Genomic DNA, 72,089 nt, shown 5'->3' with positions numbered 1-72,089 from the left:
GTCTTGGTAGGTAGACCCTTAAGTATTTTATATTGTCTACAGTTATTTTAAATTAAATTTCTCTTTCTATCTCTTGAAGCTGAATTTCATTTCTAATATAGAAAATGCTAATGAATTATGTGGGTTTATTTTATATTCTGCAACTTTACTAAAGTTATTCTTTATTTCAACTAGTTCTTTAATCCATTCTCTAGGATTCTCCAAGTGTACCATCATACCATTTGCAAAGAGTGATAGTTTTGTTTTGTCATTGCCTATTCTAATTACTTCAATTTCTTTTTCTTATGGCTATGACTAGCATTACTAGTAAAATATTGAATAATAATGGTGATAATGGGCATCCTTGCTTCATCCCTCATATTACTGAGATGACTTTTTGCTTGTCACTGTTACAGATAATGCTTCTGATGGTTTTAGATAAATACTACCTATCATTCTAAAACTCCATTTATTACTATGCTTTCTAGAGTTTTTAATAAGAAAGAGTGTTGTATTTTTGTAAAAAGCTTTTTCTGAATCTATTAAGATGATCATTTGATTTTTGTTATTTTGTTACTGATATAGGTCAATTATACTAATAGTTCTCTTAATATTATACTACCCTGTATTCATAGTATGAATCCCATCTGGTTGTAATGTATAATGGTTGTTATATATTGCTGTAATCTTGCTAGTAGATCTTTCAAAATTTTTGCTCCAATATTCTTTAGGGAAATTGATCTATAGTATTCTTTTTCTGTTTCTGTTCTTCCTTGTTTAGTAATTGATACCATCTTTCTGGTGTAAAAAGAATTTAGAAACATTCCTTTGCCTATTTTTTTCTAAATAGTTTGTATATTGTTGGAATTAATTGTTCTCTAAATGTTTGGTAAAATTTACTTGTGAATCCATGTGGTGCTGGGATTTTTTCCTTAGGGAACTGATTGATGGTTCATTTTTTTTTTTCCTAACAAAGGGCTGTTTGAGTGTTCTATTTCCTCTACTGTTAATTTGGGCAGTTTGTATTTTTGTAAATATTCATCCATCACATTTAGATTGCCAGATTTATTGACACATAATTGGTAAAAATAGCTCCTAATAATTGCTATAACTTCATTTTCAATGGTGGTAATTCACTCTTTTCATTTTTAATACTGGTAATTTGGTCTTCTTTTTAAATCAAATTAAACCATCATTTATCAATTTTATTTTTTTTTAACAAAACCATCTCCTTTTTTATCTATTAGTTCAATGGTTTTATTACTTCTAATTTTATTAACATCTCCTTTGATATACAGGATTTCCAATTTGGTGATTTGTTGAGGACTTTTCTTTTGTTCTTTTTATAGGTTTCTTTTTTTTTTTAAAGTTGCTTGCCCAATTCATTGATCTGCTCTTTCTCTACTTTGTGAATGTCAGCATTTAGAGATACACATTTTTACCTAAGTACTGCTTTGACTACATCCCTTAAATCTGAGTATGTTGTCTCATTGTTGCCATTCTCCCTAATGAAATTATTGATTGTTTCTGCAATTTATTCTTTCATCCACTCATTCTTTAGGATTAGGTCATTTCATTTCCAAGTAATTTTTAATATATGTTTCCATAACCCTTTATTGCGTGTAGTTTTTATTTCATTATAATCTGAAAATTTTGTCTTTGATATTTCTTCTTTTCTGCCTTTGGTTGTGATGTTTTTATGCCATATTACGTGGTCAATTTATGTCTAGGTGCCATATACCACTAGAAAAATATATTTCTTTCTCTTCCCATTCATTTCTTTTCCCCTAGAAGTCTATCATATCTAACTTTTTAAACATTCTATGCATCTCCTTAATTTTTTTCGTATTTATTTTTTGTTTGGATTTATCTAGTTCTGAGATGGGAAAGTTGTGATCCCCCCACTAGCACTTTTATTGTTTAGTTCCTTCCATAACCCATTTAACTTTTTCTTTAGGAAGTAGTTAGAAAACATGTCCCCTTACACTCCAAGCTAAAGACTCACACGGTCTTCTCGTATGCAGAAAGTCATTGGAGCCAATAAACTCAAATTACAAATGTATTGAAATACTCTTATAGGAATGTGTCTGGCAAAAAAGTGATTCACATCTCCTAGAACTGGGAGTCTCTTTCCTTTTCATAGAGACTTCATGGAGTCCTACAAAGGTATAAATCTCTGATGGTCTTCAAGATTTGATGCCTTTCTAGAGTCTATAGCCAGTATTCTCTCTATGAAAAGAGAACATGATTCCTGGAGTTTTTACCTATCTTTCATGGCTGTCCTCTTGTTTCCCTTTGTCTGTCTTTTTATGTGTGTCCTTGATACACTTCTCTAATTTTTGGTCCTTTATCTCTGATGACACCGTCAATATAAGAGAAGTGAAACAGAGTAAAGAAGGGAAGAAAGGAGAGAGAGAAACAGATAGACAATGAGGAACCTCTCTACAAAATACAAAGGGAGTCTTCTTTGGGGCATGTCTCAAGCTGGAATCTTCAGCTCTTGAAATGAAAACTTCTGCTGTTTGGCTGAAATCCTCTTAACTGTGGAACTGATGAAATTCTTCTGCTCTTTAACAGTTATAAAGATGTGAAACTCACAATTCAAGGTGAGAATATTCTGTTTGTACATTATGCCCATTAATTGATGGATTGATTTTGTAACTCAAAGAGGTGTTATCACCTGATGCACAGGTGAAATCAGGACATAAAGTATGTTGCTAATTGAAGAGGTAAAAGGAACTCCACAGGGAAGATAGAAGACGGAGTGTGATAAGTGACAAAGAGGAATCAAGAAAAAGAGAGCTGTGGGTATGGAGAAGATAGCAAGGCAATTATTATGGGGGTGATAAAAAAAATGTGGCATGAAGGGTGGAAACCTGTGTCCTCAAGGCCACGTGTGACCTTCTAGGTACTTGGATGTGGCCTTTTGACTGAGTCCAAGTTTTACAGAACAAATCCCTTTATTAAGGGGATTTGTTCTGTGAAGTTGGGATTCAGTCAAAGGGCCACTACTGAGGACCTAGAGGGCCACATGTGGCCTTGAGACCACAGGTTTCCTAGCCCTTATCTAGGGCATTCTGTCTGTGGGTCAGAGTCTATTCACATTCACTAAGTATGGAGAACATGAGACAAGGTCCTAAGCTAGCTGGCAAGACAGAGCAAATAGAACTAGAGTGTGCCAAGGAAAGCTGTGAGAAATGGTTTGGAGACAGGTTAGGATGGTTCCTGGACTCCAGGCCTCTCAAGAAGTTTGGACGTCTCTCTGCCAACTCAAGGACCACGATATAAACATGAAATCCTCACATCATCATGATTTTCCCTGTGCATAGTAGTGTAATTAATAGCATTTATGTAGATTGAACAAAACAGTAACCATAGACTACTGCTCTATTTAATCAATATTGTCAAACTGAGGTTGAAATGTTCAATTCTTTCAGAAATATGACAGTATCTCTTCACTAATATTACAAATGTGGGCATTTCCTTCAGGGATGTGGAGTCTTAGACCAACCTGGGCAGCTCTTCTTCTTCACGATCTCCCCTCATTTTCACTTCCATGCCAGTCCATTGTTTCTTTTTTTTTCCCATCTCACATATGACATAATTTATGTCACACCTACATTGCAGGACATGGCACTCTCTGTTACTTTTCATCTCTATTCTCGTTCATTTACTTTGGAAGTCATGTATGATTCTCAATTCCAATTCTTTTTTTTTAAATAACAATAGCTCATATTTATGTAGTGCTTTATTTATTTATTTACTCATTTACTTATTCATTCATTTATTTATGGTGAGGCAATTGGGGTTAAATGACTTGCCCAAAGTCACATAGCTAGCAAGTGTTATGTGTCTGAGGCCAGATTTGAACTCGAGTCCTCCTGACTCCAGGGCCAGTGCTCTATCCGTTGTACCACTTTGCTGCCCTCTCATTTCCAATTCTTCAAAGGCATTAGCCATCCATAACTAATAACCATACAACATTGCCAGAAAAGTATTGGTGTTAAAAGGATGAATTTTCCTTTGAGGGTAAAACTTGAGGTCACCAAAAGTTCTTTACCATGTCCCCCTTGATCTTGTCATTGTCTACAAGTGCTTGCTTCCATGCTCATGATTCCCTCAAATTCCTTCAACTGGTCATAGTTTTTATTGTTCTAGCTTTCCCTTTGCCTAAAACCACCTAATCTTGCTTTTCATCCTCACCATGACTTCTTGCCCTTCCAGCCTTAGTTCCCTCCTAGGCTATCACTCTTGTACTGAACAGACTTTCTTTCCTTCCCCATCTCACCTGCTGAGGAAGTAGTTCAATTCTGCACATAGTCTACGCTAGTTCTTTGCCCCTTTGTCCCATTGTTGATCATGGCTTGCCAAACCCATCATGGGTTACTCCTACTACTCATATCCCTTTGCTCCTGAAAGAGGCTGAGAGAATTAGGCAACCATGTTGACTGGTGCCCTTACAAAAATATTACTTAATACTAGCCAGGCCCTCAGTGCAGAAAACTATCCTCTTAGACAACTCTGATCAGTTCGTTACTCAACCCATCACAGTGGTGACTCCTTTCCTCTTCATGCCTTCCATGATACTCCTCTTCCCACCAAGGACTTTGGCTTATTATTCCAGGGAGATAAATGAGGCCACACCAGGAGAGCTCCCTCTTTTCCCCTTCTCCTCATCCTTAATCGCTCATATTCCTTTTCCCAATATCTTCTTCATCACTCTCCAGAATGAGAAGTGCCCCTTCTTCTTGCCAAGGTAAAATCCTCTACACGCACACTTGTTTTCATTCCTCTCATTTTCTTTAGCAAATTGCCCCTTCTATCATCTCCACTTTCACTGATTGTCATCCACTCCCTATTGCCGACTTCTCAGCTACCCCAAAACATGCCCAGACTTCTTCAATCTTAAAAAATAAACAAAATAAAACCAAAAGACCCCACATGATCCTACCATTCCCACTCATCATCCTCCTAGACTACTCCTCTTTTTCATGGCTAAACAGCTCAAGAAATCTGTCTGCAATCAATGCTGCCACTTTCTCTCTTCTCACTCTCCTCTATACCTCCTAAAGTCTAATCTCTGCACTCATCATTCAGGTGCCACTACTCCTTTCAAGTTACTAATACTTTTAATTGTCAAACATAATTGCCTTTTAAAAAGTTATTTTTAATTTGTGAAATAAAAGAACCATTTCCAAAACATAATACACAAAAAAAGATGATTGCACATGAAACCACAAATCACTATGCACAATTTGCTATTCCTTTCAAATATACAACAAAATTATTATCATGTAAATTTTTTTCTTCCCTTTCCTCCACCCTATAGATGGCTACCATTAGGTACAAATAGATGTATATTTATACATGCACATGCATACACATATGTACATATTTACACACATACACATAGATACAAACCTATATATGCATATACACCCATACACACACACATGTGTATGTATATACATATATACATATTTGTAAAATTATTCTATACATACTATAGATACAAATATTCTATATATACATACATTCATCAGTCTTCTGGATGTAGACAGCATCTTTCTCCATATGTCCTTTATAGCTAATTTGGATATTGACAATAGTCAAAATAACTTATTGACTCAAAGTCATTCTTAAAACAATATTGCTGATTCTGTACAAAATGTTTTCTTGGTTCTGCTCATTTTGCTCTTTGTTATGTTGTTCAAGTCTTTCCATGGTTTTCTAAAATCATTGAGCTCGTAATTTCTTGTAACACAGTACTATTTCATCACAATCATATACCACAACTTGTTCAGCCATCCTCCCAATTGATTGGCATCCCTGCAATTTCCAGTTCTTTGCCACCACAAAGAGAGCTCCTATAAACATTTTAGCACATAGAGTTTCTTTTCCTTTTCCTCTAATTATCTTCAGAAATAGAGCAAGTAATGGTGTTGCTGGGCCAAAGGGTATAAATAGTTTAATAACTGTTTCGGCATAATTTCTGACTACTCTCCAAAATGATGGGTCAGTTCACAATTCCACCAACAATGAATCAGTGTCATGATTTTTCCACATCCCCTCCAACATTTGCCATTTTTCTTTCTATGATTTTAGCTACTCTGGTTGGTATAAAATGACATCTCAAAGTTGTTTTAATTTGCATTTCTCTAATCAATAATGACTTAGAGCATTTTAATTGCCTTTTTGAGTCCTCATCCCTGATCTTGCCTCTGACTTTATCAATTAATTTCTTCTCTTGTGTCCTCTTTTTAGGTGCTTTGCTCTCTCCTGGATCTCTTACTTTCTGACTGCTCTTTCTAAGTATCCTTTGATTCATCTTCCTACAGGTCGTGGCCACTAACATAAGTGAGTGTCCTCCAAAGGTCTGTGTTTGGCACTCTTATCTCTCTATAGTATCTCACTTGATGAACTCATTAGCTCCCTTGGGTCTAATTATCATCTCTAGGGCAACGTTTCTCAGATTAATGTATCCAACCTTAACCCCTATGTTGATCTTTAGTGACATATCACCGCCTGCTTCAAAAACATCTTGAATTGGATGTCCTTTAGATATCTCAAACACAATATGTTCAAAACAGAGTTAAGTCTCTTTGTTGTTATAGCTGTCAAGGTCTCTTGCATCTTTTTGACACATTTGGGATAGAAATGAGCAAAATCACCTTTAAAGTAGCTTTTTTTTGCCATCAAAAACAACATGTGGGAAAAATTGGACACTAATGCATGATTGGTGGAGTTGTGAACAGGTCCAATCATTCTGGAGAGTGATTTGGAACTATGCCCAAAGGGCACTCAAACTTTGCATACTCTTTGCTCCAGCAATAGCACTACTAGGTCTGTATAGTAAAAAAATCATAAAAAAGGGGAAAGGACCTACATGTATGAAAATACCTACAGTAGCCCTTTTTGTGGGAGCAAAATATTGGAAATTGAGGGAATGCCCATCAGCTGGGGAATGGCTAAACAAGCTGTTATATATGGATGTAATGGAATGCTATTTTACTTAAGAAATGATGAATGGGGGCAGCTAGCTGGCACAGTGTATAGAACACTAGCCCTCGACTCAGGAGGACCTGATTTCAAATTCAGCCTCAGACACAAAACACTCACTATCTGTGTGACCCTGGGCAAGTCACTTAATCCCATTGCCTAGCCAAAAAAAAAAAAAAGATGAACAAGCAGATTTCAGAAAAAACCTGGAAAGACTTGTACAAACTGATGCAAAGTGAAGTGAGCAGAACCAAGAAAACACTGCACACAATATCAGCAAGAATGTATGATAATCAACTATGAATGACTTAGCTATTCTCAGCAACACAATGATGCAAGAAAAGTATGAAGGATTCATGAAAAAAAATGCTATCCATATCCAGATAAAGAACTGATGGGCTGAATGCAAATAGAATCATTTTATTTTCACTTTACTCTTTCTCACGCTTTTTTCCCTTTTAATCTGTTTCTTCTTGCACAACTGTGACTAATAACGGAAATACGCTTTACGTGATAGCTCATGTATAACTTATATCAAATTGCTACCATTTTAGGAAGAAGGGAAGAGAGTAAGGGAGAAAAATCTGGAACTCAAAATCTTGTAAAAATAAATGCTAAAAATTGTCTTGACGCGTAATTGGGAAAAAATAAAACACTCTTAAAATAAAATAAAATAAGAAATTCAGAAAACAATCCCACAGCAGAGCACACATGAGCATACCCCCATGAGCACACAGGGAACTAAAAGATATAGTTATTCCATGAGCTCACTGTTTTGTTTGTTAATTATCTCTAACACATACAAACACACATACATACATATGTTTTTCTCAAATGAATCTCAAATGTAGCATTATAAGGCCTTTCATAAGGCATTTTCCTGCCTCAAATTTCATTTTTTTTATTATAAAAATGAGAATTTTGGAGTAGATAATGTCTGAAGACCACGTTCTACGCTTGCCAATGAAATGTCCCTATTGTCTATAGAGACACCCACTTGGACAAAAAAAATTTGTTGTGATAAATGCCACAAATCAGAAAAAAGAGACAAGGTGTTCCTAAAGCATTCTGGTTGCTTAAGAATCAGGGAGAAGACTGGAGCACTGATGCATTTGTAGTTACAAACAAATGGCATAGCCTCCCTTCTTGGGACACGGACCCAGCTATTATATAATTGCAGCCTTGATTGCTTCCTGAGGAGCCTGTGTAAGGTTGGAGATTTATTTGAGGCTTACTCTGAAGGTGATGATGCTTTACACTTATCATTAAAGCCAACAATCCATACAAAGCATTTCCCAGCATGAATGCTCTCCCTTTTCCTCTGAGACCAATAGCCAGTACATCCCAGATCAATTTTAGCCAGCATATATTTGACAGAGAAGAAATTCTGTTGTACAAGCTTCTCCTGTGATAGGCAGAAGCAATATCTCTAGCCACAGGAGAGCTCAACCATTTAAGTCTTTATCAAGGCTACTGTTTGAAAGCATAAGGATTTAATGTATCAAAAGAAAAGGGGGGGGTATTTTCACAACACCTGTAGCTGACAGCCATTTTCATTAAAAGCTAGCTAGATTTTTAAACATAGTAGAGAGACAGATTTCTTTTTAATTTTGCTACTTCCTTTTTTCTATAATTATTTGCTCATATTTTCATGAGTTGATTTCCCGAGGGGAAAAATATGACAACATTTGCCATTGAGAATGGTATCTCCCCTGGAGTGGATGGAAGTCCGGTTATTAGATTGTTGAAATGATTATGACACTGAGTAGTTCTTGTTGGTGGCTTGTTTTCATCATAGAGGCTTAGGGGAAAAGCCATCCTGGATTCTCCTAGGAAAGGATTATAACCCCACTTTTCCCCTAGAGGGCTTTTTCTGTCAAAGCCCTGAAAACATTTTTATAGATGCCTGGTGGTTGCTATGACATCCTCTAGAGGTGATTTGGGTAGGAAACATCTGGTTTTGTAAAAGGGGATGGCAGGTTTAGAGCCTGGGTTAACACAAGGTGATAGAAAAATTCAAGAATTTGTCAGGAGGAACTTGTCTCCATGTCACCATTGGTTCATTCTGTCAAACATTAGCTCTTTTCCCCCTAAATCCACCACATTCCTGAAGGATATCATCAACTTATATAGCACAAGCACCATTTTGTGTATGAGTCCTGTAGGAAGCTAAAAATGTATGACTAGGGCTCCTAATATGTCCCTTTTGGTGGGCAATGGACCTCCTCCATTCTTGGCTCAAAATTGATGTTGAGTTGAACAAGATCAAAATACATGAATCTAAAATTGAAAAATTGAACAATGCATCAATATTGTATGTATGTATATATGTGTCAGGCATTTAGGAGAATGATCATTATTTGGGGAAAAATTATTACAATTCTTAAATATTGTTGATGGTGGTGGTGATGATGATGGTGATGACAATGGTGACTATGATGAATGTGACTATTTAAAGACCAATAAATGCACAGATATCTTCATAGCTCTGTAGTCAATTCAGTTCTTCCTGATTAGGTAATCTCACATTATAGTATGAAATACTTGGAAAGTCTCTGAGAAATAGTGGAGGATAGAATGGCCTGGTGTGCTTTGATCCATGGGGCCATGATGAGTTGGATACAACTAAACAACTGAACAATGACAAAAACAAAGAACATAGTACAAAGGAAAAGCAATAGTTTTGGACTAAGAGCCAGTAGGAACAAGTCCTAGCTGTGCACTTACTCACTCCATTACCTGGGATAAGTTCTTTCATTTCTTTGGGATTCAGTTACCCCCTCTAAAGCTAAAGCATTGGTTTAGATGACCCTTCATTTCTCTTTTAGATCTAAATCTGTGATGCTTTGATTTGACATTCTCTTGAAACCTCCTCAGAAATAAATGTTTTTATATCTAACAAAATGAAGGAATCTTTTAGTCTCCCCAAAATCTTAATCACAACTAGATACTGTGAGACTCCAAGGAAATATACAGCAAATTCTTTTCACAGAATTTGTCCTTAACCTTTCTTCTCTCCTCAGACAACAGTGGAATCCCCACAGTAAAACTTAACAAGAGATTGCCTTGTCTCCTACTGCACTGAGGTTCCTTTATATCCTCTCTTCTGTTCCTCAATGCTTTTCAACATAATCATCCATTTTTCCTCTTCATCTGTGTGTGGAAAGTGTTCCTTGCTCTTCTATATGACAGGTCATTCTACTTGTGCCCTTGAAACTATCTCCTTCCAATTCCTCCAGAAACTGGTGCTGGTGATAGTCCCCATTCTTTCATACGTTTCCAGTCTCTCCTTTCCCTGTCTGTTGAGAAATAAGGTCCTAAAATGGTCCTCCTATCATCTGTTATCCAAAAATCCTCTTATCTAACTTACTCGGTCTAAAGAGGCACTGCTGAATTTTTGACAACATAACCTATATCTTATGCTCCTACTTGTTCAATGCCCATTTCCCCCCTTAACTCCTTGTACTATCTATGGCTTCTGTCCCAACCAATCTATTGAAATTATTGCTATCTTGGGTTTTACAAGTAATTTCTGTTACTTTTGTTCTAAGCTCCCTCAAGCACACATAAACATGTTGGGGTGGTGACAATGCTTTGTTTAATTCTTTTGCCCATTTTTTCCATCCAGATGACTTGAAAACTTGAACATCTAATCCAAAGAAAAAGGTCATCACTAGATCTTCTCAAATGAGGGAAGAAAAGAGGCAAATTATGGTTTCCAAGAATTTTATAGACCTCCTGGACAGAAAGAAGAAATGGATGAGTTTTCAAGAAACAGTTCATAGAACTAGCATAGAAGCATGAACAACCAGTGATGAACAACTTTAATTGTCCAAATATGACTGTTAATCACCTATTAAAAGCAAAGAAGCTAATGATTTAAAAAAAATAAATTAATGATTAGTTCATTTTTCCAAACCTTAAGGAACCAAAAGGTATAAATTCTATTCTGAATGTGATACTTACTAACAGAGAGAAACTGTTTGCTGGGTGGACATTGTGACAATCTCAGGGGAAATGACCAGTCTCTATTAGAGTTTATCTTAGAGGAAGAGCATAATGTGAAGAATAGTCTGGTGGACATCTTTCATTTCAGAAGCAGTTTCCAAAGTATTCAGAGTACATATAGGCCTCTATTCTGAAGATATGCATGTATTTTTTCTTAGCCAGTGACGGATAAATTTGGAGGTAATCTTCAATTCGGGGCATCAAGAATTCTGACTTCTTTGTAAATGTCCAAGGCTCTTGGCCATGAATCACAAAGAAATCTGGAAAAGCTGCATTATTCTTGAAGCCACCACCATCCTCCTCTTCGAGCCCCTCTTTGAAGAATGCCTCTGAATCCACGTATAGTGGCAATGCCAGATTAGCTCTCACTACTTGATTACAATCAGCTCCTGCTGTGATGACTGCAAGTACAGTCACAGGAAGCTGGAGGCCATCGAAAGTCCTACTGACTACATCATCTGCTGTTTCTTCAGAAACATGGGGACACTTCCCACCTTCAAATATATTAGCACGAAGAGCAGGCACTGGAGACCAAAGTTCAAAAAGTCCTTTTCTTGGGGCAGCTAGGTGGCACAGTGGATAGAGCACCAGTCCTGAAGTCAGGAGGACCTGAGTTGAAATCTGGCCTCAGACCAAACACTTGGTGTTTACTAGCTGTGAGACCCTGGGCAAGTCACTTAACCCCAATTGTCCAACAAAAGTCCTTTTCTTCTTAATATAATGAATTTAGTACTGGTTAGATGAGTGGCAAAGCAGATGGGCTGAGTGGACCCATGTTTCTCCTTTCCCATAGCACGCCTTACCACAGAAGTCATAAGGGAAAGGGTGATAGGGCTCTATGGAATAGGCGAAAGTTTGGGGAATTCTCAGAATCTATTATGGGAATGCAGAAAATGTTTTTTTTTTTTACTCATTCTTTCAAGTTGGCATTCTTCCTCTCCATCTATAATGGAATGAACAAGAATAGGAGGAAAATAAAAAATAGCTAAGTTTTTGGAAGTTTCCCATAGATGAAATGAAAGAGCCACAATGTAGTTTGGAAGCAGTTATACAAGTTGCTCTGCAGAGTTATGCTATTTTTGAAAGGGAAGCCTAGAGCAAACATCCATCACATTTTCTAAAGAATCAGGGAAATCGCAGGAGGTGGGAGGCTGGGCCTCCACCACTTCCAAAAGACAGCTCCTGCACGCCTAAGCTCTTTGCTGCTCTCCTGCAAGCACATCCTATAGCTTAGGTTCATCCAGAGAACTCAAGCGTCACTTCACTATGTAAATAAAATGATGCTGATGAATTATTTATGTATGGGCTGATATTTTTGAATGTACTCCCAAGTGTCAGAATATGGAATACAATATGTCTTTCTCCAGACATTTTGGAATATTTATGAAAACCAATTCATAAAATTAAATCCCATTAGTTCTGGATTAGCCCTTGACATTTGTCAGACTAATAACATCTGCTTGCTAGAGGGGACACCCTCAGCCCCAATAAGACTTATTGGGTCCTTTTGTGCTAAACTGTCAGCAATGTTATTTTTCTTCCTCCTATAATAAATGAATTTATTTGAGGAGGTTACATTTCTATTCTGACACATAACCCACCTTGCACCCTTCTGTGGATAAACAGCTGTTCTGTCTCTTTAAACAACAACAGACATACTATAAAAGGCACGGGGAGAAAAAGACCCGGGTATTTACAATCAGAGCCATTTTTTAACTCTTGAAATGGCCAGCTTCCCCAACTCATAAGCATCAGATCCTGGTACATTAATATTGATGTGATTATATGGATGTTTAGAGGGCAAAACTATGACTTAATGAATCTATCAGTGGTACCTTAGCAAGAATACACTCGACCACAGAGATGCTGTTCATGGAACCCTGTGTGCCACACAACTCTGACTACCCATTTGCTGGATATTCATACATCACAAAGAGCCATCAATGAGATCTGCTTTGTTAGAAGATGCAGATCAGAATCTGATGATATCAGTGGCTACAGAGAGGAGGATGTGATTTGTGGGGGCATTCAAGATGATAAACACCATCATAAAGACAAGAACTGGATGGAAAAGATTTTACTTAGCTTTACAAATAGTTTGCCCGGCTTCATGACATTTTGAGCAGATGCTACAGGCAGGGCCATCTTAAATTATAAACAGAACCCCCTTCCTTAGGGTTGCCAGGAAGGTCCTCCTATCCCAAGTTCCATTGAATATTCTGAAGTGCATTGAAAATATAAGGGATTAGGGAGGAATCTCTTCATTAAGATGGATATATCCACACTCTCTTAATCAAATAATTGTTCCTACAATCATATTCCAGTATTGGGGCTATATCCTGATTAGTCATCATTCCAAAGTCAGAGATGGTTTGTACCCTGGAAACAGGTAGCCCATGACAGTGCTTCTGGCTGGATGTTACTCTAGAGGAAGGGTGCGGAAATAAAAGATGAACAAGGTGGGAGTGGGCTCCTTCATCTACGAACAGATTTTACTCTTATGTGGTGACAAGTAGAAGTGACAGAAAATGCTGAAGTCTTGGCTGGTATTTGTCTCATCAACCACATAATTGAAGTGCAGTCATCAAAATACGTATTTGCAGCATCACATTTGCCAATGTGCAATATGTTTGGAGTAGTCTTCATTTCTCTAAGTGAGCTATGTATTTGTTTTATACAAAAACAAGTTGTTTCCATCCACTGACTAAATTTTGTCCTGGGAAGTCCCGTGTTCCCTTTGGCAATTATGTATTTTGCCACTGTGAGGGAAAGTGCTAAGTTTGCTATGGTTTGCAGAGAATAAATATTTTCCTCATCTCTACCTCTTTTTTGCCATTTGTACTGTTTCTTTCATCTAAGGGGTATAGTGGCTATAGATTTGCACAATCAGAATAGCTCTGAGCCCACAACTACCAGGCTGTATTGCACTGAAACTAATTATGTAACTTCAGCATAATGGAGTTTTCTTCCCATGTGAACAGATAAGTGTGTTCAATATCATATAATTATTTATTTTGCATTGAGTTAATAAAGAGAATAAGAGGTACATCATACCCTTTGATCCAGCAACATCACTGCTAAGTCTTTATCCCAAAGAGATCATAAAAAGGGAAAAAAACCCACCTGTACAAAAATATTTACAGGAGCCCTTTTTGTGGTAGCAAAATATTGGAAATTGAGGGAAGCCCATCCATTTGGGAATGGCCGAACAAGTTGTGGTATATGAATATAATGGAATACTATTGTGCTATAAGAAATGATAAGCGGGCAGATTTTAGAAAAAAAAAACCTAGAAAAACTTACATGAACAGATGCTGAGTGAAACGAGCAGAACCAGAGAACATCGCACACAGCAAGAGCAACGTTATCCAATGATCAACTATAATTGACTTAGCTCTTCTCAGCAATGCAATGATCCAAAACAATTGCAAAAGACTTGTGATGGAAAACGGTTGCCACATCCAGACAAAGAACCGCGGAGTCTGAAGGCAGATTGAAGCATAGTATTTTCACCTTTTTTTTGTTCTTTTGTTTTTTTTTTCTTTCTCATAATTTTCCCCTTTGTTCTGCTTCTTCTTTCCTAATATGATTAATGACATAATAAATTAATATGTTTAATATGATTGTACATATCTAATGTGTATCAGAGGATTGCTTACTGTCTTGGGGAGGGAAGGGAGAGAAAGGAGGGAAGGGGAAAATCTTTGAGCTCAAAATTTTACAAAAATGAATGTTGAAAAATATATTTACTTGTAATTGGACAAATACTATTAAGAAAAAAAGAGAAATACATCATAGAAAAATATATGGTGAGCCCCTAGATTCTCCTACACCGAGGTAAAGAGGCTGCTGCAAATCCATGAATTTTACAGGGGAAAATAAAATCCTTTTATTTATATTTGCTTATTCAGTCCTTTTGGCACCAGATTTGACAGGTGTCCTGCCTGAAGTTTGGTCCTATAACATACAGTTGGGGGCATTCATTAGATGAAGGGTTTAGGAACTCTGGATCTAGGCCTCAGCTCTTTTTTGTTGGGTGTAGATATAGACTCAGGTATAAACAGAAGGTCAGCTGATCCCCAAAACTTTTGCATTCTTTGTGCTGTCATTAGCAGTGATTTCTAGGTGCTTTTTATCCTGATTAGTTGAACATCAGTATACTTATAGTGTAGTCAAGGTCCAGTCAGGCATGAGGAGAAACTGCCTTATTTACCAATGTCAAACTACTGTACTTCTAAGGCATCTAGGCAGTGCAATGGATAGAGCCCTGGGCCTGGGGTTAGGAAGACTGAAGTTCAAATTCATCCTCAGGAACAACAGCTGAGTTACTCTGGGCAAGTCATTTAACCTCTGTCTACTTCAGTTTCCTCCTCCATAAAATGGAGACAATTATGGCACTTACTCCACAGGGTTGTTGTGAAGATTGAATGATATCTTATTTGTAGAACACTTAGCATAGTGACTGCCACATCATAGTCACTTAGTAAAGGCTTGTCCCTCTCCTCAGTCCCTGCCCAATGGCCTTGACATTGTCTCTCACATCTGTCTAATTTCTACTCAGCAATGTTGTCTGGCTTGTTTTATTGTCACATGACTTTAAGGTCATGCCTGCCTTTAGAGGCTGCACCAGTGAGGTGGGGCAGGGAGTCTGCTTCCCTGTTCCCAATAGCAATGGGATTGTCATATGAAATGACTGAGGGATTCCACAAACAAGGTGCTTTATAAACCACCTTTCTGAATTCTCATGTTTTAATTGCAGTTACATTTTTAAAAACTTTGCCTAGCTGCCCTCTGCTTTACTGTCTAGAGATTATCCCATTTAACCCATTTCGGCTTACTTCATAGCTTACAAACGAATAGATGAAACCTGGTATTTATGGCTTTGTCCTCTATTTCACAGTACAATTTATCAATCATTTCTGCAATAGAATAAAGTCTCTTATTAAATATGTATTGAATTTTAAAATGTGCTACACAGAGCTATAAGTTAACAAGCTCAGGGATCTTATTTCCCCCGACTCCTCTTTGAATTTGCCAGAGTTCTCATCTTAAATATGGTGGCCTTGGCGCTCCAATTATTCTGTACTATTTAAAGGACTTCCTTACAAAGGGAAGGGAGCAGAAGAGAAGAAAAGAAGCTTCTCTTCCAGGCATTGTGTGAAGCACTTTTCTTTCTTTTTTATTAGAAAATTTATCTCATTTGATTCTCCCAAGAACCCTGTGAAGTCAGTGCTATTATTATCTCCATCTCACCCTTGAGCAAATTGAGGTAAACAGAAATGCACTTGCTTGCCCAGAGTTTCCCAGCTAGTAAGTGTCTGAAGTCATATTTGAACTCAGCACTTCCTGACTTTGGGCTCATCCACTATGCCTGGTGACAAGGAAAATGACTTCTAAGTCATAACGTAGGGAAACACCAGAGAAACTCAAGTGATGAAGCATATTTGTTAGAGTGGGATATGCTTCAAACATGAAGGTTAGATGGCCCATCAGAGTGAAGGACTTGCACCTAGGACACACGACTCTGAGTCTCAGCCCTGACACAATGTTTCCCCAACCACGGATTAGTCACTTCCCTAGCTTGTCTTGTTTCCCATATCTGTAAACTCAGGGAATTGCAATCAATTCTCTCTTAGGGCTCTTCTGGCTCCCTGAATTTTTCTACTGTGCAGTTATGTGTATCATATACATAATCCTTTACCTGCTTGTCCATGATGCAGGGAAAAGAATACTGGATTGTGGGTCAGAAGAGCAGGGGTCTAGTTGTGGTTCTGCTAATTATCTCCATGATTGGGGCTGACATTTCCACATTTCATGTGTCAGTTTCTTCATCTATGAAATTTGTACTGAGATTCGAGTCAATAAATACTTAGCAAGTGACTACTAGAACTGAGTCCTATACTCAGTGCTGGTTGGGGAAAAAGAAAAGGAAAAGGATATTACCCCTCCCCCCTGCACACACATATACACACCAGGGCTTGGCAATCTAGCTTCCTCTCTGGCTTATAAGTTAGCTTCTAGGCTTAATATCTTAACATTCACCAGCCAGCCATTTACAGCAATAGTTCAGGGTTATCCCCAAACAGTTGGCCGTATAAGCCACCACCCTCTTGACCCAGTGGATTCATCTGACCCTGTTATGATGCCAGTGGTTGTTGAACAGCTTGAGCCCCTGTGTACAGAAATTTTGAAAATCAGCTAAGCTGGCTCTCAGCAGAGATAGTATCAGGTTTGAAATGTGGATTTTTGTTGTTTCTTAAGCTTATCCTCCCTATGTGCCCCATAGCAGTTGCCTTTAAAAACAAACAAACAGAAAACAAACAACAAACAACAGCAACCTCTGATAAGTTCTCAGGCTTCCTAGGCATTTGGGGCTCACAGAGAGAATAGAGATGTTTTTTTTTTCTATAAGGAAAACTACTCATCCCTCATAGGGGATGATATGGGAGGCAATTGCAAGATGTTGTTCTTTCTTGGAGAAGGAATGGCCAGGCAGTGGTTACTGTGAACCCCCCAGGGAACAAACAGGATATCTGAACTGCATTGGAAGTACCAGAAGGTTGGTGTCCTGCCTCAGCCTTCTCTTTCTCATTACCCTCTGACACTCTGAATGGAGATGGCCTGGAGGCCTAGAGGTTTGTCCCAGACAAGTCCAAGTTGGGGCAGCAGTTTTCTGCAGAAAAAGGAGGTCCCAGAACAGAAGGTACATCAAGGGACTGAGCCAGAATGGGCATAAGCAAACCTTAAGGCTGCCTCCCTCATTACCATTATGGAGAATCTGAAGCTTTAGGGAGAAAGAGAATTTAATCTTTTTATTATAAATTGTAATTTTTTGCAAGTATAATAATCAATTTTCAGGGAGTTCTAGACCTTAGGATGTCATCTTAAATCTGGAGGACTCTTTGGGGACCTAAAGGAGAGGAGTTAGCTCAACAGAGTATGAGGATGTCTCTGTATACCAGTTAATCAATCAATCAAGTGCATTGCCTCTCCTGGGCAGGCTGCCCCCCAAAATGGCACTGCAAGTCTGGGGGTCTATGTACACACTTGGGGGAGAGCTAAGAGGGAGGAGGAAAACTAGCTTGTGTGTTTATGGGCTTCTATGAATAGATACACACACACATGCAAACATATATGTATATGTACATACACATGAACATATATGTACATGTATATGTACATACACATGAACATATATGTACATATATGTGTACATATATACCCATATATACACACCCATATATATGCATATACATACACATATACGTATACATGTATGTATGTGTGTGTGTATGTATATACATATATACATATATATTTAATTTTAAAGGCATGGTAACAGTCTTCTGGTACTTCCAATACAATTCAGAAATCCCATTATCCCATTTAGCCCCTAGGGTGTCCACAGTAACTATTGCTTAACCATTATTTCTCTAAGAAACATTAACATCCTGTCATTATTTTCCACTTGGTCAGCTGTGAGGGGTACTAATTCTTCCTTGGGGCAAAACTTTTTATTCTGTTTACCACCCAAAGGTCCTTAGGAAACATTGGTGTTTCTGCTGCTGCCTTATTTTGTTTTTGCTTTCATTGTTTTTAAAGGTAGGGGAGGGTGGCAAGAAAGCCTTTCCTGAATCTTATGAAAATTGTTAGTTGGAGAGCTTGCATAGTCTTTTCCATTTCAGATTTGTAAAGACAGAGGTTTTTGACATAACCTGATGTTTGCACACATAATTCTAGCTGCAAGTATAAGACAAAAGGTGTTTTGCAGAATTTTTGTCAGTATCGAACTCAGGGTATGCCTAGCTCCAGGTAGGATTTTCAAACCAAAGTTGGACCTGGGTGCATGAGGTTGGTACATTTAAGCTCACTCTTACAGAATTGAAATGAATTAGCTGTGCTTCCAACTAACATTCATTAAATAACTCTTGTATGCTCTCCACTAACACCAGGTCCCTGCTCTTAGAGAGCTTACAGTCTCCAGGGAGGGTTAGGTTTTGTGTGCAGACTATATAATAATACAAAGTTGGATGTTAAGGGGTAAAGGTGAAATCCATGTAGAGTGTCCTAGCACAGTGTGAAGATGGAAGCAATGTGACCACCGATGGGATCAGCAGAAGATTCTGCAGAAGATGTCACCTGTGCTGGGCCCTGAAGAAAAGAAGAATGGGTTTGTGGTTGACTCAGGATGTTTTCTTTAGGCAGAGAAGAGAAGGTAATGGACTGGAGGCGTGGAACAGGGCCTGTGTGAATGTGCAGAGGAGCAGAGGATTCAGAGATCAGGAAACACCTGGCAATGCAGGACATGAAAGGAAGCAGGACGAAGTAAGGCTGCACAGAAAGACATTTCTAAAGAAAGTGATTTGTGCCTTATAATGATCTTGACCACCAAGAGCCTTATGTCCCCATTTCACAAAGGAGGAAACTGAGGCTTGTAGGGCCTCAAACCTGGAGGTGATTGGGTCCCTGAAGACCATCTAATGCCCTCTTCCTCATTTGAAAGAGGAGCAAACTGAGGCCCGGGAGGTTAATTGACTTGCTGACAGTCACATGGGTGGTCAGCATAAGAGAATGGATTTGAAGGCAGGTCCACTGACTCCCCAGCCAGTGTCCTTTCCACTGTGGCCAGTGAGTCACCTCATTAACAGTGAGAGGCTTGGGATGAGCATCTGGCTTCTGGCTCCCAAACCAGCTCATTTCTCCCTGCAGCTGTTCACCTCCACATGGCTAGAACAAAACTGTATCTTAACAGATGTGGAAAACCACATCTGTTTTTAAATCTATGGGGCATCAGACTGGCTTTTTGTTCCTCAGAATACCCCACTGAGCTGTTTGAAATTTGGTTTAGCTGGGAGACAAGGAAGTGTCTGCCTTTGGCCAACATGGCCAATTCTCCTGCTCAGCCCAAGGCATTGTGATGGCAAAGCCTCTAACAGCCTTTGGGCCAGAGTTAGATGCTCCCACAAAACAGCCCTGGAGGGGGCCCTTCCTACCCAGTAGCCCTGGGCCACTATCCTACTGTCTTCCTCTCATTTGTGTTAGCAACTTCTGAAGTTTTCTCCTCAAATTAATGTTCAGATTTGGATCCTTAAACAAAGCCAGTTCTTTCCCATGGTGTGTCAGCAGGAAGCTCCCTGCATTTGTGGATGGCTCATAAACAAAGCTCGCTTGGCTTCAGGATCCTCAGGGAAGAAGCTGACATATGCTAGTGCGGTGCTCTTCAGAACTTCCGTTATCTCTAGAGGACATGCTTTACTTGTCCAAACAATAAAAGGAAATCTGTAGAAAACAGTTGACTTTTCAAGTTTCAAGCACTTACAAAGCAGCCGCCATGGGTTTGAGTTCCAGCAATAAATAAACAGATGATCTCACCAAGGGAGATGTAAATATTCACTTGGCTCTTCTCTTCAGCTCCAACAGGCAGGTGCTCAGAAATGCCTGCCTTGGATTTTCAAGGAAAATGGCCATTTGAACTTGGCATGGGCATGGTCATTACTATACTCTCTTTCAAGCTCATCAGAGCCATGCCGGTTTCTCAGAATGTAAAATCAATTAGCTTTTAAACTCACACATAAAATCCTTTCAAACATGACTGGAGTACAGAAGGAGGCCAATGAATCATGCATGAGAAGACAAAGGCAGATTTTGTTGTTTGAGGATTTTTGAACCTTGCAAGAGGCAATAGCTCCTCTAATCTCCCTCAAAATATTTTGGGGAATCAGAATAAAAGTTTGGAAAAATCCAGTTGGAACTATGGTCCCAAGGCCAAGTAAAAATGATAGGATTTCTACTTGAAATTAATCATCTAGCCCAATCTTCATATTTTCTAAGCCAGGGAGCTGAGTCTCCAAATCCTTTCTTGATGCTGGAAAATCAAACCATTCATTGTCAAGTTTATAGTATGGATATAAAAAAGTATCGATCTTTGGAAGCTGATGCAAGGTTGTTCTTTGGACAAGATGCCACCCTATTGTAAAGCCAGCTGGGAGGTGATGAAGCTGGCTGGATGGAGTGTTCTTTGTCTAAATCGGAAGCTGTGCTTCACCAGTGGGTAATGGTTGAAAGACGACTTGGAAATGGTCTCATTGAACCTTGCAATTTTCCAGAGGGGCCCCTGATTGGGAAGTCACAGAGCATGTTAGTGACAAAGACTAGAACGTAAGTCTCATGATTTGTAGTCATCCAATGTAAACTGGAGGGTAACTGAGAGACCATCTATCCACACCCTCCCTGCCCCCATCCCCACCCCGAACACATGCACATAAACTCATAGGCATCAGTGAAGACATAGGAACCCAAGGGTAGGAGGGAGCTCATCCAGGTCACACAGCTATGCATTGACAGAACTGGGATTTGAACTCACTTTCTCACCTCCCAATCTTCTATGTGTTCTTTGGATTATCCTACCTCTTCTGCAGAACACCTGTAGAGTTTACATAGGGTTCATATAAAGCCAATAAGGAAAAACTGGCTCTACCCTTGGGGGAAATTCTTTATGGAAAGGTGTCTCAGAAATGAATTCATTCACAGTAATCCTTCCTCACCAGCCAAGCACTGAGACACTTTATCTTGGCTTCGTTGACCTGGACTCTAGGATCCCATTTAGTTCTGAGTACCATGGGTCATTCACTCTGCCCTAAAGGAAGGCTTAGGTTTAGGCCCAGTGAGGAGGCACAATAGATAGAGCACTGGGCCTGAGTCCAGGAGACCTGAGTTCAAATCTGGCCTGAGACCATTACTAGGTATGTGGTCCTAGGCAAGTTAGTTAACCCTGTTTGGCTTGGTTACTCATCTGTAAAATGCACTGGAGAAGGAAATGGCAAACACTCTAGTATCTTAGCCAAGAAAACCCCAAATTAGGTCACTGAGGGCTGGATGGGACTGAACAACAACAAAAGGGAAGCTATCTGACTGATTTTTGCTATTCATTCTATTCTTATTTTTTTTTTTTACAAAGCAGGTTTTTTTTTTTTCAGGACAGGATATTAAATGATTAGATAGCATTCCCTTTATATCCCTCAATAATAGGGCAACTCTGGCAGAAATATGTGGGAACAAAGTGAATTAGGGTTAGATCAGGGGGTATGCCATTCTACTGGCTGTGGAAGGAGCATTTGTCTTGAGTCAAGAGACTAGGGTCCAAATACTGACCCTGGGATGCTTTTTCTGTGTGACTCAAGGAAAATTCCTTGACTCCTCTAGGCTGTAGCTGTGCCTTGGGTAAAATGAAGAAAACATTAATTACACTACCTACCTCACAGGAGTCTCCCAAGGAAAGGGTTTCATAAAGTGCTGAGAGCTAAAAAAGTGGAAAATATTGCTATTATGACTCCTAGTACTTCAGAAGCATGTGTTGACTAGTGACTGTTTGAAAGAATATGGCAAAATCTTCAGCATTTTTGCCTTAGCATGTTTGATTTGTCATACTTTCAACAAAAACATGAAAGCTCAAATTTGAGGGTGGATTTAGGATAGACATAATGCATTTTGTTTGGGCAATTTGAATTTGAGAAACTGAAGCAACATCCCAGGGGAGAACTCAAGAAAGAACATGGCTGGATATGTAGATTTAGAAGGCATCCTCATTAGGACTAAAATGGGACCTAAGGAGGTCAGCAAAGTGAGAGAGGAAAGGAAAACAGAGGAGAGGGCTCAGGACTCCACACTTGATAGGCACAAGATGGATATTCACTTGTTAAAGGAGCTTGAGAAATGAATGATTGTAAAGATAGAACAAAGAAAGAGCCAAGGAAAGAGAGAATGTCTGCGAAGAACGATAGGCCAATTGTGTCTAAACATGTAAAAATATCAAGGGCAATAAGGACTGTGAAAATGCTACTGAGTTTAGCCATTAGGAGACCTTTGGTGTTTGTATGAAATAATGTTACTAATATAGTGTGGGCTTGAAACAGGAATTTAAGAGTTTGAGAAGTGAAAGGTTAGGTGCCTTCTCCTTAACTGGAAGAGAATGAAGCACATCTTAAAGACTCCTCAGAAATAGCTCAGGTGCTTAGCTGTGAATCTTGGAATCTCTGGAAGCCATGTTTCTGGTGTCCTAAGTCTTGGACTTTGCTTTTACTAGTAGTGATGATTTTAGCCATGTGGGGTGTAATAGTCATGAAAAAAATGAATAATCTTCTGTCACACATCACAAATGTTGCTCTTTGGATTGTAATTGAGTGCTCTTTGCTTCCTGTCATGCTCTGAAACTCCATCTTATGTCACTGAGGATACTGGGCATGTGCTTAAAAGGACTCATCCTAAGTTGTTTAATTCCAATCTGTAGAGAAGTCTTCCCCAAAATGAGAGGTTGAAGGGGTCTGGCTGAAGTGCAATTCTGAGACAGAGTGACTGGCACAGAGTCTGGTGGATCACTGAGAGACCCACAGTGTCCTCAGCTTTTTAGCTGATTATATATCCTGTAATGTATTAACCATTCCAGATAAGACATTCTGCTCTCCCTGCCCTGCAGTTTTCATTCTATGCCACTGGTTCCAAGGGCCACAGGAGTGGATGGGATGGTAAAATAAAACTACTCCTTTCACTCAAAAAAAATTCTGGGTTCGTGCCTTGGGGGCAGGCTAGAGTATTATCTCCCTACAGGAAGGCTGAATGGACAAAATTTGAGCTTCTAAGGTAAACTGTCAATTTCCCTTAACCACAATCAGGACTGAAAATTGTCACCTGATATATTCCCAGCAATAAAGTTACTTAGAGAATATAGCCCTCTACCTTTCCATTCTTTCCTACTCTGGCTGGCTGACAGCCTCACTGAGACACCCTCATATCTCTCTCAGGGCTTCACTGAAAGGCCCATGTGGCCCACCCAGGGGCAGCAGACAACAATTTTCTGTAGTGTTTAAGAGGAAATCAATGATCAAGCCCTATGATTGGAGATCTTTTGGATTTTGAAAACCCACCATTTTCAAAGTACTGGAAGCAAACAGCAAATTACATTTCAATCCTAGCAAAGACACAACTTGGGGCAGGTTACACTGTGAGGGAAAATGGACCAGGAAGGTTACCCACTCCGCAGGCACAAGTTTGCCCCTGCTTCTGTTCTGAATCTCAGATTTCCATCACATTCACTCATCTCCACAAAGAGCCACATGCTGCCTGTGGGAGTAATTGAGAAGCATCCCTACAGGCTTCTGGGGACCTGTCAGGGCCCATCTGGAGTGGGGAGTGATTTTGAAATAATCCTGATTAGCACCTTTGTTTTCACAGTACTTCTGTTTCCCAATATGAGCCTCTTTCTCTTATAGAGAGTCATCCTTTACAAGAAAGTGTTAGAGGCAAAACAACAACAACAACCACAACAACACCACTACTCAGCTCAGCCAATGCGACCGTGACGCCCGACAGATCTGGCCTGGCACGTGGTGTTCACTCTGTAGTCCACCATTCATGCACACATGGGGGGGAGGATCCCTTTTCATCTCTTTAGCTCAGGGCCAAGCCTGGCCACTCGAGCTGCCCACCGTTCAGTCTGATTGCTTTCTTGTTGGTCCTGTTCTTACCATTAAGCAGGATGGTTTTTTTTAGGATAGAATATTAAATGATTAGATTGCAACCCCTCTATAACCCTCAATAATAGATGAACTGGTAGAAATATGGTGGGAACAAAGTGAATTGGGGTGAGATCAGCTGCTATCTACTTCTCCTGGCTGTGGAATGAGCATTTGTCTTGGGTCAAGAGACTGGGGGGGCGGAGCCAAGATGGCCAGTGAAAGCAGCAACTTGCTTGAGCTCTCCCCCAAACCCCTCCAAATATCTATGAAAATGGCTCTAAACAAATTCTAAGGCAGCAGAAGCCACAAAAATGCAGAGTGAAACAAATTTCCAGCCCAAGACAACCTGGATGATTGATCAGAAAGGTATATTGCACTAGGCTGGAAGCTGAGCACAGAGCAGTGTGGGCACACAGGCCGCAGTGAACCTGGAGCAGGCCTCAGAGGACTGAATCATGGGCAGCTGTGGTGGTGTCCAGACTCCTCAATCCACAAATGGCAAAGACAACTTAGAAGGTCAGTGGGAAAAGTCTGTTTCTGCAGTGTTGAGAAAGTAAGGCAGGGTCTCAGTTCCTCTTCCCCAAGTAAGCGGCACTGGGGTGGGCAGCTGCTTCCCAAGCTTTCTGCCCATAGATTGAGGGGACATAGAGTGGGTGATCAGAGGGGGATTGCAGGGGTATCTCTTCTGGTACTGAGGCAGGAATCTGTTGCTTTGCCCGTGCTTGGATCTGGGTCACAGTTCTGGACTGGGGTGGTGGGGTGAGGAGCAGTGCTGGCATGGTGGAGCTTGTAGTGGCTGTGGACTGGAAACCTTCCTCACAGTTCCAGGACAGAAAGGAGTGCTTGTGGTCACTAATAGACCAGAGCACAGTCCAGGAAAGGAGTAAACACCTCACTCCTTATCATACCACCTTGGAAGAACTGAAAATTTACAGGTCCCTACAAGTATCTCTGAAAACAGCTACATAAACCCCCAAAACTTGGGGCAGTACATTCTCCACATTGGAAGCAGACTCTTAGCTTAACAAAGAGTTTAAAACTCAAGTAATTGGCCGGGATCATCATCAAGCAGTGCAAAAAGAGTCAGACTATATTATCTTACTTTGGTGAAAAAGAAGATCAAAATATACAACCAGAAGAAGACAACAAAGTCAAAGCTCCTACATCCAAAGCCTCCAAGAAAAATATGAATCAGTCCCAGGCCTTGGAAGAGCTCAAAAGGGATTTTGAGAAGCAAGTAAGAGAAGTAGAGGAAAAACTGGGAAAAAAAATGAGAGTGATGCAAGAAAATCATAAAAAACAAGTCAACAGCTTGCTAAAGGAGACCCAAAAAATACTGAAGAAAATAACACCTTAAAAAAAAACCCTAACCCAACCGGCAAAAGAGGTCCAAAAAGCCAATGAGGAGAAAAATGCCGTAAAAAGAAAAATTGGCCAAATGGAAAAGGAAGTACAAAAGATTACTGAAGAAAATACTTCCTTAAAAATTAGAATAGACAATTGGAAGCTAGTGACTTTATGAGAAATCAAGACACTGTAAAACAAATCCAAAAGAATGAAAAAATAGAAACAATGTGAAATATCTCATTGGAAAAACAACTGACCTGGAAAATAGATCCAGGAGAGAGAATTTAAAAATTATTGGGCTATCTGAAAGCCATGATCAAAAAAAGAGCCTAGACATCATCTTTCAAGAAATTATCTAGGAAAACTGCCCTTATAGTTTGGAACCAGAGGGCAAAACAGAAATTGAAAGAATCCACAGATCTGCTTCTGAAAGAGATCCCCAAAGGAAAATGTCTAGGAATATTGTAGCCAAATTCTAGTGTTCCCAGGTCAAGGAAAAAATATTACAAGCTGCTAGAAAGAAACAATTCAAGTTCTGTGTAAACACAATCAGGATAACACAAGATTTAGCAACTTCTACCTTAAAGGATCACAGGGCATGGAATGTAATATTCTGGAGGGCAAAGGAGATAGGATGACAACCAAGAATCACCTACTCAGCAAAACTGAGTCTAATCCTTCAGGGGAAAAAATGGTCATTCAGTGAAATAGAGAACTTTCAAGGATTCTTGATGAAAAGACCAGAGGTGAAAAGAAAATTTGACTTTCAAATACAAGACGCAAGTGGAACATGAAGAGGCAAACAGGAAAGAGAACTCATAAGAGACTTATTAAGGTTGAAGTCTTTACATTCCTGCATGGAAAGATGATATTTATAACTCATGAGACCTTTGTCAGTATTAGGGTAGTTGGAGGAAAATAATTTTATGTATGTGTAGGTAGGTAGGTAGATAGATAGATAGATAGATAGATAGATAGATAGATAGATAGATAGATGGAGAGAGAGATAGAGAGATAGAGATAGATAGATAGATAGATAGATAGATAGATAGATGATAGATAGATAGATAGATAGATAGATAGATAGATAGATAGATAGATAGATAGATGGCACAGGGTGAGTTGAAGATTAAGGGTTCATATCTGGAGAATAAAATTATGGGATGAGAGAAGATTACATTTGGAGAAGAAGAAAGGGAGAGGTAGAATGGGGTAAATTATCTCACAAAAAAACAGAAAAGAAAATGCTCTTATAATGGAGGGGAAATGGGGGAAGGTGAGAGGGAATGAATGAATATTATTCTCATAGGATTTTGCTTATAGAGGAAATAACATACACATTCAATTGCATATGGAAATATGTCTTACCCTATGGGAAAATAGGGGGAGAAGGGGACAAGGAGTAAGGGGATGATAGAGAGGAGAGCAGATTGGGAAAGCAGGTAATCAGAAGCAAATACTTCTGATGAGGGACAGGGTGAAAAGAAAGAATAGAATACATGGCAGGGCAGCATAGGATTAAGGGAAATAGAGTTAATTTCCCACAACATGTCTACTGTGGAAGTGTTTTGCATAACTGCACATGTATAACCTACAATGAGTTGCTTGCCTTTTCAATGAGGGTGGGTGGGGAGGGAGGAAGGGAGAATATTTGAAACCTAAAAATTTAAAAACATATGTTTAAAAAAATGTTTTCACATGCTAATGGGAAATAAGAAATACAGGAAATGGGGTACAGAAGTTTCGTCCTGCCCACAGGAAAGTAGAAGGGGAAGGGGATATGAAAGGATGGAAGAGATAGAAGAGAGGACAGATTAGAGGAAGGGATATTCAGAATGCATGTCATCTTGGGGTTGGGGGAGAGGGGAGATGGGGTGAAAATTTGGAATTCAAAATCTTGTGGTAGTAAATATTGAAAACTGAAAATAAATAAATTTATGTATATATACACATATATACATACACAATCTACATACATGTGTGTGTATATAGATATAGATTAGATATAGATATAGATATAGATATAGATATAGATATAGATATAGATATAGATATAGATATAGATATAGATATAGATATAGATATATAGATATATAGATATATAGATATATAGATATATAGATATGTATAGATATATAAAGACACTAGGGTCCAAATGCTGACCCTGGGATTATTTAGCTGTGTGACTCACAGAGAATTCCTTTACTTCTCTGGGCTACAATTTTGCCCTGGGTAAAATTAAGAAATCATTACTACTGTGTTACATTGTTGTGTTCATCCTGGGCATTATTTTCCAGGTTCTGCTTACCTCACTCCTCATCCATTCAGGGAAACCTTCCCAGATTTCTCTGTATTCATCATGTTTCTTGTTTCTTAGAGAAGAGTAATATTGTATTACATCCATGTGCAAAAGCTGCTTAGGAATTCCCCAGTTCGTGGGGAGCTGTGGCCCTTTCAACAGGGCTCTTTCTTGTGCTTATTACTGTAGGCAGGTAAGCTAGAAGGGAGATAGTGTGTTTGCTGAGTCACCAAGAACGGAGTTTGAATCCTATCTCAGACACTCAGTAACTGTGCAATGCTAGGTAAGTTCCTTTTTGACTTTAGTTTCTCCATTTGTAAAATGGGAATTATACGATAGTGTCTACTTGAAAGTGTTGTAAGAACAACACCAAAAGAGAAAACATGTGAGATACTTAACAGATACTAAAACACTTTATAATTTTAACTCGTTATTCACTGCTATGACCAAAGGTCTAAAACAGTGAGACTCCACATTGTGTTTTGACAATTAGAGGCAGGAAAATGATCCAAGGTGCTTGAGGCTGCCATATGGCTCTCATCACTCTTGTCTTTTTATTTTTAACTCAGTTGTCATTTTATTTAGCTGCCCAATTTTTATGAAACAAAGAGAATGTGATGGAGGTTCTTTTGCTAATAATGTTCCCAGAACCCTAAAAAGCATTGATGTCAGGGTAATTATGTATAGCTGATGCTTCTGTACCTCTTTGGGGTTTGTGAAATAATTTACTTTCATTACTGTGTTTGATCCTAACAACACTGAGAGGTAGGAATATAGATATTATTAGTACCCTTTCTTAGGAGGAAATAATCCAGTGAGAGAGGCTGTGAGTTTTTAAAGGTTGCTTAGTTAACAAGTGTCAGAGTCATGACTCAAAGCCAGCCTTCCCCCATTTTCAGGTTGTGCCTCTTCTAATATGCCAATCTGCCTTAGGAAGAGATACTGCAAAGCTAAAAGAAGATGAGCTCCACTGCCATAGGACAATTTGCATTCTGGACTGTCCAATGAGGTAACTCCAGAAATCTGTACATCTCCAGTACAACAGGGCTTCTGATTGACCCGAAGCAGACTATATGATGTGCCAGTGTCCTAAAAGTGAGAGGTGCTTCATAGATTGTAGATTCTTATGTAAAAGCCTGAGGAGTCTCAGGCCAGGTCAACCATTAATTATCTTAACTATTCAAGCTTCAGGATCTCCATTGTCCGCTTCCCTTCACTAGGACTCCTTTTTTCCTGTGGCCTCCACTTTTCACCTGATGGAACTGGACCCACTAAGCCCTTGAATGCCCCATCATCAATGAGCAGAAGTCAGAGCAGAGGTTGACAGGAAGACAGACAACCTGAAGCATTATATGAATTTGCCCCAGATGACCTTGGGGGAATAAAAGAGCTCATATTAAATGAACTTCTGAGAATTACATCCCTGCCTAGCTGGAAGAGTATTTTAAAGATTGAAATGAAATGATTGAGATGAAAATTGGGAGCTTTTATATTCCCTCTCTGCTCTTCCATCATAAATCACTTTGGCTCAAGAGGGAATTTGAAGGGGGATGGGCAAATTATATTGATTGAGTGATTGATTTTTATCAGCCTATAAAGCATCTAACAAACAGAAAAGAGAGGATTCTACCCAACAGCACCCTCACAGCAGCCCAATACTTGGAGAGTCTTTTTTTTTTTGTCTTTTCTTTTTTAAAGGTTAGTTTTCTTATACAAGCTGAAAGAAAATGGGTTTCAGATAGAAGTGGCAATCAAAACCGATTTAAAAATGACTTCTGGGGTGGATTTCTCTGTTCAATGCTTGGAAGAGGAATGGCAAGGTTTCTGAACCACAGCAAAGGAAAATCATTTAAAGTGCTGCCCTGCCCACTTTATTGTTCTCTATGGACACAATGGGTCTTGGTTTCAAGAGAAAAATTGGGAGGGAGGGAGGGGGAACTTTTAGTTAGAAATTAATGTGGGCTCAAAAATCCATCTCTTTTTTGTTTGTTTTGTGCCAGGGTCACTTTCCATACATAACTTTTAAGATGACAATTTGAGAAGCATTTCTGGAGAGTATGCTGCACCAGGCACTTTGTTGGGCACTGGGGATACAGAAACAAAAAATGCCTGGTCCCTGACCCTGAGGAAATCTGATTCTCCTCAGGAGAAAGACCATGCATGCAATAGTTTCTTGTTCCCCCAAGCTGCTATTTCTATGGCACTCTGCATTTAGCAAAGTGTTGTATGTAGATTATCTCATCAGACCCTCACAACACACCTGGAGTGGTTTTGTTGGTATCCCCATTTTATACACGAGGGAAAAGGCTGAGAAAGACTTAGTGAGCTGTCCAGAGTCACATGCTAGTAAGCAGGATTTGAACCCTTACCTTCCTGATTCCAGTTCCAACACTTTATCCGTGGCATTACCTAGCAAATTCTAAGTGCATGTGAAATACATATGGAATAAACTGAAAGCAATTTTAAGGTGAAGAAAGCAGCAAGAGAAGGGGGCAGAGAGAGTAGTCAGGAAAGGTCTCTTGTAGGAAGTGGTAATTGAGATATGCTTTGAAGGAAGCTAGGGATATTACCACATGGAGATGAGTAATGGAGAACATTCAGGTATAGGGGAAAGCCTCAGCAAAGGGGCAGAAATAGGGCATGGAGAAATGTGCAGCAGGGATGCTTAGCCTCACTGTCTCTCTCCCAGAGTCATTGAAATCAAGATCACTGGCAATGGCCTGGGAAACAATGGATGACCTCACTATCTTTGCTGTCTGACAAAGCTCTAACTGTTTCATGGTACCTGCTTCAGTCACCTTCATGACAATTGAAACACATTGTTCTCATCTTCCCATTTTGCTTGGGGGGAGTCTTCACATGTTTGAGGTAGACATCCCCCTAACTCATTGAGTGGTTTAAGGCCTGTTAGTTACCCTCAAGCACCATCCAAGACAGTTTTACTTGGGTGTGGCTTCTACTCATGGTAAAGCTTCTTTGAGCCAAAGGGGAGAGTTGGTGAGTCAGGTGGATGTCAAAGGTGGATGAATAGCTCTGAAGAGGGCTCAGTAAGCTCTCATAGCAGAGCTGATACCCCATACAAGCATAAAACAAGGAGGAATTGAAGATGGTGGAGTAAAAAGGTAGTCGCTCTCACCCTCCCCTATCAACCTCTAAAAACCCAGAAAATATCACCCCAGAAAAAAAAAAAACCTGGAACAGCTGAACTAGAAGAAAGATGGGGAACAGCAGTGCAGGAGCCCAGCAAACAAGTATTCCAGTGTCTTAGCAAAAATAAGGCAAGCAGCATTGCAAAGGGCCCCAGGCAGATAAGCACCCTGCAGCATTCATCTGAAAGGAGCTGAAGAAAACAACCTAGAGTATTCCTAAAGTCCCAGCATCACTGATTCCAACCCAACAGCAGGTAATCTGTCAGAATCCTACAGCCTCCAACTGTAAACCAGGAGGAGATCCAGAAGCCCAGGGGGTAGAGCAGGCAAACATCAACACCTGGACCTTTCAGTGCCTCAATGAGGGTGAGGAAACCAGTGGAAACCAGCTCAGAAAACCACCAGGTACCTCAGCACTCTACTACAAAGGAATCTCCCAGGGCATTAGCAGAAATGAGGGAGGCATCATTACATGGGGCCCCAGGGGGATAAACACCTTGCAGCACCCATCTAAAAGGAAGAAAGCTAAAGGAAAGGAAAAGCAGGAAACCTAGAATTGCCTGAAAGTTCCAGCCTTGCTGATTCCAGCCCAACTTGAGGTTAGCTGCCAGAAACCTACAGCCTCCAATGGCCAACATAAGAAGCCCCAGCACACAAAGCCAGGGACCAAGACCTAGGCTTCCAACACAAGAAGCTTGGGTCAGTGCCCTCTGTTCCCCAGAAGGAGAGCTCAATCTCTTTAAATGCCAGGGAATAAAGAAACCATGAGTAAAAAGAAATGTATCATAGATTCATATTATAAGAAGAGTGAAGATTAAGACAGAAATTCTGAAGAGGACAGCATTGTCAACAAACCCACATCTGCAACATCAAAAGGGAATATGAACTGGCCTGAATCCCAAAAAGCCTTCTTAGAAGAGCTCAAGAAGGGTTTTAAAAGTCTAGTGAGAGAGGTAGAACAGTCCTCAAAAAATGCAATTGGCCAATTGGAAAAAATAAAGTACACTGAAGAAAACAAGTCTCTGAAAAACACAATTGGCAAACTGGAAAAAAAAGTAGAGTGAAGAAAACAAATCCCTTAAAAATGCAATTGGCCATTTGGAGAAGGAAGAACAAAAACTAACAGAAGAAAACAATCTGTTAAAAACTAGAATTGGACAATGGAAACTAATGACTCTGTGATAGAGCAAGAATCAGTCAAACAGAAACGAAAACAAAATGAAAAAAATAGATGAAAACATAAAATACCTCATTGGTAAAACAACTGCCCTGGAAAATCGATCCAGGAGAGACAATTTAAAAATTATTGTACTACCTGAAAATCATGATAAAAAAAAAAAAAAGCCTGGAAAGTATCTTTCAGGAAATCTTAAAGGAAAGCTGCCATGAACTCCTAGAAGCAGAAGGTAAAATAACCATAGAAAGAATACACTGCTCACCATCTAGAAGAGATCCCAAATTGAAAACACCAAGGAATATAATAGCAAAATTCCAAAATTACCAGATGAGAGAGAAGGTGCTGCAAGTAGCCAGAAAGAAACAGTTTAAGTATCATGGAACCACACTCAGGATTACACAAGACCTTGCAGCTTCTACATTAAAATACCACAGGGTGTGGAACATGACATTCCATAAGGCAAAGGGGCTTGGAATGCAGCCAACGATCAACTACCCTGAAAAAATGAGCACGATTTTTTAAGGGAGGAGATGGATATTCAATGAAATAGGGGACTTCCAGACCTTCCCAATAAAAAGAGCAGAGCTCAACAAAAAATTTAATTTTCAAGTACAAGATTCAAGAAAGACATAAAAAGTTAAATGGGACAGAAAGATACAACATGTTGTTAATAAGGGTGGACTGTTTACATCCCTACAAGGGAAGATGACACTTGCAACTCCTGAGAAATGTATTGTTATTACACCATGTTAAAGGAGTATACATAAAGGGGTGGATAATAGTTGACTTTGATGTAATGAAAAAAACATCTAATCAAGTGGGTTAAATGTATCCAGAATGTACTGAGAAAGGAAGAGGCAGACAAGGGTAAATTACATTACAGGAAAAGACAGAAAAACCCAATTACAGAACAGGGAAAGAAGGGAGGGGGGTGGGCACTGTTTGAACCTTACTGTCATCAGATTTGGTTCAAGAAGGGAATAACATAATCAGTTAGGCATAGAAATCCAACTTGCCCTATAGGCAGTAGGAGGGAAAAGGGGAAAGAAAAGGGAGAGGGGTTAGAAAGGAGGGAAGAAGCAGTAAGGCTAAAGGGGAAGAAAAGGGAAAGGGAGGGAGGGACTGGGGGAGGTGGTGGTCAAAAGCAAAACACTAGTGAGTAATTTTTACTTACAACTTCACTGTAGAGGGCTGGCTTTGGGGAGTTGGAGGTCTTACACCAGCCCGGATCTTACTTGTAGTTTGTACTAAGCCAGACAGCTGTGAAACTCAGGATTTTGGCTCAACACCCCCCTGTTCTGTCTGTTGAGAACAGGATGCAACAAGGATATTAAAATTCTCCTTGATAAACAGAAAAAAAGAGGGAATGGAAAATAGGGTAAGAAGGAGTTTGGATCAGGTAATATATACCATAAATTTAAAAAGGAGATTGAATCAGGTAATATATACCATAAATTTTTTGGCACTACATCATGAAGGATGTACTCCTGCACAAAAACATTTTGCAGGACAAAAGAACAGGTTTTAGATGAGCAACCAGATGTCACGGTAATGTGGAAGGATCCAAAGTTGGGTAATTGGGATGGTCCAGTAAAATTATTAGCCTGGGGTCGAGGTTATGCTTGTGTTTTTCCAGAACATGCAGGAGAACCAGTCTGGGTTCTAAGAGGAACATCCGCACCTGTCAGCATACTGACCAGAGGGATAGAGACCCTGAGCATCAAAGGAAAAACTGGTTGGAGAGACAAGCGGAGGAGGAAGGTGAGACCGAGAAGATGAAGAGTCAATAATAAGATGTTGACTTTCCCTTTTGCAATGATGACTGTTGCAGGTGTCCCCAGGATGGAGTCATGATTATATTGCACTTATATGCTTTACCCCCCTTGAGTTAAACCTATAACTTGAAATGTGATTACCACTGTACTTTTGTTTGTGTAACTCCTTATTTGCTTTCTAATACTACCAATGCAACTCCTGATCAAATATTGAATAAGGTTCAGGGTGCTTGGCATTCCAAAAATATAACATGGATGGTATTGATCCTCAAGATATTGCTTATAAGCTGTTGTACTATATCAAGCAACTTAACACTTTCCAGAATATTTCAAGTTTGCTGTTGCATTTTGTACCCTGATAGTATTCTTGTTACTCTTGAGTTTTCTCCTGATGTGCATCCCACATTCTCAAGCTAGAACAGAAGAAAGGGGGAGATATAGAGGGCCGGCTCTGGGGATTTGCAGAGCTTAGGCCATCCTGGGTCTTACCTGTAGATTGTACTAAGCCTGACAGCTGTGAAACTCAGGATGTCGGCTCACCACCCCCTTGTTCTGTCTCTTGAGAACAGGATGAAGGAAGGGAGGAAACAGATAGGGTACAGTACAGGACACAGGAAAGAAAGTAACAGACAAGATACAAGGAAGTAAGGAAATCACTTAATTAGGTTTGTGCTTTTCATGGAAAATAATGGTATTATTTATTGATCCAGTACTATATAAGCTTGAGCCCTCAGATTAATAAACGAAGTTTGTTCTTCACATCTTCCACCTGGCCTGTGATTGTTTCTCTCTTCACATTCTGCCGGCATCAGACCCTGGCCATGGACACAGGCTCTCATGGCACTTCACTAATGTGAAAATATGTTTAATAGTAATGTAAATGTGTAGCCTATATGAGATTGTGCACCGTCTTGAGGAGGGTGGTGGGGGAAGGGGGAGAAAAATTTAAACTCAAAAGCATATGGAAGTGATTGTTCAAAATCAAAATGAATTAATAAAATTTAAAAAAATTAAAAAACAAACAAGGATGAATTGCTATAAAAATTTGAAGAAGGAAGGATCTATTTCTTGGAAAGAAAGATTAATGAAAAAAAGTGACATTTAAGTAGGATATTACTCCTCCATCACCTCCTTCCTCCTTCTCCTTCTCTTCTTCTTCTTCTTCTTCTTCTTCTTCTTCTTCTTCTTCTTCTTCTTCTTCTTCTTCTTCTTCTTCTTTTCTTCCTTCTCTTTCTTCTCCTCCTGCTCCTCCTCCTCATCTTCCTCCTCCTCCTTGTCTTCATTCTCCTCCTTTTTCTTTTTTTTCTCATCCTGCTCCTCCTCTCCCTTCCCCTCACCTTCCTCCTTTTTTCTTCCCTTCCCCCACTCTCTCTTTCCTTTTAAGTTTCACAGCACAATGATTTCCTGTGATACTTTGTTTTAGTATACCATATGGCTGTCCATTATAATAAACAAAACTGGGTAGCCAGCATTGACCAGCCTAACAACTGTATAGCAGTGTGTATATATTCAGTACCAGGAGTTCACTGCTACTCTTTTGAGAGGAGGCTACTGCACACTCTTTTTCTCTACAAGTTGTCCTAGCTGTCCTTTTCACTCTGCCCACCACAGGAAGTTTTCCACTTTCCAGGTTGACCCTGTCTCACTCTGGAACCCAGCTGGTCTGTTCAACCCCTAAACAAACCAATAAGCAATAACCCTGCCTATGAATGATACTTTAATAACCTTAAAAACATCCCTTGCAGTCTACATTATATCAAGAGGCAAATACACAAAATTCAGAGACTTGAGTAGGTCTTGTTTCCATGATGCTTGTGGTATACACTTCAGTGCCTTCATTTTCCTCTTTTCTAAAATGAGCTTAATAGTTTGTGTATTCTCAACATTCTTATTCTCTATTAATGGCAGCAACAGCAAGAGCGATTCCAGTGCAGGTGTGTCTTTCATATGACAATCCCAATGAAATGTAGCAAGGGGTGGGCCTGGGCAGATTATTCTGCGGTAGAGAAGGAAAGTTTTATGGGAGAGCAAGTGGAAGAGAGTATTCCTTCCCAGGTGCACCAGTTTCAATTCTAAATACCTTAGCCCTAGTAGCAGCAAGAAAGAAAGGGCTATAGGGAGTTGCTGGGGCCTGTACAGATTAGGTAAGCCTTAGATGTGAAGACAGAAGCAAACTTGTCAGTGGGAGGACAGGAAAGGAGCAAGAACAAGGATGCATTGGAAGCTGTAAGCACAGACATGGCAAGGTGAGGAATGATGAAAAACTCAGCTCTTCTCTTGGCATTGTGCCCATCCATCACTATTTCTCACATACATAATAGTTTACAAACTGAGCCAGTGTCCCAGGTCTGTGATACGGCCTTTCAGGAACTCTATTTCTCTTTTTTATGTTTGGTTGTGAGTGCTTGGAATGGGGATTACTGGCTTGGTTCTTTTCCCCATTTTTCTTCCCTACCCCAACACAGCCATAGAACCACAGGAGAAATAGTGTATGGCCACATTCACAACCAAATATAATCAAGTTTAACTGACAGAATACTTTTCTATGGATTCAGTTGCCAATAATTCTGTTATGGCCAGTCCTATAGACAGAATTAATTTTTTGCAGAAAAGGAAAAATCAGACTAAAAAAAGTTGCTCAGTAGTTGGTTAATCAGCATTAATAATAATATTAAAAAAAGATGATACCAAGGGATATTCCTATACATTTCTTTAGTATTTTTTTTTAGTGAGGCAATTGTAGTTAAGTGACTTGCCCATAGTCAAACAGTTAGTGAATGTCATGTGTCTGAGGCTGGATCTGAACTCAGGTAGTCCTGACTGCAGGGCCAGTGCTCTATCCACTGTGCCACCTAGCTGCCCCCTACTTAGTCTTTTTTGAAGAGAAAGAAAGCAAGAGAGAGAGAGAGAGAGAGAGAGAGAGAGAGAGAGAGAGAGAGAGAGAGAGAGAATAAAAAAAGATAGAAGGAAGGATAGAAAGGAGAAGGAAAAAAGGAAGGAAGGTAGAAAAGAAAAAAGAAGGGAGGGAGGGAGGAAAAGCAGGCAAGCACTTTTTGAATGCAAACCCTAGCTTTGTTTCTTAAGGCCTGTCTGACCTCTGCTTTGTATACCTGCCATGTGACACTACCCCTAGACATCTTTTAGAGGCTCCTGGGAGGATGGTATACATGTGCATACCACCCAACCCACTCTACTCTTAGATCTTCAGTCTTCTTAAAATATTTCTTCTGAAAAGTGAAAGAGTCCCCTTCCAGCCTTTAAAGATGGCCTATAATAAATAAAATCTAAAAGGTACTTCTGGCTCACAATAGTATAAATCAACCCATTCCTGCTCAATGACAATAAAGGAGAACCCAAGAATGACTCTCCCCCTCAAGGAATTGTTACTATTTATTGCTGTCATCCATCCTTCAGTTTCGAAGAGGACCAAAGATATTATGAGGTTAGGTCTTGACTTGCACATGAATTGGATTTAAGTGAGCCAATGTCACTGAAGTCCAATGGCAAGACAAAAGTCAAGATGACTGGTTATGGCCCAGGATGCAATGGATGACCCTCGCATGTTTGATGCCTAACCAAGCTCCACAGCACTTGTTTCAACTGCCTTCATGCCAGGTGGAACAAATTATTCTCATCTTCTCATTCTGCTGGGGAAAGTCTTCGTATGCCTGGGGCAGACCTCCCCCTAACTTGCTAATAGGATTGAGGCCTGTTGATTATCTTCAACCTGGTGAAGCCTAACTGCTAAGATAGTTTTGTTGTTGTTGTTGTTGTTGTTGTTGTTTTTTAACCAGAGTGTGGCCACTATGCACATTACAGCTTCTTGGAGCCACAGGTGATGATTTGGTGAATCAGGTAGATACCAAAGGTATGAAAAGGGCTCAGCAAGCCCTCACACCAGAGCTTCCAGTTGTCCCTGAATTCCCCACACATCCCTTACTGCTTACTGCTTATACCCAATAGATGTTCCTTAGGTCTCTCAACAGTTTGTCAATGGGCATTTCCAAACCTTCCTAAGGAAGAAACCTAGAAAATCCCAAGGAAAGTTTCTTTTTCCCATTTGCTTATTGCATCAACCTGAAAAATCACTTTTTTCAATGCCTCCCTCCATTCTCTACAGAACTGACAGCAAATTCCTAGGGACAACCCTGGGAGAATGAGGGGCATACATAATTCACATAGGCACTGTTGCATCTGTCTTCTTGAACCTATGTAATACAATTCCTCAAAACTTCCAAATGAATGGTGAAGGTTATTAATCCAAGTGAAGGGCTTAATAGGCACCAACTTCAGTGTTTGGGAGGAAAGGAACTAACAAGGAGGATGAAGAGGGTGGCTGCATCTCAGCTGGACCTTTCAACATGGGAAATTTCTACTCATCAACTTCCTTCGAAGAAGAATCTCAAGGTTTATTCCTCCTGTAGACCAAGGCCCTAAGAGCAGGCTTATACTCGTTTTGTTTAATAGGGGCTTCTTGGCATTGCTGACATAGGCATCAAAGGCATACCAAAGGAAAGCTGTCCTCAATAAGAAAGCTGGGCTTGTTTCTGGAGTCACATGACAGTAGAAAAGTGTGTGCCTGGGCCACAATGTTTCCAGTTTTGGGTCATGGAGGAGAGATGTTTACACCCTTCCTTATTTCTTTGCATATGTATTGTTGTTGATTTTTCAGCCCTCAAAAGGCCCAGGCCATCAAGAGGAGGTTTGAGGTAGAAAGAGACTAGTACCAACGTCAATGTGTCTGAGTTCATGGGGCCATATGCACACATTGGTGACATCTCATTCAAAAATCCAAGACAACAAAGATTTCTTAAATATCCATCATTCATCCCACATTGGGATGAGCTCTGGGATTTACCAGAAAGACCATGACACCATTCTTGCTCTGGAGTGGGTTTCAGTTAAATGTGGGGGATGGAGTATGTATACAGTTCAGCATGTTTAAAGTCTTATGGGATTGGAGCAAAGGGTGCACAGAAAAGATAGGAAAACATTTCAGGGATGGTAGTGACTCCTGGGAGGATAAGGGAAGGCTTCAATGAGACTTTGATATGTGGGCTTCACCCTGAAGGAATGTAGGGGTTTCTGACGAAGGACATGGGTAGATGCTATCTTCTAGATAAATGTGGGAATTCTTACTGGTGGGAGATGAGCTTGAGGTCAGCAAATAGCTAATTCACAGTTTTCTTTAATGGCTGGTAATGCGTGTAGAGAAGTGGATTGGGGAGGGCTTTAAAGGCTAAATCAAGGAATTTATATTTTACCCTATATGTATATTTTACCAGTGAAGCGTGACAGATATGTGAGAGATATGGTGAACCTTAGGAAAGTAAGCATGGGAGTGGTGTGATAGCTGTATAGGAGAAAGGAGATACTGAGTACCAGAGGACAAGTTATCAGACTATTGTAATAGTTCAGACCCAGGAAAGCAGACCTGAACTATTAGAGAAGGGGGTAGATATGAGATGACTCTCATGAATGTGAAGGTCTACTTGTAAATGGAGAAATGCCATGGCTATTCTCTTGGCAGTGAACTTGGGGTATGAGAAGCATCACATCTTTTCCCCCTACATGAGTAGAGAGGACAAAGTGGCCTATGACTTCAGAGGTGGTCAGAAAGGGTCCCCTCTGGTACCAGGGGTGGGGGTGTTGCTCACAGCTGGCCTTTTGTCCTTTGTGTTCTCAGGACTCCCTGTTCCATTTCCATCCATGCTGCCATGACAAACTTGACCTACCAAAAGGGAAGCCATCACTTTTCTCCAGCAGGTTTGTCTCTATTAGTTCTACTAAGCTGAAGCTGACAGCAGCCTTCTTCCAAAGAACATAACTGTAAATGTCCAAGGAATATATCAACATGGCAATCACACTTCCAAACCCCAAGGTGAGAGGGGATCCAAACATACCCTACCTCTATGTGGCATCTAGCTCTTTTATCCACAGGGATGCTCAAAACCTTGGAGAAATTGAGACTATACCACTCTCAATATAATGCTTAAGATACACATCCTAGTGTATTTATTCCTCACCATTCCATCCATTCAGCACACTCAGAATTATTAGAATGTGGCTCAGTATAGTTTGTTATTTACCAGTATTCCTGGAATATAAAGAATATTTCCTCTAATTGCATCTTTTTATTCCACAGATTCACACTCTGTTACTTATCTGGGATGCTTGTTGGCTTCCCATTTGGATTTCCTTTGCTTTCCTTTATTTCCTGTTACATAAGAATGTTTGACATTACCAATTCACCAAGGCCCCTTGTTGACAATACTTGTCTGAGTCTCTGGAGTGCAGCACAGGCGGGTGGGAGAAGGCAGAATCATTGCTGAGTGCTATGGGCCCAGCAGGAAGCCTGGTAGAGACAGTTAACTTGGGAAAAGCATTAGAAGAAATTAGCTGTTCTTAACACAAATCTCTGAGTGTGTGTGAAAAGGGGCTGAAAGCATACGTGCTGGGGCCCATGGCTCTGTAGTGGTAATGAGGCCACACAGACACAGAATGGGTCTTATTAGAAACCAAACTGTTTAGTCAGCAAGCTCAGGTTATGCATACCCGTTCTGTGTTCACATGGCATATGGAAACATAGAGAAAGGATGGGGTGAAAGGTATATTTCCTCTGGTCACTGTGAGAGGGAACACATGGCTGGATTGATGTCATTCGGACATTAAAGTGTCCAATTGTTTCTTTACTGTAGAATATAATCGCCTTGAGTTTAAGGCTTGTTTATTTTAGTAATTGTCTCCTCAGTACCAAGGACAGAGCCTTGCACTGCCAATGCAATCAGTCAGTCAATAAACATTAAATGGCCACTATGTGCCGGGCAGTGTGTTAAGTGCTGAAGATACAAAGAAAGGCAAGGAGTCCTTCTTTGTTCTCAAGGCTAATAGGGGAGATAACACATAAGCAACTTTGTACAAACAAGCCATGGACAGGATAAATTAGATATAATCAACAGAGGGAAAGGACTAGAAGTTAGGGGAGGAGAAAGCAAGGATTCTCTTACAAGATGGCACTTTAGGAGAGAATTGAGGGAAGCCAGGAGGCAAAGAAGAGGCAAAAGAGAATTCTGGGCATGGAGAACAGCCAAAGACAATTGCTGCAGTCAGGAGACAGTGTCTTCTGTGAGAAACAGAAAAGAAGCTCTGTACCACAGAGCATGGAAGGGGAAGTTGATGTATAAGAAGAGTGCAAAAGTGAGGGGCTACAGGTTATGAAGAGCTTTGAATCTGCTGTATTTGATCCTGAACACAATGGGAGCCTCTCTAGTAGAGAAGTGATGTGATTAAATCTGTGCTTTAGGAAAATCACTTTGGTGACTGAATAGAGGGTGGACTGGAGTGGGGAAAGCCTTGAGGTGGGAAGACCTTATTATGCTAGCCCAGGAGTGAGGTGATGAGGGTCTTCACCAGGGTTGAGACAGTGTCAGAGGTGAGGAGAGAAGTAGGCATATTCCAGAAATGCTGCAAAGATGAAATTGACTGGCCTTGGTAACAGATTGAATATGGGTGAGGTGGCAGATAGAGAAGTATTTTGCATGACACCTAGGTCACAAACCTGTGGGATTGAGGAGAAGATGGTATCCTAGACAGTAGCCAAGAACTCAGGAAGAGGGGAGAAGGGGATGGAGATGAGCTCAGTTTTAGACATGTTGAGTTTAAGGTGTAATGGGACATCTAGTTTGAGGAATTTGGAAATGTGAGATTGAAGATCCAGACAGAGGTTAGTGATAAATTTTAAAATTGTCAACTTGGAGATGGTAATTTAATCCAGAGAAGCTGATGAGATCACCAAGTGAAATAATGTAGAGGAAGAAGAAAAGAGGGGCTATGATAGAACCCTAAATAACATTCTTAGAGAACAAGTGTGAATGATAAGGGGGCACAATAAAAGAAACTTAGGATCAGTCAGCTAGATAAGAATCAGCACCTAGTGGTGTCCTAGAAAACTAGAAAGAAGAGAGTTTAAAGGACAGCAGGAAGATCAAACATGTCAAAGGATTCACAGAGGTCTAGAAAAGTGAGAGCTGAGAAAAGGGCATTAGCTTTAACAGTTAGGAAAGCATTGATAACTCTGGAGAAAACATTTTCCGCTGAATGATGAGGTCAGAAACCAGACTGTAGAGTTCAGAAGAGAGTGAGGGAAAAGGAAGAGGTTACCTCTATTGTATACATACATCTTGAGGAGTTTGATGACAAATCAGAGGGTAAATATGGGACACTAGCTCATAGGGAGGAATGGATCAAGGGAGAGGGGTTTTGTTTTGTCTTCTTTTTTAAGGATTGAGGAGATATGGGTATGTTTATAGGCAATCATTGAATAGACAGGGGAAACTGAAAATAAGTAAGTGAGGATGATAGAGAGATCAATCTCTTGGAGAAGATGGGATGGAATAGGATAATTTGCATATGTATAGTGGTTTGCCTCATGAAGAAGGGTCATCTCATGATATGAAAAAGGAGTAAAAGTAGTAACATAGACAGAAGGCAGAGAGGAAATATGAGTTGAGGAGGGGAAAAGACGAAGGGAACTCTAGGCAAATGGCCTCAATGTTTTCAGTAAAATATGAGTCCAGCTTCTCAGCTGAGAAGAGGAGGAAAGAGGAGGGGAGCCAATGGAGCTGGGAGGAGAGATGAACAGACATGGGAAACGTGCTGTGGTGAGTGCATTAATAAGTCAGTTAGAGGAGTGTAATGAATGGATTAGTAGCAGTGAGGACCCAGGTAAAATTATAACATATATTAGTGGTGGGTCTGGTGAGGATAGTGTGGTTATTTTCTCCAGAATGATGTGGTAGCAGGTGAGGAGGAGCAAAGGTGGTAGACAGTGGCCGTAACTCAGGAATGAAGCTCAGAACAGAAAATTCAGCAAGAGCACAAAGAAGCAGGATGGAAGTGAAGAAGATTGTGGAGAGCTGAACTGGCTCACTGAGGGATTAAGAAGCAGAAGGAAGGTGAATGTACTCAGTGGCATTAGGGATTGGAAGGCATGGTGAGGAAAAAGAACAGGGTTTGGGATGTCAAGGCAGAAGGAGAGCTAAAATGACAACATTTCAATCAGATAAGGGGATTTCATAGTGCGCTGGTGGAAGTGAAACATTTGTAGGTGATCCATTCCAATACAATAGTGATTAATCACTTACTATGTGCCAGGCATTATACTAAGTGTTGGGGATAAAATTACGAAAGGCAAGAAAACCCCTGTCCTAAGGGAGTTTATAATCTAAAGGTGAAGAGAAATACAAAATAAAAGTAGGGCAGGGGACTATGAAATACCCAGCGTACATCTTGTTTCATGGAGTTGAAACAAGGTGGAGCAGCATATGCAAAGTGGAGTGATCTGAGAGCCCAATTTCTGCCTTCTATAAAGGAAGGCACTGGTGGGAGATACACAACTTTATATGTAATCTCTCTATATTGTATGTACAGATATGTGTGAATAATAACAGTATATTTTATAGAAGTGAACTTAGAATAAATATCAAGAAAACCATCCCAAAGAATAACACCCTCCCCCAAGGTAGAATAAGCTCCTGATGGAGGTGGTGAGTTCCTCTTCATTTGTCCTCTTCAAGTAAAGACAGAAGGACCTTTGTTGGCTAATAGAAGCACAGACTCTTGGACTCCAAAATCTCTTTCAATATTGAGATTCTGTAACTGTGTGAGTCCCTCTATTGAAGCCCCCTGACGCTTTATTATGGCAAGGACATGGAACTGTGCTCTCTTCAAGATGATGCCAGCCATGAAGGAACCTCTACACCTCCTACCCGTAGAGACAGGCCCGGGAACAGACTGTCATCCAAAGACTAGCCTAGCTGAGTGAGAGTGGCTCATCTCATCCCCCCAAACTGAAGACAAACTAGAAACATAATTATCACAATGGCCCACAAAGAAGGAAGACCTACTTCACTGACACCCTTCCAAATTCCTTTTTGCTGCTTCATTAATAGAGAATGAGAGAACCCAAAGTGGCCCCTGAATTCAGATTCAGTGCAACGGCCAGTCTTGGTCTGTCTTCCAGAGTTGATGTAAACACTTTCCTCCTCTTACCTGGCACATGTGTGTTTACTCTTGTTTTCCTCTACATCACTAGTTACTGTATCAACTCTTCTCGTGATTCTGTTTTCAAAAAGTAGATCAGTAGACAGCTCCTGAACCTGGAATTTCATTGATATAGAAAACCACCCAGGCTGGAGCTCCACCCCCTAAGGAAATTCTTCCCACTGAACCCTTTAAGCAGCTACCAGTCTTCTGGAGCACTGAGTGGCCACTTGACTATGGTGAATAGCTCTCTTTTCACTCTCATTTCTTTTTCTTAAACAGATTATATTTGACTTTATTACTTCACACTTGTGAAGCTGCCACCATGGCCTCATTGCTGAAGACCCCTTCTTGCCAGTTTCCCTTTTAAAGTCAAGTCCTTTAAATATTTCCTTGACAATTATACCACTATGACACCAGTGATATAGGTATTATTGTCCTCACTCTGAAGAGGAAGAAACTAAATCTGGGTTTAAGGATGGCCTTGTCCATAGTCACCTATTGACTATGTTACCAAGATGGGATTTGAACCCAGGTCTTTCTCACTCCAAATTCAGGGCTTTTTTCTTTAGCTCACTGTGCAGCTTTTCACATTGGCTGGCAATTTTTTCTCCTGAAGCTCTGCTGAACCTCAGGAAGATTGTTTCATGGGCTATTGACAACACTAATGTGTGCAAAGAAAATCCCTCTTTCAGGGGTACAAGCAATCATTTAAGCACACGGTACCAATTATGGGCCATTACTACTTGCTACTGAGTGAGCAGCAATGCAATTGATCACTAACTGCTATCTCACACCTGCTGAGCTAGAGCTAAAGACACACCATGATACCACCATGATACCACACAATGCAAGAACCATGTTCCACCCAGAAGGCTCAAGAAACTATCTTGCCAACTAAGAAATATCAGTAAGATCACCCTGTGACTGTCAGAACATGCCTTGAAACTAAGCCATGCATTTTGCCCAGCCACAGGACAGCATTAAACACTGATGTCTCATTCACGTTGGTCCTCATTTTAAAGCAGAGTTCAGAAGGAAACAGTCTACACACAAACAGAAATGTAAAGACATACCCAGAAGTGTCGGCATACATACATACATACATACATACATATACACACACACACACACACACACACACACACATATAGATACATATGTGTCTTAATGTCTAGCTTAACTTTTTTTTCCTAAAATTTTATCCAGGTTTTTATTTATTCATTGTATTTAGTTAAATTTATTTAGAGCTCATAGCTGTAAATTGAGGTCTTCTACTATTATTGTTTCAATGTCTATTTTTTCCTTAAAATTTATTTAGCCTTTCCTTAAAGTATTTAGAAGCTATGCCATTAAGGTCTTTGGTTAATCACTGAAATCAATTCATTGTTTATGTCATCTTTTAGCAAAATGTGTTTTCTATCTTTATTGTTAATTAAATTTATTTTTGTCATTTTTTTTAAAATGAAAATTGTTTCCCTGTATGTGTTTAGCTGAGGCAGAATCGATTTTGTACCAACCCCTTATTTTAACTCAGCTTTAATGTTTCAAGTGTTTTTTTTCTCCTTTTCAACAGACAGCTAGGGTGCCACCACAGGCCATAGAGAGCTGGATCTGGAGTTAGGAAGACCTAAGTTCAAATCTAGACTCAAACACTAACTAATACTACTAACCCTAAATGCTTTGTGACTCTGGGTAAGTCAATTAGCTTCTGTTTTCCTCATCTATAAAATGGGGATATTAATAGTATCCTACCACCAGGGTGTGAGGTAATATTTGTAAAGTGTTTTGAAAATTTTAAAGCAGTATTTAAATGCTAGTTGTTAAACGTGATGATGGAGTATAAGGAAACAATAAAATTCATCATGCTCTCACCATAATCTCATGACTTAAAAAAATCTGAGTTGGTGAAAGTGAAAAACTTTGGACCTAAAAGTCTTTGGTACCTCAGGAGGAAGAAACCCCTCAGGAGCTAAATGGAAGGAATTGGATACTGAAGGGTGTGTCTGTGGGAAAGATATCTCAATATGAAGAAAAAAGCCACCAAGTAAGACGAATAAATTTGTGAAAAGGAAATTAAGAGTTTGGTAAAAAGGGTCATAAAAAGAAACTAAAAAACATAACACCTTCAAAACCATTACCATAATGTTAAGAGAGGCACAAACATTCACTGAAGAAAAGAACTCTTTAAAAAGCAGAACTGGCCAAATAGAAAAAGAGGCACAAAATCTCACTGAAGAAAATAATTCCTTAAAAATTAAAAATGGGGAAGTGAAAGCTAATGACTGCATGACAGATGAAGGTATAATATAATAAAATTAAAAGAATGAAAAAAATAGAAGAAAATGTGAAATATCTCATCAGAAAAGCAAGCGACCTGAAAAATAGATCAAAGAGTGATAAATTAAGAATTACAGGACTATGTGAAAGCCATGATCAAAGAAAGTAGCTAGACATATTTCAAGAAGTTAACAAGGAAATTTGCACCAATATCTTAGATTCTAGAAGGTAAAATAGAAATTGAAAGAATCTACCAATCACCTCCTGAAAGGGATGCTCAAAATGAAAGCTCCCATAAATATTATCGTCAAATTTCAGAGCTCTCAAGTTAAGGAAAAAATACTTCAAGCATCCAGGAAAAAAAAATCCAAATATCATGGAACCACTATCAGGATGACACAAGATTTGGCAGCCTCAGAGTGGAGCACTTAGAATATGATATTCTGGAAGGCAAAGGAGATAGGATGACAATCAAGAGTCAACTACTCATTAAAAGTGAATGTAATCCTTTCGGGAAAATGCATATTTAACCAAATAGAGGACTTCCAAGCATTCCTGATAAAAAATAAGAGTTGAATAAGGCATTTGACATTTAAGTACAATACTTAAGAGGAGCATAAAGAGGTAAACTTGAAAGAGTAATCATAAGGAACTAAATGAAGTAAAAACTCTTTACATTTGTATATGGGAAGATGATACATGTAACTTCTAAGAATTTTATCAGTATTAGAACAATTAAAATTAATTTACATGGACAGAGGGTATGGATATGAAACAATTATGTTGAAATGATCTCCAAAAAATGATTGTGGAAAAAAGAGGAATGCACTGGAAGAAGGGAAAAAGGAAGAAAGAGATAAAGTAGGGAAATTTTTCTCATAAAAATAGATTGCAAAGAAGAGCTTTTATAACAGAAGGGAAAATGGGGGTGGTGGTGGCAGGCAATCCTTGAACCCAACTGTCATCTGAATTGTTCAAAAAAGGAAGAATATATTTTTATACACACACACACACACACACACACACACACACACACACACATACACACACATTTAGTTTTGTATAGTAATGTAACTTTCCCAGTAGGGAAATCGGAGGGGAAGGGGATAAGAGGAAGGAGACAATGATGAAAAAGAGGAGGGAGGATTAAGGGAGGCAGTGGTTAGAAGCAAAATAGACTTTTGAGGAAAGAAATTATAAAAAGAGACAGAGGAAGAAGCAGAAGACAATGCGATGAGGGGAAATATACAGTTAGCAATTATAAATGTGAATGTGAATAGTAGGGGGTAACCCATAAAATGGAACCAGATAACAGAATGGATTAGGAATAGGAATCCAAAAATATGCTGTTTCAACACACACTTGAAACAAAGACATACAGAGAGTTAAAATAAAGGGCTGGAAAAGAATCTATTATGCTTTGGCTGAAGTAAAAAAGGCAAGGGTAGCAATCATGATTTCAACTCAAGTAAAAGCAAAAAATAGATCAAATTAAAAGAGATAATCAAAGAAACTGCATTATGATTAAAGGCATTATAGATCATAAAGTTATATAAAATGATAGGAAGTTTCTCTAATAAAGACCTCCTTTCTCAAATATGAGTATAGAACTGAGTCAATTTTATATGTATATAAAAAAGAGCCATTCCTTAATTGATAAATAGTCAAAGGTTATGAATAAGCTTTCAGAAGAAGAAAATAAGCTGTCTATAATGATATGAAAAAAATGCTCTAAATCACCATTTATTAGGGAAAGGCAAATTAAACAACTCTAAGGTACCACCTCACACCTGTCAGAGATGAGAAATGCTGGAGGGAATGAGGGAAAATAGCTACACTGACAAACTCTTGGTGGAGTTGTGAACTGATCCACTCTGTAAAACAATTTGGAATTATGCCCAAAGTTTTATAAAACTGTGCATACATTTTTGACCCAGAAATACCACTCAAGTTCTGTAGCCCAAAGAGATCAAAGAAAAAGGAAAAGTCTCCATGGATATAAAAATATTTATAGCAGCTCTTTTTGTGGTGGCAAAGTATTAGAATTCAAGGGGATGTTCATCCGTTGGAGAATAGCTGAACAAGCTGTGGCATATGATTATGAAGAAATACTATTGTACTGTGGGAAATGATGAGGGGAGTGGTTTCTGAAAAAATAAACATCATAAGACCTTTATGAATTGATGCAAAGTGAAGTAAGAAGAACCGGGAGATCATTGCACACAGTAACAGCATGTTGTAATGATGACCAACTGTCAAAGATTTGGCTACTGTGATCAATTTAATGACCCAAGGCAATTCCAAATGATGGATTTTTTATGGTTTGAGTAGATTTATTTAATTTAATTTCGTGTTACCATTTTTAACATGTTTATTTAAAATTCTGAGTTCCCAGTTATATCCCTCTGTTCCTTCCTCCCCTCCCTCCTCCCTGAGATGGTAAGCAATCAGATATAGGTTAAAAACATTTCCATATTAATAATTATGTACAAGAAGACTCAAAGAAATGACAAAAATGAAAGAGAGTGAAAAATAGGATGCTTCAGTCTGTAGTCAATCAATACCAGTTCTTCCTCTTGAGGCAGATGATATGCTTCATTATTAGTTCTTTGGGATCATCTTGGATTATTGCATTGCTGAGAATAGCTAAGTCATTTACAATCCTTCACTGAATGATGTTGTTGTGACAATGTACAATGTTCTGCTGTTTCTGTTTACTTCACTATGCATCAGTTCATGTAAGTCTTTCCAGGTTTTCTGAAATCATCCTGCTTATCATTTCTTATAACAAAGTAATATTCCATTACAATCATATATCACAGCTTTAGTCATTTCCCAATTGATAGGCATCCCTTTGATTTCCATTCCTTAGCCATCACAAAAAGAGTTGCTATAAATATTTTCAGAGAGCTTTTTATGGGAAAAAAATGCTATCCACCTCCAAAAAGAGAACTGGAAAACTCTGAGTGAACATTTAAGTACAATTTCTCACATTATTTTTCTTGCATTTTTTGAAACATGGCTAATATGGAAATGTGTTTTGCACAGTTTCACATATCTAAGTGATATTATATTTTTTTCCTTCTCAGTGGGAGGAAGAGCAGATGAAAGGTAGGGAGAGAATTTGGAACTCAAAATTTAAAAAGAAAAGAATATTAAAATAAGTAAATCATAATTTTTAAAAAGGACAAAAGGTTAATTCATAAAAAAATTAATAGAGGATATAAATAGAAATTACTTTATAATTTTACATAATAATAGTCTTACAACTTCAATAAAAAAAGAATATTTACAAAATATAAAATACTAAATTACAGAAAAAGGATTAGAGAATTAAACAATTAAATTTCAGAGTTAGAATTGAGCAAGTTATAAATCAATTTCCAAATAAACTCCAAGATCAGATGAATTCATAAATGAACCCTTTCAAACATTCAACAAATACAGAAACCAGGGAGCTTTGAAATTTAAAAAAAAGAAATAATAGACTAATATTTCTATTGAACAAAAATGAAAAAAAATTAAACATTATCAAAGAGCAAAAAAAGTTGCTTTAGCAACATATCATAAAGATTAGACACACCCAAGTTGGATTTATATTAAGCATGTATAGTTGGTTGAATAGTAGGAAAACTGTAAAGTCAACTAACCATATTAATAATAAAATCAGCAAAAACCATATAATTATATCCATGAGCCCAGAAAAACCTTTTTGATGAAATACAATGCACATTTGTTTCAAAAACACTCAAAAACTAATTTATTTATTCAATTCCCTGGTTATCTATTCAACAACCAGACTCTCAAATATCACTTTATAGAAATAGAAAAGCAGTACTCAAATTCTCAAGAAAGAGCAACAGCAGTAATACCAAAAGCAATAACCAAGACCAAGAATCTCAAAGAACTAATACAAAGAAGTGGAAACAAAGTGAGGGACATCAGGGATAGCAGAGAGGGAGGATGGAGCGAGTGTCTGGCCTGCTGTTCTGGGTGCTGAGCAGTCCTGTGACTCTCAGAACGCTCTGCGCTGGATGCTTCCCAGTAGCCCGGGATCATGGAAAAAAAAAAAAGCATCATCATGGAATCAGAGAAGTCCAACACTTTAGAAGAACTGGAAGTGGTGGAAGTGAAGGAGATACAAGTAGAAGATTATCTGGTTATTATCAGGTTCACACCCACAATACCTCATTTCTCTCTGGACACTCTTTTTGGCCTTTGCTTACAAGTAAAACTTTAGAGGTATTTACCTTTCAAACATAAATTGGAAATCTATATTTCTGAAGGAACCCATTACACAGAAGAAAATATAAATAAACAAATCAATAACAAGGAGAAAATAGAAGCCACAATAGGGAATTCCAACTTACTGGAAACTGTCAAACAATGTGTCATTGCTCATGACTAGCTTCTCTTCTGAAAGTCACCAAATTGTAATCACTTGATACATTTGTTAAACTCTGTTAAAATAAAATGCCTTTTTGTTTATTACTTGGACAATCTGTACCTCCAAGCACTCCTTTATTAAAGAAACTTAAATACATAATAAAAAAGAAACATAACCTTAAATACTAAAACTTAAATATGTAATAAAAAAATAAAAAGCATGTCATGTGAATAGCAAAAGGTAAGAGAGGATTCAAAATATATAGCAATGTTTCCATTTCAAAAAAGCCCATATAATAAGTACTTCGGGTCATGTTGAGAACTGTCAGTCTTCTCTTTGCTTCCTTGTTAGTTTTCTTTTGTTAGTTTTCTCTGCTCTCCACTTTTTATTTTGTTCATCCTTCCCCCTCCCCTGAAGGCTACAATTAAGCATGGATATATTTATATATAGATATAGATATATAGATACCAATATACTTATATACACATACACACATACATACATAAACACATACTTTTCCCTAAAAAAAAATCTACTTCTGATATTAGTTTTTATGTTTTTGCATATCTCTCCTTTCCCATCCCCCATAAGTCCTTTACTTTACTTCTACCCTCTACCTTGCCCTCCTGTTACTTAACCTAGCTGCACCACCCCCAACCAGGCATTCCTCCCTTATCCTCCCATTCCTTTAAATCTAAACACACTTCTATACCCCCCTTTGACCTATTCCTTCACCCTCCCATCTAGAGATCCCTTTCTTATTCTCTGCCCCCTTCCTATCCACTTAGCATTTTATTTCTTTCTGAATCTAGAAGACTTTTATACTCTTCTAGATATATTTGTATTATTCCCTCTTGAATCCATTCCTGGTGAAGGTAGATTTACAGAACTAATAACCCTCCTCCCCCATCAATTTCTCCGTCTCTTCTCCTCTCACACCTCATGTGTATAAAATAATTACTCTTTTTGCTATTTCTAAATAGTTCCACTTTTTAAAGTTATATTATACTCAAGTCTGTCCCAATTTTTCTTAAGAACTACCCAATTAATAATAACAGTCTTACACTCTACATTTTACATATATAAAATGTAAACAGTCTGTCTTTACTGAGTCCATTATAATTATTCTTTGGTAAGTACCTTATATTTCTCTTGGCTCTCGTATGTCAAATTTTCTATTAAATTTAGTTTTTTTTTGACAAAGTCCTGAAAGTCTGACAGTTCATTAAATGTTCTTTTTTTTTTAATTCAGTATTACACTTAGCTTTGCTGGGTATGATAGTTTTGGCAAGAATCCCAGTTCTTTTGCTCTTCAATATATAATGTTCCAAGATCTTTGATCTTTCAGTGTCATTTCTGCTAGGTCTTGTGTGATTCCAATTGTGGCCCCACCATATTTGTTACTTTTTCTTGTTGCTTGTAATATTTTATCCTTGAGCTGAGGTTTTCAGAATTTAACTATAATATTCCTAGGAGTTTTCCTCAAAATTCTCTTTCAGGTGGTGATTAGTAAATCTTTTCTATTTCTACTTTCCCTTCTTGTTCTGAGACTTTAGGATGATTTTCTTTAATTATTTCTTTTATTTTTGTATCAAGATTCTTTTTTTGATCATAGCTTTCAGGTAGTCTGATTATTTTAATGTGTTATCTTTTTGTTCTGTTCTCCAGATCAGTTGTTTTTCTTTTTCTCTTCTTTTCTCTTTTCTTTTTTTCTCTTCTTTTCTTTTCTCTTCTTTTCTTTCCTTTCCTTTTCTTTTCTTTTCTTTCTTTTCTTTTCTCTTCTTTTCTTTTCTCTTCTTTTCTTTCCTTTCCTTTTCCTTTTCTTTTCTTTTCTTTTCTTTCTTTTCTTTTCTTTTCTTTTCTTTTCTTTTCTTTTCTTTTCTTTTCTTTTCTTTTCTTTCCTTTTCTTTTCTTTTCTTTTCTTTCCTTTCCTTTCCTTTCCTTTTCTTTTCTTTCCTTTCCTTTTCTTTTCTTTCCTTTTCTTTTCTTTTCTTTTCTTTTCTTTTCTTTTCTTTTCTTTTCTTTTCTTTTCTTTTCTTTTCTTTTTCTTCTCTTTCTTTCTTTTTTTTTTTTGATAGGCAATGGAGTTAAGTGACTTGCCCAAGGCCACATGGCTAGTAAATTTTAAATGTCTGAGGTCAGATTTGAACTCAGGTCCTCCTGACTCCAGGGCCAGTGCTCTATTGACTGCACCACCTAGCTGACCCTTCAGTTGTTTTTCTTATGAGATGTTTCATATTCTTTTCTATTTTTTCATTCTCTATATTTTATTTTATTACTTATTGATCTCTTATAACTTCACTAGCTTCCTCTTGCCTAATTCTGTTTTTCAAGGGGTAATTTCCTTCCTTAAGATTCTGGATCTCCTTTTCTAATTGGTTGATTCTCTTTTCATAATCTTCTTGTTTTTCTTGGATTGTTCTTTTTGTTTGTTTGGTTTGTTTTTGTTTTTCCTCTATCTCTCTCATTTGATTTTTAAAGTCTTTTTAGAGTCTTCTATGAATACTTTTTGAGCAGGTTACCATTTTATATTAATCTTTGGGGTTGAAGAGGGTTTCTTTGCTTCAGTATCCTCCTCTGAAGACATACCCTGGTCTTCTCTATTCCCATAGTAACTCTCTATGTTGATGTTTTTCTCCTTGGCCTATGCACTTTTTATTTGTAGTGACTCAATTTTTATAATCACCTCTAATCCTGAAGTATGGGGGATGGTGCTTCTGGCCTCAGATCCTCCTTCAGTTCTTCCCTCTGTCTTTGAACTAGAACCCAGGCCTCCAGCCTACTGTAAGTGCCCACAGACAGTGGTGGAAGCACCCCCACACACCTCTTCTACACTCACGCATCATGTGCTGGTTCATTCTAACCCCCAGTTGTGTCTCCATAGCACAGCTGTGTCTGACATCCCATGTCAGCAGAGGTTTCCTTGATCTTCCCAGGATCAGATGCCAATGCCCTTCACTGTCCTTGGGGAGGCAGCTAACCCCAGAGATTGCTGTTTATTATTTAAGCTGACCTAGGACTTAGCCTAGAGATGTTTATTCTTCACACAGACCAAACCTCATCCTAGGACTTTTCTTCAGATCTTCTCTGATTTTTCTAGGAAGACCCCTGTTCTGCCTCTACTCTTATTTATTTTTACTGCTCAATATTCTCCCTGAGGTGTTATTTCATATCTTTTCTGGGGGAAATATTGAGAGCTTGGAATTTTCTGACCTACTCCACCATCATCCCAGAATCCTCTGCAAGCACTATCTTGAAAGACCATTTCTCAAACAAGACTTAATGATAAGATGGCACCTATTATATTAATGTATGTAACATTCTCATATTCCATCACATTTTGTAATTAGATAGAAGAATATTTTCTAGTTATTGTGAATTAGACATATGACTTTTTCAGATGCCCATTCTGTCACCACCTTTCTTTGGCAGATCAACTAGTCCCATTGTACATAGATAAACCAGGCTTCAATCATTACTTGTAAAAATAGAAATAAAATGCAGATGATTCCTATAATACAAAAAAGAAGTAGAAACAAAGGGAGATTGCAGTGCCAGATCTCAAACTGTTCTACAAAGTCATAATTATTAAAACAGTTTGATGCTAGTTAAAAAAGAGAAACTAATGAGTAAATGAGATTAGCTAGAAAACATAAGTAGTAAATATATCTAGAACCCTAGTATTTGATAAACACAAAGATTTAAACAACTAGGGTATGGACTCATTAATTTATTTTTTCTTAAAAAAGATAAATGAAAACTATTAAAAGGATTGTGGGGAAATAAGCACATTGATGCAGTTTTGGTGAACTTGGGAATGGACACAACCATTCTGGAAAGCAATTTGTAATTACAAACGAAAATGTTACTAAACGGTGCATGCCCTTTCACCCACCTATACTACTGCTAGACCTATACCCCAAAGGGATCAAAGGAATGGGGAAAAAGATACTATATGTACAAAAATATTCACAGCAGCTCGTTTAGTGGCAGCAAAAATCTGGAACCTTAAGGGGACACTCATCAATTGAATAATGGCTGAATAGATTGTGGCATATGAATATGATGGAATACTCTTTTGTTGTAAGAAATAAGGAAATAGATAATTTCAAAAAGACACGGAAAGATTTATGCTACCCAATACAGAGTGAAATAAGCAGAATGAGAAGAATATTTTGTAATATCAATATTATAAACATGGACAATTTTGAGGACTTTTATAAATTGGTGAAGAACAAAGTGAACAAAACCAGAAGGTCTTAAACAGTAACAACACTGTAAGTACCACTTTGAAGGCTTGAAAAACACTGATTGAGGCAATGACCATTCATGATTCCAGAAGATCAATGATGAAACATGTTATCAACCTCCCAAAAGAGAAATGATGGATTTAGGACACACAATAAATGTATTTTTTGCACACAACTAATGAAGGAATTGTGTTTACTTGACTATTTGTTTTTTTTGGGTTTTTTTGTTCCTTAACAGAGTTAAGAGTGAGAGGAAGAGGAAATAGATTTATCATCATTTTAACAAAGTATTATTAACATTTTATATATTAACATTTTAACAAAGTAATTGAATAGAAAGGTGGGGAGGTGGTACAGATATGGAGAATTCCATGTACTTTCAGATGTAATCATTGTATTATGTTTTACTTAATGCAATTAATTATTTTTACTTTGTTGCAAGACAGCTCTCATGAAATGGGGTTCGTTTGACAATACATGTAACATCAAAATAAAATACATCAATTAATATTAAAAATAAAACACTAGCCAAGAGCATCCATCTTTACCCTTAAGGAATATATGTTCTAATGCTAGAGGTCATATGTAACTGCATATCATGGAAAAATACCTACAGAGAAGATGGAAGTCAACCTTGGAGAAGAAGCACAGCCCTCCAAGGGAACTGGAAAATGCCTCCTGCAGAAAGCACCCACTGACATGAATGTTGAATCAATCCAGGGATACTAAGGGGCAGAGTTTAGGTGGGAAAGTACTCCAGGCATAGGGGCCAACCAGAGTAAAGGCACCAAAATAGGTGCTACTGTGTGTGAGGAAAGGTGAGCACGTCAATGTGGCTGGTGCCATTGAACAAATGTAGGGGAGTAAAGTGTATGATAACTGACAAGATAGGGAAGACCTGATTGTGAAGCAATTGAAACCCAGCCTTTTCTCAATCAATATTCTTTTTTGAAATCTCTGCAACCTTGGACAACATCAATCACCCTTTTCTCTTTGGTCCTCTCTTCTCTCTGGGTTTCAATGCCTCTACTCTGTCCTGGTTCTCCTCCTGCCTATCTGACTTTTCCTCCTCAGTTTCCTTTGCTCGATTTTGGTTCCGCTCAATGCTGCTAGTTTGCATCACCTCATAGAACTCTGTCCTCAGCCTTCTCTTGTCCCTTTGTGCTGGTTCATTCATGATAACACCAATCCTCATGGATTCCATTTCCATCTCTAGGTTGGTGATTATTGGATATACGTATCCAATGTCAGCCTTTCACCTACCCTTGGAATTAGAGACATGCACCTATAATTGCATTTGGACAACTCAAACTAGACATCTCAAACTCAAAATTTACAAATCTGAACTCATTTTTCTTCCTAAGCCTTTCACTTTTTTCTCACTTTCCTGTTACTCTCAAGGATATAACAATCTTCTTGGTCACAAAGCCTCAGAACTTAGGTATCATCCTTTACTCCTGACTCTTTCTTATCCCTTCCCCCCAATATCCAATCTGTTGCCAAGTACTGTCAATTCAACCTCGATAGCATCTCTCAGATATGTTCCCTTCTCTCTTTTGACACTGCTACTCTATTCTGATGTTTTCCCTCATTATCTCAGGAAAAGACTATTACAGTCATCTTCTGATTGATTTCTATTTCTCAAGTAATTTACCCACCTCAATCCAATGCACCCTCCAATCAGCGGTCAAAGTGACCTGACTAAAGTACAGATCTTATCAGGTTACCTCCCCTAGTCAATCAATGAGAGTGGATTTCTTTCACCTTGAGCACCAAATGTAAAATCATCTCCTTGGCATTCAATGCCTTTTGTAAACCAGATACATTATTTTCTCCCCTAAACCCTCAACCTGTCTTATCTTCATTATTGCCAGAAAGGACAAAATCACCCATTTAGTAACTCAGGCTAACAACCAACGCATCACCCTTGGCTCTTTACTCTTTTTCACTAACATTTCCAATGTTGCAAAAACCTGTCAATTTCACCTTTGTAACATCCATCATTTCTGATCCTTTTGCTCCTCTGACACTGCCCCCTACTCAGTGCAGACCCTCATAAGCTCATACCTGGACTATTGCAATAGCTGCTGATAGGTCTATAAGCTTCAAGTCTCTCCCCTCTTGAGTCCACCCTCCATTCAGCCACCAAAGTGATTTTTTTTTCTAAAGGGCAGGTCTGATCATGTTACCTGCTTTACTTAATAAACTCCAGTGGCTCTCACTCGCTTCCAGAGTCAAAACCAAAATCCTCTGCTTTGAGTTAGTCCAAAGCCCTTCATTACCTAGCCTTCTTCTAAATTTCTATTTTACTTACCTCTTACTCCCTATCACGTACTCTTCCATCCAGTGGCACTGGGCTCCTGGCTGTTGCACAAACAAGACATTCCATTTCTGGGTCTGGACATTTTCTCTAACTGTCCTCCATCTTTGTAATACTCTCCCTCATTATCTCTGCCTACTGCCTTCTCTGGCTTCCTTCTTCTTCCAAACTAAAATCTTACCTTTAGAGGAAGTTTTCCTAACCAATCTTACTAATTATTTCCTAGTCATCTGGTATATACTTTGTTAGTACAGATCTGTTTGCTTGTTGTCTTCCCCATTAGATTGTGAGCTCTTTGAGGGTAGGATTAGGTAAATCTACCATACGTTCTTAGGTTTCTTAGGTTTAAAAATATCAGGACAACTGACCAAAGCCTACAGAGAGCCAAATTCATATTAAGTGGATTTGATCAGGTGAACTAACTGACGATGATTAACCTAGAGAAGAGAAGAGTCAGAGAGAAGAGGCTCACCTTGAAGTATTTGAAGGGATGTTTTATGGCAGAGAGACTGGCTAAGTATGGTTGACCATGGATGAAAGAATCAGGGGCAATGGGTGGATGAGGCAATGAGGCAGACTCAGGCTGAATGCCATGAAAAAAGTAACAAACAAATGAAGAAGACTTTTCCAAGGTAGAATGGGATATCTTGGGGTTCATTGCAGGTGTTCGAGCAGAGGTATAAATGGCCTTTTGGAAACATACTGCTGGTAAGGAGTAATTTTTTTACAGATATGAGTGTGAATGGTTTGACACTGTGATATTTCCAGCTCTAAATTCTTTGCTTACATAAAAAGCTATGGCCACTAGTGGTCCCAAGGAATAGAGAATGAACCACACCTCCTTCTTCTTGCTAGAGAGGTAAAACAATTACAGGTGCAGAACTTTCCATATGTGATTGGGTACAGTCACTCCCAACTCATTGTTTGTGTCACTATTTATTTTGTTATAAGGGAGGGGTGCCATGAACTTAGACACCTCAGTATATGAATAAGGGGTAAAAAATGAATAAAATTTTTTAAAAAAGAGTTCATCAATTGGATGAAAAGGAGAAAAAACTATGAAGAGAAATAAAAGAATAGTAAAAGAGATACTTACTTGTAATCACTTCTTCTTGCATTCCCCTCTGACTGCTTTGAAAATGTCCTCTCTGCCGTCTCTTTAGTACCAAACTCCATCTCATGGTTGCACCTCTTTTGGATAAAATGAGAAGCTGATACCTGACTCTTTCCCAGCCTCCATTCATTCACTTGGGAGGTGGAGGGAGACAGTGCTCTGTACTCCTAATTAGTGAGGGAAGAACAGATGTTCCATGAAACCTTAGAGACAAAAATGAAGGCAATTTCCCCTGAGGCAGCAGAAAAGAGAGACTTTTACAACATTGTTCTGTTTTCCTAAACAAAATGACGTATTAAAGCCAAATGGTGGAAACATACCTTTGCAAGGTTACTTATCAAAATAATTTTCCTTATTAATTTAAATATATATTTCATTTATTTTAGTTTTGCATCACTTACATTTCCTATTATAATCCCTCCTCCCAGATACCAATTCATTATTTTAAAAAGTACAGCAAAATTAACCAAAATATTGAAAAATTCTGACATTAATTCACTGCTCGTATATTCTACTGTATCTTTCTCTGTAATGATGATGGACAGCATTTTCCATCATGAGACTTTTTGGAGATGTCTTAGATCATTGCATTGCTGAGAAGAGCCAAGTCTATCAAAGTTAGTCATCATACAATGTGGCTGTTACTGTGTCCAACGTTCTCCTGGTTCTGCTCACTTTAGTCAGCCTCAGTCCATACAAGTCTTTCCGGGTTTTTCTGAAGTCGGCTTGGTCATCATTTTTTATAGCACAATAGCATTCTATTACGTTCATATACCACAATTTGTTTGATGAAGTGTTTCTAAAAGGGAAGTGAAAGAGCCATTGTACCATCCATTGCACCCACTATTAACTATTTGGAAGCTCCCATAGTAAAAGCCAGGAAAGGCTAAAAAAAAATAGCCTGAAAGTTTATAAACTTGCATGACTAGAAAAAAGGTGGTACCCTTAATATCTACATGACAATTAAGAAGTTTAGAAGATTTGGTAGAAGGATTGTAAATAACAAATTGGAAATTTTGAGTTTGACATTTCTATGGGGCATAAAGTTGGGAGTTGTCCGATGGTCAGATAGTGAATTAGTACTAGAGCTCAAAAAAAGTATGAAGTTGGATATACAGATCTGGAAGTCATGTTTCTGGAAGTCATATTCAAGTGCATTGAATTTGTAATATGATCCAAATTTTATTTGCGTCTGCATATTTAAATATATGGACCCTCAACTCATAGGGAGAATTTCTAGTTTATGAAAAAATACAATTTTAACCTTTAGGATGCCTCCAAAAACCTATAAGGATAGGTGGGATTCACATATCTGCCTGTGCTGAGTATCATGCAAATTATGTTCCTCCTTAAAAAAAAAAAGACAACAAATCATATGAATGATACCTAGTGTTTCTGTTTCCCAAAATAAATTGACTATGCCATTGTACTGTAGTCAATTGCTTTTGAATGAATATGGCAGTGGATGGACAACATCCATTTAAAACTGCTGAAACTAACTGATAAACCTCAAATCCATTAGGGTAGTGTTTCTCCCTATAATTCAGAAGCTGTAAGAAGCAAATTTTTTGTATAAGAATCATGGTGTTTGGGGATAATAGTACTGAGGACATGATTCATATGTCATATATCACCAAAGACAGACAGCTTCAGGCACCATGTTAATTTCCTTGTGATCTTTATATATTTATGGAATGCACAAGTAGAAATCTGTTCATATTTATGGGAAATGGCCAGTCCTTTAGTATGAGGAAGTGCATAAATCCAAGCAATGGGAAAGGAGAGACAGGCACAGCCTGGATCGGCAGGAATTTCAGACATAATTTTCAATTAAAATGGAGTATAGATGAACAACCCAGTCATCGTTACTCATGTTTATGCTTGTTCCAGATGCAGGTCAGAGAGTTAGACTCTGATTTGCCAGCTCATCAGCATCCTCACTAAAACTTCTATCAGGAAGCCAGATTTGGGGACATGAAAAGAAACATGCCTTTTGTGGGCTCTTGTTATTATCCATGATTCTGATTTTATTGTTGACTATTCCTACACTACTTCTAATGAAAGCTTGCCTTTATGTGATTGTGGCCACTGCAAATCATGTGCTATCATGAAATACCATTTTCTCAAAGATTAAAATGAGAAACCTCACGATGGTCCCCAATTTAAAATGCCCCATTTCATGTCTGAGTGAAAACAAGGTATGAAATTCAATTGACTTCCATCAGATTAGTCAATATCTTTTAGTGATGTATTGCTTTTGGTGCTGACAAGCTTGAAATTCTGCCTGAAATATATTTTCATGTCTAAATCCAATCAAATTGAACACACATTTATTAAGTACCTACTGTGCTCAAGTAGGCAGAATCTCATGGTTGCATAAAGGTTAGGGCTTCAGTCATGTAGTCAAGAACACTTGGGTTCAAATCTTGACTGTGTTTGATCCTGTGGTCAGTATGACCTCTGGGAAGATGCTAACCTTCTGATCTCTAATGCTAAAAATTGCAGAATTTACTGATTTGCATTAGTAGAGGGAGTTTTGTTTTTATGTTACCTAGGAAATGTCTCACTCATGACAACCCCAGCCTAGAGTCTTACCCTGTCACCTATCCAACCCAAAATATTCAATGGAATATATAAAGCACTAGGATATCCTCTGTTTTTGTAAGGATTCTAACATCTTGTAGCTTCTTTAGTGCAAGCACATTCCAGGAACATGAGATCATGTTTGGCCAGACTGCTATTCCCCCAAACGTAGTAGATGGCGTGTAAGAGGCAGTACAGAAGGAAAAAAAAAATCTTCATCTAGCAGTCAATTTAGTGACAGTCTTCTCAACAGTCACTGAGTCAGTTGCTAGGATGAGACATAATGGTCATTATTCAGCCCATATAGAAAGTCCCTCCATATCAATGGCAACTTCAGAGAGATTTGTAACTGCTTAATGAGATTGTAGGCCAAGGATTCCTAAAGGAGACAGTTTCTATGAATTGGAATAAACAGACAGGGTAGCCAAAAATTGCCATGTGTTATGAAGTTAGAAGACCCTAATCCTCCTTAAATTCAATGAAGCAAGGTTGATCATATAACCAGTAACTTAGTGGGATGGGACCATGGCTTTAAGAGTTCTGAGAAGATAGACATTAGACAAAGGAAGCGAACAGAAAAAAACAGGAGAAGAATTTAATATTAAGAACATATCCTTGGGGCAGCTAGGTGATGCAGTAGATAGAGCACTGGCCCTGAAATCAAGAGGGCCTGAGTTCAAATCCGGCCTCAGACCAAACACTTGACACTTACTAGCTGTGTGACCCTGGGCAAGTCACTTAACCCCAATTGCCTAAAAACAAACAAAAAACAAAACAAAACAAAAACATATTCTCATGAAGATACAGAGCCAAGGTGGAACACACATATCAACTTGGCTAAACTCTCCCAACTTTTCTCTCAAAACCACTTTAAAATAGCAGCTTAAATTGAATTCTGGAGTGAAAGAGCCAACAAAAGGTTGGTGGGAGGTATTTTTCAGCCTAAGACAACTTAGGAGGTGAATGGGAGAGGTCTGTGACACTGGAGTGAGAGTCAGCACATAGCACATACAGGACATGATAATACTGCTTTGGCAACCCCAGCAGCAAGCTTTCAAAACAGCTGCAACAGTGGCAGCAGAGTTTTGGGAGCTCTAAGCTCAGAGATAGTAATTGGGCTGGACAATTGGTCAGAAAAAGATTACAAAGGATGAATTACTGGCACTAGATTCAGGACCCTCTTTTATTATTTGTATGCATTTTCAGGTCACACTTCCAGGGCAAAGAGGAGTACCAGCATTTGATGGCTGTGGAAGAGAAGGAGCTTGACTCACAGTTTCAGGGGCAAAAGGAATGATAGCACACATGGCCACAGGGAAACAGGGACCCTGGTCACAGTTCCAGGGTGCAGAAGATTGCATGTGGCTCACAAGGGAGTAGGGACCCTGGTGTCAGTTTCAAGGTAGAAAAGAATGCTAGTGATGAGGAGAAGACCCGGACATAGTTCCAGGGCCATGACAAGCAATAGCACTTATGGCTGCAGGGGAAAAAGGTTCCTTCTTGGGTAAAGACCTGAGCACAAGCCAGGAATGCAGCAACCACACCTCTCCTTGAATCATACCACTTTGGAATCAACAAAAAATTACACACTCCAAGAACTAGCTCTGGAAATAGGAGTACAAAATGTGGAAGCATGGGAGAATGTGCCCTTTACCTTGGAAGCAGAGATCACCATTAACATAAGGTTAAAAATCAAGAAATATGCTAAAAAATGACCAAAGAACAAAAACAAACCTGACCTTCAAAACTACTATAGTGACAAGGAAGACCAAGACACAAACTCAGAAGAAGATGATTCTGTCAAAACAGCTACAAATGAAACCTAACAGAAAAATGTGAATTGGAAATAAATCCAAAAAGAATTCTTTGAAGAACTCAAAGAAGGATTTTAAAAATCAAATAAGAGGCAGAGGAAAATTGGGAAAAGAAATGAGAGTGATACAAGAAAATTATGAAAAGAGAGTTAACAACTTGGCAAAAGAAGCACAAAAATACTAAACAAAATAACATCTTAAAATATAATTTGCCAAACAGAAAAGAAGTACAAAAATCCACTTCAGAGAACTCCTTAAAAAATAAGAATTAGATAAATGAGAAAAAGGCATTAAAATTCACTGAAGAAAATAACTTTGTTAAAAACAGTATCCACCAAATGGAAAAAAGAAGTACAAAAGCTCATCAAAGAAAATAATTCCTTAAAAATTAAATTTGGGCAAATGAAAGCTAATGACTCCATTAGATATCAAGAAACCCAAAAAGCAACATTCAAAACTGAAAAAAGAAGAAAATGTGAAATTATCTCATCAGAAAAAACAATTGACCTAGAAAATGTATTGAGAAGAGATATTGTAAGAAATATTGATCTACCTAAAAGCCATAATAAAAAAAGTTTAGACATCATTTTCTAAGAAATTATCTAGAAAAATGACCCTCATATTCTAGAACCAGAGGGCAAAATGGAAATAGAAGGCATCTAGAAATCACATCCTGAATGAGATCCCCAAAGGAAAACTCCCAGGAATATTGTAGTCAAATTCCAGAGCTACTCTTAAATATCATGAAGTTGGTCAGTATTATTCAGATTCTGTATTCAAGGAGTAAAGGGCTTGAAATATGATATTCTAGAAGTTAGAGGAACTAGGATTACAACCATGTATAACATATCCAGCAAAGTTGAGTAAAATCCTTCAGGGTAAAAAGTGAATATTTAAGGAAATAGAGGACTTTCAAGCATTCCCAATTAAAAAAACTAGAGCTAAATACAAAACATGACTTTCAAATACAAGATTCAAGAGAAGCATAAATAGATAAACAAGAAAGAGAAATCATAAAAGACTCAAAAAGTTAAAATGTTTACATTTATATACTTGTAACTCCTAAGAACTTTATCATTATTAGGGTGGTGAAAGGGAGTACACACAGACAGAGGTCATGTGTATGAGTTGAATATGATGGGATAGCTTTAAAAAATTAAGGAATGAGAAAGAAAGATGTATTGGGAGAAGGAGGAAGGGCGAGGAAAAATGGGGGAAAATATTTTACATAAAAGAGGCATGCAAGGAAGAGCTTGTACTTTGAAGAAAAAAATGGGGAATGGTAGGCAACATTTTAACCTTACTTTCATCAGAATTAACTCCAAGTGAGAATAACAGATATACTAAGTTGGATATAGAAATGCATTTTATCCAACAGGGTAGTAGAAGGAGAAGAGAAAAAAAAAAACAAGAGGGTGCTACATGAGAAGGCTGTTTAAAGGAGCCAGAAGTTGGGGGGAGAGAGAGGGAGGGTAAGAGAAAGAGAAAGAGTGAGATTGAGAGAGAGAGCGAGAGAGAGAGCGAGAGAGAGAGCGAGAGAGAGAGCGAGAGAGAGAGCGAGAGAGAGAGAGAGAGAGAGAGAGAGAGAGAGAGAGAGAGAGAGAGAGAGAGGGAGAGGGAGGATAAACAGGGAAACATTGCATCGAGGGAAATAGAGTTAGTAATATAACTGTTAATGTGAATGGGATGAACTCATCCATAAAATAAAAGCAAATAACAGAGTGGATTAGAATGCAAAATCCAACAATATGTTGTTTACAAGAAACACTTGAAACAAGTACACACAGAGTTAAAATAACGGGCTGGGGCAGAATCTATTATGCTTCAGCTGAGGTTTAAAAAAAAGGCAAGGATGGCAATCATAATCTCAGAACAAGCAAAAGCAAAAATAGACATAATAAAAGAGATAAGCAGGTAAGCTACATCTTGCTAAAAGGTGCCATGGACAATGAAGTAATATCAATACTAAACATATATGCACTGAAGGGCAAAGAATCCACATTCTTAAAGGAAAAGCTACATGAGTTAAAGGAGGAAATAGTAAAACTATATTAGTGGGAGACTTTAAATTTACCCTTCCAAAATTAGATAAATATAGCCACAAAATGAAAAAGAAAGAATTTAAGGAAGTGAATAGAATTTTAGAAAAGTTAAATATGATAAACCTCTAGAGAAAATTGAATAAGAATAAGAAAAGAAAAAGTTTTACCTTTTTTTCTTAGCTGTACATAGCACCTTCACAAAAATTGACCATCTATTTGGGCATAAAAACCTTACAACCAAATGTAGAAAAGTAGAAACCCTAAATGTATACTGTTCAGACCATAAGTAATAAAAATCACATTCAATAAAAAGTAATGGATGCATAAAGTAACAATTAATTGGAAATTAAATAACCTAATACTAAAGAATGAGTGGGTCAATTAACAAGTTATAGAAACAATTAAAAAAATTAAAGGCAATGATAATAATGAAATGACATACCCTTTTGTTACTGTTCAGTGGTGTCTAACTCTTTATGACCGTATTTGGAATTTTCTTGGTAAAGACACTTGTCTTCCATTTCCTTCTACAGATTATTTTGTGGATGAGGAAACTGGCAAACAAGGTTAAGTGACTTGCTTAGGGTCACACAACTAGTAAGTGTCTGAGGCCAGATTTGAACTTATGAAGATGAGTCTTCCTGACTCCAGGCTAACTACTCTACTTAATGCACCACCTAGCCACCCACTGACCCTTTGGATGCTTTCAGTTTCACTTTTCTACAACAGGAGTATTTTATGACTCACAGCCATATCACAGTAGAAAAAATTGGTAGGTAAAAGATGTGTATTTGGGATTTGTAGCGAGGAGGCAGTAGGGAACAATCCAGGAGGAGCCCAGTTCTCACACAGATACCCCAACAAATGACAAAGGCTGCCAAATGGACAACTAACCATGAGACAGAAAGAGAAACACTGCTGAACTCTTCCATCCTCTCCAGGATTACAGGAGAAAAGGACATTCTGGGCTTTAGTCAGAGGAGCCAAGGCTGAGAGTGAGATGTGACAGGGACCCCCAATATTTGCATAATAGTAGCAAAACTGTGAAAGCAAACAATTTTGAAAGCCCTAAGACCTGTGCTCAGTGGAAGGACCATTCATGATTCTAGAGGAACAATAACCAAGCATGCTACCCTTGACGGAGAGGCGATGGATTGCGGGTGCAAAAGGACACACCTACAACTTTACGCACATTGAGGGAATTTGTTTTGCTTAACTGTATTTGTCACCAAAAAATGCTGTTTTTTAATGAGATAAGGGTAGGAGGGAGAGAAAATAGATTTCTGTTAATTTAAACATAGAAAAAGCAGGAGATGGCTACAGGTGTGAAATGTTACATACACTTTCAGAGGTCACTGCCTCATGAGTTTTATCTGGTTATAAGCGACATCTCACAAGGTGAGAGTAATGTATAAATGTGCAATATAAAAAGAACACATTAATCAAACATTAAAAAAACCAAATTTCCCACTTACACAGGGCTTTTTATCTTTAAGCATATCTTAGGGCTGCCATCTAATTAAAATCAACCTCCCTGGGTTCATGGAGGTTTAGGTATGGTTGGTGCTTAGGTGAGTGCTCACTGATAAACATGTAGCCAAGTGTCACTATATCATTTCTAACTGAAAGACAGTTTCAGTGTGTTCACTGTCTCTCCCATCTGGACTCAGGATAACTATTTCATCCAACCATTGAGCGTTGTGTCCTCAACTGCATCCATCTTGGTTGTTCCATGAGAGGTAAGAACCTGTCCTCTCTTTGATGAAATCTCCAGAATCTACTCTGGTGTAACGGAGGCAGAGCATCTGGGATTAAGTCCTGGTTCTGTTTACTATTACCTGTCTGTCCTTGGGCAGGGACTTAGCTGCTCTAGGCCTGTTTCTTCCTTTATGAAATTAGGTGATTTGGAGAAGGTAATGTTCCATATTTCTTCTAGTTCAAAATCTTAAAATTCAAGAAAATCTTGTCTTAGGATGGACTTAAAACAGATGGGATTCTATGATTTGTTGGGTTAAAGAAAAAAAAAGTCTTTACTAGAAGATTTGTGTATTTCTATTTTTTTTGGAAAATTATCATAACATAATCCATCTTTTATAGCACCAATTAAAACTTTAGATGTGAGATACTGGGTGAGGCTGGCAACTCCTCTGTGCTTCAGCTTCCTCATCTTCAAAATGAGGAAAACATTCCTTGGGCTGACTACTTCAAATAGCTGCTGTAAAGAACGGTAAAGCCTAAAGTACTTAAGATATGTTATTATTTTTCTTAATATTATTATTACTAATAATTCCAAAAATGCCATTCAAATTGAAGATTAGGTAGAGAGGGATATCAGTTAGATATCTCGGTCAATTGCTGACATAAAACACTCCACTGTCCAGAAGAGAATGCCTCCCAAATTTACTGACATTCCTTCAGAAGATTATAGGATTCCTTTGGTTCAATACTCCAGTATTTACCAGTTCTTAATTTTTAAAAAAAGCTTTTAAAAAATAGCTTTCTTGATTAGCCAAATGGAAGGTAGCAGATGGAAGCTAGCTGAAGTGAATTTTAAATATTTCCTGTGGCAAAGTACCTAAAATTCTTTCCATATGATCTATGCCTGCTGCCTTAGTCATATTCTCCACTGTCTTCATTAAAATTATAAAATAAAAGTTAGGAAGGCCTATTCAGATCATCTGGTCTAATCCCCCCAATTTTTTGGTTGAAGGAATGGAAGGCCAAGATGTTAAGTTGTCATCCCCAAAGTCACATAGAAAGTTCATGGTAAAGAAAGGGTTGCCACTCAGTTTGATTGATTCTCCTCCTTCCTTCCTTCCTTCCTTCCTTCCTTCCTTCCTCCTCCTTCCTTCCTTCCTTCCTCCTCCCTCCCTCCCTCCTCCTTCCTTCCTTCCTTCCTTCCTTCCTTCCTTCCTTCTTCCCTCCCTTTTCTTTCCTCCCTTCCTCCCTCCCTCCCTTCCTTCCTCCCTCCCTTCCTCCCTTCCTTCCTCCCTTCCTTCCTTCCTCCCTTCCTCCCTATTCCTTCCTTCCTTCCTTCCTTCCTTCCTTCCTTCCTTCCTTCCTTCCTTCCTTCCTTCCTTTCTTCCTTCCTTCTTTCTTCCCTTCCTTCTTTTTTCTTCTTTATACACAGAACATATCTACACAAAACCCTGGCCCAGAGATTGTTACTGATGAAATCAACTGTGAAGTGATGAGGAGTTGCAACCTTAAGCAGGAAACCATAGCAAGGTGAGTCTATAATTGCGAAGCAATGTAGGAATGCCTGGATAAGCCAAACAAACATCTTCTTTTCCTCTGATTGCTGCAAGACTCAGAATCAATACCCAATGTATTAAAGGATCATGATAAAGATGATCAGACCAAGACTTTGTCATTTGCTGCAAATGTGAGCTTTGTGACCTGTACAAGTCTAGAAATGTGGATTGTCTGTTGTTCCCCAACACCAACCACCTGTGCTTGAGAGGTCTTAACTTTAGACACTGTTCTAATTGTTCAGTGAGTGTGTAGGCTTCTGTGAAAGGTGGGGGTTCACCATAGGAGTGGTTGCTTGATTCTCTAATAACTCTGGTGGGAGGGCAAGCATATTTAATTAGATAAAATAAACCTGATATGATATACCTTACATTTTCTTCTAATTTTTAATCTTTGAAATTTGTTTTAATATTTTGTTGATTTATTGAGTTATTAAATCTGTTTCATCTGTTCTAATTTTAAAGCGTCTGTTGCTTAGATGATATTTTATACCTGTATGGACTAGCTGTTGGCTATTCTTACAGGCCTTGCATTCCAAACTGTCATCCCAACTCTTTCCTTTAGTACAGTTGTTTGCATTATCATCTTAAGTTTTAAATTACATTTCACTTCCTCTAGCAATTCTAGTTGACCTTGTGGTTGAGCTATGTTTTTCTTTGAAGCTTAGCTTATAGATATTTGGGAATTATTCTTTCTTTCTGGGCTCAAGTGCTGGACATCCTTGTTATCAAAATAGCTCTTTTTGTGGGACTCTTTCTTTTTTTTAAAAAAAAAAATTACTCTTTCCTTCAGCCTAACTCCTCATAATGGGATTTTGTGCAGGGGCCAGGCTTGGCACACGTCTAGACAGTCTGCTTTGGCCTTGTATGGACTTTATTTGTATTAACTGGGATACCAATACTACATTCTCTAGTAATTTCATGTTGTGTTCTTCAAGAATCACAGGAGTGGCTCAGTCTAGGTGGTTGCAAACATTTTTCAGGTGTTATGCAATGTGATTTAAACCACAGTCAGATAGCTGACCTCCTGAATTTCCAAGATCCAGAAACTAGTTTTGTTATAAGGAACACAACTGCAGATCGACCCCTGGGTGGAGTTCCAGTAAAGAGTTGCTGGCCCAAGCCATTATCTGCTAGCTGGAAAGCTCCATATAAAGAGAGAAGGAAGGAGGGAGAGAGACAGACAGAAGAGAGACAGAGGCAGACATAAAGACACAGATACAGAGACAGAAACAAAAAGGGGCACACAGAGAGAGACAGAGACGAAGACAAAGAATGCTATAGTTTTAGCCATATTCTGGGTCCATAATCATAGTTTGAGGTCAGAAAGCCATAGATTCAGGCCCATCTTCTGATTTACATTTCCTGCCCTGGGTAAAATTCATTATTTGAGACTAGATCAAAGGTCCATTATGACTTCTCCTTAGATTTAACCATTACTACATGGTCTAGCAGTCTCCTTAGGTCTTTGTTGGAGTAGTTGTGAAAAGAGCTGGGTAATATAACTTCCTCCCACATATTATCTGTGTTGGTAATTTATGCATAATCATTCTGAGGGATCAAAAATTCCTTTAGAGGAGAGAGAATTGAAAGTACATTGAAAAGTACATTGAAAAGTGTTTTTTTTGTGGGGTTAAGTATATAGTTTTATCTCACTGTGTGCTTCCATAGGAGATGGCGCGCTCTCTCTCTCCTCTTTCTACATTTATTTGTTTATTTGTTTGCTTGCTATTTATTTATTTATTTATTTATTTATTATTTATTTATTATTTATTTATTTATTTTTGTTCATTTATTTGTTTATTTATTCATATGTTCATTTATTTATTCATTCATTTGTTTATTTATTTATTCATTTATTTGTTTGTTTATTTGCTGTTCACTGGTTCATTCCTTTGTTTGTTTGTTTGTTTTCTTGGAGCCCCAGTCCTGAACCACGTTCTTATGTTGCCCTGGAAAAAGCTTAAATGGGGATATCATTAGAATAGGATGAGTTCCTGAGATGCCACCCCGATCGAGTTTAGTGTGTATGAGTCCTAGTGCTTCTGTGACACTAATGTAATGTATCATCAGTTACAGACTTAACTCCTATTTCTATGGCATTTGCTATTTTCAAAGATTCCCTCCATCAATACTGTATTTTCCTGGCAATAAAACAGAATACTTGGAAGGTTAAGTGACTTGTTCACATAGTAAATATGGGGAAGAGTTAGGATTTGACCTCTCAAGTCCATGCTTTTTCTTCTAGTCTTGGGTATCAGTCCCTCTGGCAAGGCTTGGAATGACTAGTTTCTAAGAAGAATTAAGGTGCTACATAGCTGAGAACTGAATTTCTTCCTTGAATGGGAAGGGAAGACGAAGACTCTAACCTGAGATAGGAATTAATAGGTATTGTTTTTCTCTTTTTTCTCCTAAAGCAGGCATCTTAAAGATTTATCTTAAGAGAGGAGAGAGAATATAGGGAGAGGAGGGAGTTGGCAGAACATCTCAGGATTGTGGAGCACTAGAGACCCTGTGCCAGTAGCCCTGGTAACCTCACTTAAGCTTTCTCCTGGGAGACTGGAGAGGCAAAAACCAAAGTGGGAAGGTATTAACCTGTTTCCATTTTTGTTTACAGTCTAGAAAGCTAAATGAAAATAAAAATAAAAACAACAAAAACAATAAACAGGAATTATCAGTGCTCCCTCTCTTTCTTGGCCTTACTGAAGAAAATACAACTGGCACACATTTCTAGGCTGATCTGTTCAGAAAAAAGAGTGCCTCTGATGGATCTCTTCTTATTTACCCCCAATACCTGTGGTTGACCCTCTCCTGTTCATTTCATTTTGTCCTTTGTCCATGGTATGATGGCCATGATGGCATGGGACAGCTCTGGGAGACACACAAAAAAGCCTGGGCCTGGGACCCCAAACCCCACTCCTCCAGGCTTCTTGGTAGAGAGCCTTTTTCCGTGTAACCAAAAACTTGGACCATTCACATGCTTCATGCCTGCACTTCCGAGGGCAGAATTACTACGAACCTGGGCATTTAAATCCATCTTATCTGATTAAGAGCCAACCTGTTGTGAGTCTCTAGTGTTACACATAGTATCACTACTTGGCGTTATGATTTTTTAGCCTTGCCCTCCCTTGGCTTCAGTTCATCTGAAATGTGGGGGTAGGACAAAATGAGCACTTGGTAATCACTAAGGCATCTTTCAGTTAAAAAAAAAATCCTACAGTCTGATAACCTATCACCTTCCCCCAATGTTCTCACAATATAACTGATTTAAAACAGTGCAGGCTGCTGCTAGGTCAGGGAAAGGTGCCTCACGTTTGTTTCAAAGTGGAAAACTCATTAAAATTGCAAGTTATTTTGCTGCCTGATTTTCATTTTCATTTCACCTCCAGTTTTTGCTGCAAGGAAAATCTTTCTTTTTGATCCCATCGTAGAATAGGCATAATACTTTAAGATATGTTTGCTATTGCATTCGTGGGTATCATTTTGCTAATCAATATTGAAATTCAGATATGCCAACTGGAGAGGTAATGTATGCAGAAGAAACGAAAACAGCAAGGATATCTAGACTATAGAAATGAGCATGGTTTGGACAATTCCAGTCATTGGGTAATTAATGATCCTATTCTATCCTGCAGCATTGATTAAACTTTCCTATGCCATAGAACCTCAAGGAAAGAGCATTGGATATGGACATACTAATCATGTCAGGGTCAAAAATGAATTCTCTAGTACCACTTCCCACCTTCATGACCTGGTATAAGTG

At 38.6% G+C, this 72,089-nt stretch overlaps 1 pseudogene; it reads left to right on the top strand.

Moving 5' to 3' along the window:
- The first annotated feature begins 50,528 nt into the window (after positions 1-50,528).
- Positions 50,529-50,849, top strand: LOC110198665 (cytosolic iron-sulfur assembly component 2A-like; annotated as a pseudogene).
- The last annotated feature ends 21,240 nt before the right edge of the window (positions 50,850-72,089 follow it).

The sequence above is a fragment of the Phascolarctos cinereus genome, unplaced genomic scaffold, assembly GCF_003287225.1.
Source record: "Phascolarctos cinereus isolate Bilbo 61053 unplaced genomic scaffold, phaCin_HiC Scaffold_3;HRSCAF=262, whole genome shotgun sequence".
In the NCBI taxonomy this organism is placed as follows: Eukaryota; Metazoa; Chordata; class Mammalia; order Diprotodontia; family Phascolarctidae; genus Phascolarctos; species Phascolarctos cinereus.
The sequence above is the reverse complement of the archived record's forward strand: the minus strand, read 5'-3'. Positions and strand labels throughout refer to the sequence as shown.